General features: G+C 34.0%; 3 protein-coding genes across 3 annotated transcripts; 1 reads left to right on the top strand and 2 right to left on the bottom strand.

Moving 5' to 3' along the window:
• The first annotated feature begins 10939 nt into the window (after nt 1–10939).
• Nucleotides 10940–15505, top strand: LOC127835094 (glycoprotein 3-alpha-L-fucosyltransferase A-like). Its single transcript, XM_052361356.1, has 2 exons — nt 10940–12758; nt 14698–15505. Exons 1-2 carry the CDS (start codon nt 11827–11829, stop codon nt 15071–15073), a joined length of 1308 nt encoding a protein of 435 aa, XP_052217316.1. The 5' UTR covers nt 10940–11826; the 3' UTR covers nt 15074–15505.
• A 25926-nt stretch (nt 15506–41431) lies between these two features.
• LOC127835097 (glycoprotein 3-alpha-L-fucosyltransferase A-like) lies at nt 41432–42362 on the bottom strand. The gene has a single exon (XM_052361360.1). It carries the CDS (start codon nt 42342–42344, stop codon nt 41991–41993), a length of 354 nt encoding a protein of 117 aa, XP_052217320.1. The 5' UTR covers nt 42345–42362; the 3' UTR covers nt 41432–41990.
• Nucleotides 42363–44520: 2158 nt separating this feature from the next.
• Nucleotides 44521–46480, bottom strand: LOC127835096 (glycoprotein 3-alpha-L-fucosyltransferase A-like). Its single transcript, XM_052361359.1, has one exon. The coding sequence runs from the start codon at nt 45732–45734 to the stop codon at nt 44793–44795; it is 942 nt and encodes a 313-aa protein (XP_052217319.1). The 5' UTR covers nt 45735–46480; the 3' UTR covers nt 44521–44792.
• Between the last annotated feature and the right edge of the window lie 24666 nt (nt 46481–71146).

Genomic DNA, 71146 nt, shown 5'->3' with positions numbered 1-71146 from the left:
TCAAACGAATCACACAGAAAATTGCTATCGGTCTGTACGCGGTAGATCACTCTAAATGTGGGCCAAACTCTGCTTGAATCGAATGAAATATGCATAATCGTCCGCATCGATTGATATAATTTTATAGAGCAAGCTAAAATCGTGTCAGTACCATGATGTTAGATGTACAACACACGTTGTTTCATCCCTAGTGATCCACACCTTCTATATTTATTTTCTCTTGAACATATCAGACCATGGAGGTCCTCTTACAGTTCCATACGTTGATGAAGCGCACTTCTACCATATTACTCAAGTTATTTTATTTAAACTTACCGAAGCTCCCCACGACGAGATTAACATGTGCGAGACCCTTTCCTTAGTAATTTGGCTTTGAAAATAACTGAAAAATTGTTTTGACGGTATACGTCATGTATTTGACAAAAAAATAGTTGTATTTGCTTTACAGCTTAAAACGAAAACGATACTGTAAACACTTGTTTATGAATAAATAATAATCAATTTATTATTTTCTTTTGAAGGGCTCCAAGTCACCGGACATTTTCTATGAAAATCCTGAATGCTGGATAAGATCGATACGTGGGTACATGTCAGGTGTCACGATCATTACCGATGCGTCTGTTGAAGTTCTTTTTCCTTCAAAGGGGCAGATTGCTGCATGGATTTACTCGGAAGCAGAAAAGCCATGGTGATATGTTATAAAATGTCACTTAAACAGTTTGTATACACCTGCAAACATAGGAGTCACTTGTTTTCAATAAATCCAATGAAAAGTTAAAATTAAAATAAAGCGCGATAAATGTTCGCATTTATGCATCGATTGACTTGAAACATGGTTAGATAACGTGTAACATCTTGACAAATTTATATTAAAAGTTTAAAGCTATTCGAAAACATAGAAGCTAAGACATTGGGAAGTTCTCTTTAAACGTTTAGAATGAAACCCAGTAAACACTATTGAAGTCAGGTTTGCACAGTAATAAGCTAACCATAGCATTATGTGTACAACTTATGAATACTCCAGCATCCTACTCGTTTCGTTGTTCGCCATCTGTCTACATTTTAGGTCATAACCACTATTGAGGTAAATTTTGGTGCTATTTTGATGACACTCGTTCAAATTTTTCTTTTGACAATTGATAGGTTTAGTTCGGGACTGCGCAATTGGGTCAAAAGCAATGTCACTGGGTAAAATGTTACACAAACAATGCTATTACACATAAAGCATTATTAAGGACTCAATCTCTATGAAACTTAGAATCTAATGTTTTGCAACTTCTAAGCCATGTTCGTTGCATGTGGGTTATATAGTTTACTGTGTCAAATGTTACAAAAGTCGTGTATTGTTAACTTTTAACCAATTACCGCAATTTTCGGCTCGATCCTAGTAAAAATTGTTCGGTATGTTATTCTTTTATAATAAGTTATAAATTGGATCAAATTTGCGAATGTCTTATAAAAACTCTAGCGCAAGTTATCTACATTTATTACTCAATTTGGTCGAAATCTGGCTGGAATGTGATTTATAAACAATAACAAGACCAATTCGAAAATGGACCGATAGGTTCCAAACAAGGTCACTTTGTATGTTTTCCCCAAAATCTGTTTGCTTGAAAACAATTTGGTTCTGCTTAATTTTGGTAAGTTGGTAAGTTGTAGCGTCATAATTATTATGCGTTTATTTATATGATAGCAATCATATAATTACAATCGGTCGCAGTTCTTTCTATCTACACAATTTCTCATAGACTATTAAGACAAATAAGTTTTAAAGCACAAGCAGTATGATCGTATATCGAATGTGACCTTTTTGCGAATTGAGCTTACACTGCTTGTGAAGGAGGGTGCAATTTCGAAAACGACATTTTATTAATATAATCTGACAATTTTAGTTAAGCCACATTGTAAAGTTAACTTAATTGTCTGAAAGCGAATGCGATAGACTTTATTTTGAAGTCGGATGTCCTTTGCGGTTACAACATTCCGAGTTAAAGGTAAGGTCATATTTTGTGACTCTCAAAAGCTTTTAATTTTTAGTCCTTTTGACATGCAGTTAAGACTCGTTGTCGACGAAATGGTAAAAGCATTTCACGAAAATAGCACAACATAGGCGTTTATTTCATTTAAAACAACTTATATAAGAACATAGTGTACACGAAACACATCAATTGTGTGTTTAAAAAATAAAAAAGCTTAGGGTTAATACGACCATTTTTCCCGCTCTCAGAACGCATGATGATTTGTCACCGGTTCAGTCCAGTATTGCTAACAATATGAGTCATTAAAAAATAATCCCTTTCTATGAAGCTTGAGTTGGAAAATAAGACATAACAGATGCTTACCAATGCGCCGAACAAATCTTGAAAGGATCTTTTAACGTATTGGCAAATTGACACAATTAAAAACCCTTGTTTCAGATTCGCATGTGAAGTTGCTATGATATTTGCAAAATAAACAGTGATGCTGAACATTTACCATACAATATATATTACAAGCATCTTTTGACTATTTAAACACTTGACTATTATAAAGCGATACAAACCCAAAAATGATTGAATAATTTGGAGAGTTCTGTTGCTATCGTTATATTTTATGACACTGCGAGAATTATATATTAAGTGTAAAATACCCTGCGTACTGTATGAGCACGGATGGCCGGGTAGTTTAAGCCGCGTACTGTATGAGCACGGATGGCCGGGTAGTTTAAGCCGCGTACTGTATGAGCACGGATGGCCGGGTAGTTTAAGCCGCGTACTGTATGAGCACGGATGGCCGGGTAGTTTAAGTGTTATACGGTTACTCCAAGGGTCAGTGTTTCGAGTCCAATTGAGGCTTAATGTTTTTCTTTGTATAATTTAATGCTTGTTTTTACTGTAACCATTTAGGTTCAGTGTTTACATTTATCATTTTAATACATTTGATGACAAACTTTAATACATGCCAAGGTATGTGAGAAGGTCTCTTTATTATGCAGAAAAAGGGGCGTATCAACAATGCCACTTTATTGTAAGACTAGAAATGTAGCCTGAAGAAAGTATTAAACCAAACTGCGGTGTCATCGCATAAATAGTCTGTCCTTACGTTTGACTTTGAGTGCCTGTCTGTCAATCTGATAATTTTCATGTGTGTTTTTTGGTCTGTCTGTCCGCCTTACTGAGCAGCCCCTCTGAAGTTCACTGTACGAAATATGTGTCATACCGGAAGAGATCTGAAATCGTGTGTCATATTCGGAATGTACAGCTGTGCGCCACGTGGTACTTATTAACCCGATATAATCGTGTAGAATTAATCACTAAGACACAAATCACGGGCACTTATCTGGAAATAAACAGTTTCTGAATAAAGGCGTAAATTAATCTTTATTCTATGCCAGATGGTGCTCTCATTCTTTCGGAGAAAGCAACACTCTAAAAGCCGATAAGAAAACGATTCTGTTGTACTTTAACACCGTATTGTGACATTTTTCTTGCGAACATTACATTTTATCAGCGTTGTATCTATCAGTTGAAGGTGTTCGAAGGAATATGTGTATTTTGTTTTAAATACGTTTTAGTTTTTATTGGACTAAAATCTGCTTTTATATTTATTCACGCATGTTTGTCAGCGTCGTATATACCACGATGTGTGGTACCCTTGGTTAAAGGGTGGTTAAAGGTAAAAGTTTGGTTCCATCATCGAACTCGTGATTCAAAAGGTCTCTGGTGTGACGAGTGTCGCATTGGTAAGTAGATTGTACTGAAGACTTACGTTAAGCTGAAAAACGCGTTTTCGTAGTTTCATTGTATCAAAGTCGAATCCTAAAAAATGCTCTTTCTAAGTTCGCAATAATAACCAATTTACTTAACAATAAAAACAATATAATATTTTGCCTGAATAAATATTTGATGTGCGTTTGCAACTATGCCGCGTATAAGTTTTTTTTTTATGTTATCATTCATTTAAAATTGGATACACACATTTATATAAGCTATGTTTAAATAAACTGTAAGCATTTTTATTAAAAATACCAGTTTTCAATGTTCCTTTTTTTCAGGTGTGACCAGACGATGAATGCATAATAAATCAAATGACTTTATTTCTTCATGAATTTTAGTTTAATTTAACAGATACCATCACGGACTCTACGATACACATATCTACTAGAACGCACATTATTAATTTTTAAATGCATACACATCCTAACAAATGTTGTTTCATTTATAGTTCATTATCGGCTTAACATCATTATGGGATCATGAGAACCGATTCGTTGGAATTAATCCAAAGGGGCGAAAGGGTTCGTATCATAGCTACTGGCTAAAAAGCCTACCATTAACGCTTCGAGATTTTCTGCAAAAACAAAATCATATATAATCACATGATGAATGCATTAATATGAAAAAGTAAAGTGTGTCTATAATTACTCAAACTTTTTTAATAATGTTTAAACCCCGTTTAAAGTTGGAAATCTTTTTTTAATGCACTGATCAAAAAGCAAAGATGCCATCTAATAAAATTTACATCTCGCTAATTATGCCTGTAATCAAACAAATCAATTTTTGAAATGTGTACACTTGTGATCGTGTACACAAATATTGTTACTTTATACTTTAACTTTCATTTTACTCGCACATGGTGACAACAAATATGATGAGTGAACAATAAGTTCCAACAAACCATGAATACAAGATCCCATGCAATATACAACCATTGCAAGCAGGAAGTATAAAATAAACTAAGCTAACAAACCCGTACGTAAATTCGCTTAATCTTTGTACAGTGTATAATGCATAATGAAAAGCTAACACAAACATGTATCGAACAAAGTGATACAATTCTCAAGTTAAAGGGACCTGTTCCCAGATTTCGGCATGTTTTGAAGTTTGTAATTAAATGCTTTAAATTGATAAATGTAAACACCGGCACTAAAGAGTTCCAGTTTAAAACAAAAATAATATTGAAGAAAGAAAAAAAAACATCCAACAATTCAATCGTTTCGCGTTTGAAACGCTTGATAATTTTCAGGTTTTTAAATCGTCAAGAGATGCATATAATGGATATTTTACCAGGAGGGGGGGGGGGGGGTGAGGCATGCGTATACGAAGGCTTTCCGGGTTTAAATGAGGTTAGTTGGAACTTACTTGCAAACTGGCGTCGTTTTCGTGTTTTTTCGTGAAGGAGTAGCGGATAATTTTACCCGGTAAGCCACTTTATATTCATATTTCTAATAAATGATTACGGCCTTTTAGCTCGTCAGAGTTTGCGATTCCTCGTTTTTTTTGTTTCAAGATCGTACAACGACCGGATAAAAAAGTTATTGAAAGAAAACCGTCCACAAATCTGTTGCCAACTTACATGATGTTCGAGGAATTGGATGTTCAAATATCATGTTTCTCTTTTAATACAAAGTTTTGACACACGGGTACAGTAAAATAAAAATACAATCACCATTATTTCATTTTCCCCATGCCATTTCCTCTCTGTTAACTAATGTATTGCACATACATTTGTTTAAACTTCCTCGTTTTGGATCTGCCTTTCTTTAAAGAACATTTTCGGATCTGACTTCCAAATGACAAACAGCTTATGTTCAAGAGCTTGACACGAAATACTTACCCATCTTTAATAAATAATATATTTATAATATATTTGGAGTTCAATAATATAGTTTTATATAAGTTATGTGGTGCAATATACGTGTTTTCATATTCACGTTACTCACAGTAGAATTATAATAATGCTGTATGCAAATGAAATACCTGCCGACAGACTAAATCAATTAACCAAATTGCAAGATGATAGGTAGTGGGGTGGCTTATGTACGAGATAATAGAATGGCTGTAAGCCCTTTTCAGTAATACTTTAATTAATGTAATGTATTTTATGCCGTTTTGACCTTATTATGAAAGAACTTTTGTTTAAATATTCTCTGCGATTCCATGCCCCCCCCCCCCACCCATTCATTGACCACATTAGTTAAAATGTAGAATATGCCTGAAATAATCTTTAACAAAGCCGGACTAATACAGCAAACACGTTTGTTTTATTAAGTCTACATAGACAAGTCAGACGTATAATTGATATGAGTGCTACTTAATTACACGTTTTGTTCGGTATATGTCATGATGCTAGTTTCTCAGCTTGTTTTATTTAAATTAAAAGCTATCTGTGTAACGTCATTTCTTCCCACGATGTCGCTGCATACATGTTCAAATGAATTCAGCACGTACATACATGATAAAAATTCATTAGGGTCGGAATAAATTCGTTATGCATTTTACATTTAAACATTACTTAAGATCGCGCGTTTCGTTCCGTATATGTCATGATGCTAGTCTCTAACATGTTTTTATTAAAATAAATCACAAGATAAGTATTGATGCAAAGCATTAAAGGGCGTCGGGAATTTCAGTGTAAAAGGCACTCAAACAAGTTACATGGAACGATTTTTTTTCTACTGTAAATATTGATATATCGGCCGTTTATATTAAACAAAAAAAAAGATGCTGGTAAAACAATTATCTATAATTTTGTGTTATAACCCCAAAATAACTATTATTTATGATGTAGTGTTATAACCCCCAAATAACCATTATCTATGATTTTGCGTTGTAACTCCCAAATATGTCATAGTTCATTTTATTTACATTGGTTTTCTTTTTTTACTGGCATCCGTGTGCAGTTTTCATTAATGGAACAGAAATGTGTAGGTTTTAAAAAATCTGCTTCATCTTGTAAGCGTAATTTCAAGTTTTCTCAACTCCAATGGGAGATGATTCTTAACTTATGCTTACATTGCTCATTTACGATAAGAGTTGAGTACTCATTGATATGAAAACACTGTAAAAGTTTGACAAAAATGAAGGGAAACTTTAAATTGCATAAAGAAGCTGCATTTGACAATACTTTGAAATTCAGTAAAAGATCATAATAAATTTATTGCTCAGATATTCATCATTTTCAATAGGGTTCGAGTAATACTGATATAAAACACTTAACAAGTTTAGAAAGATTCAGACGAAAGTTGAGAAATCTTTTAAACAAGTGGAAATTGTTTATGTTGTCAAATTTAATTGAAAAAAAATCTGGACTTATTATGTTTCTCATTTTAAATGAGGTAAAAATGCTCTTTGACATGAAGACACTGTAATTGGAAAGAATCTGATGAAAAATGTTGACATAGTCACCTAACCAAGCAGTTGTTCACTTTTATTGTTAAATTCAAAGAGACATAATTCTGTACTTATGGTCCGATATTGCTCATATAGACTTTAGGTTGGGTCCTCATTGATTGAAAAACCTGTGCAAGTTTGGGAACAATCGGATGAAAAGTTTTGACTTCGAGATACGATTTCAAAATTTCTCAAATTCTAAGCAAGATAACTATTCATGGACGTAATGGTCGGATAATACTAAAGGGCCCATACCACCTGGATAGAAATACGTGTCGCGCTTCGCGCTCTATATGTGGTTCTTAAAAAAATGTCCGAGGAGTGCTTGACTCTAGGGAAACGGGTTGCTGGGACAACCAATAATACGTGTCGCGCTTCGAGCTCTATATGTGGTAGGGATAGTACTTAGGGCCTATGATAGACAACCATAAAAATACATGGATAATTGATGTGGTGTTTGCATTTATTTGTTAATATAAAAACACGTGTATTTGTTATAAGATATTAAAGTATGAAAGAAATTTTAATTAACGTTGTCCCCACGCGGCATCCATTAATTTTAATAAAAATGTCCAATTGTAGTAAACTGGATTTTAAAATGTCTACATAAAATAAAGCTTTATTATATTTATTAACCTGACTGAAAAAAAAATGTCAGCCGCCGAATTGTTCCGTTCGTGCCGGAACCCGGGATTGAACCGTGGGCCTTTAGATGGTTGTTGCGTAAACAACTTCAGTCTAACGCTCTCCCAACTGAGCTATTTTGGCTGAAATCATTTATGTACTGCTATTTGGTGAAGCTGTGTATAGCGATCGTTATTATATGTCTATTAATAAACTAATACATTGTACGTTTTCGTACCACTACGCCTTCCAATAAATTTGCTTTCGCGATAGGTCGTCAAATATCGTACTACATTGCTTTTCCACTAAATAAGCAAATTAGAAAAACCACAAAATAAATACATTTTGATTATGTTGTGTTTTTATACAAAACCAGGACGTTTCGCGTATTTGCCCAGTCCTGTGATCTTTCCCCTGTGATCAGTAGTGGATCAGTTATTAAATTAAAGCTTTTCATTATTGGAAATAAATGTTGTAATAAAGTAAATAGGCACACATGCAGTACTTATTTACACTGATTTACAAAAAAAAACACCACTATGCAAGATATTCTTAAAACAAAAATATATACACCGAGCCGTAAAATAACTTCTCCTCCCATAAGCGAAAAAATGCATTACATACAAGTCGCCGCTCTCCAGAGCGACGCCAATGATCTGTCTTACGTCATTTCTCCCACGATGTCTCGTCATAAAACTACAAGTGCATGCAACACTTACATACATCATACGTGATAACAAATTAACTTTAATTATAAGTGGAAATGATAAATATACATCCAATTTCTCGAATGTCAAGTAAGTAAACAACGGATTGATGAAGGTTTCTCTTCAATAACTTTTTATCCAAACGTTTAAGATATTGAAACAAAAACCGAGGAAAGCAAACACACTGTAGAGCTAAATTGGCCTAATAATTTGATAAAAATATAAATATGAAGTAACTCACCGGACGAAAATATTCGCAACTCCTTCACGAACAACACGAAAACGACGCCATCTTGTAAGTAAGTTCCAACTAACCTCACTAAAACACCGGTGAGATCCCTGTGCAAAGTAGTTGTAGTAGCATGTGTTGCAGTTGTAAAAGTAGTTTCGATGGTAGTAGTTGTATTGGTAGTGGTGGTATAGGTGGTTGTAGTTGTAGTATTGGTGGTAGATGTATTGGTAAAAGAAGTAGAATTGGTAATACATGTAGTTGTATTATTGTTAGCAGAAGTAGACATATCAGGACCGGTGTAGAAATGCTGGTAGCACTTATATTAATAAACAAATCTTTAAAAACATATAGAATACTCGGATTTAAACGCAAATTAGTAAAAACGTAACACGAGAACGATAGCTTATTGAGTACTATTTTAAATTTTATATTTTAACATATCCGAACACTTAAGTCGCATAAATATTCGAAAAAATCTGATATTCAATAGCTCAGAAAAATGGTTATCGAGCCTGACAATACACATGTGTCCAGTTTACAGTGTGCTTTATACTGACAGTGCGCGTTGCATTGGTATTGGGATTTTAATTTCTCCATCGGCTTGGATCCGCAGTACGTTTGAAGTTGTTGTAGTTTAAATATGTGAGTGTAAGTTGAGTTTTGTTATCTTGTCATGCATTAATCACACTTGCAACTTGTTTGGGCTGGATTCACAGGCATATGCTATGTTAACAGTGCAATCATTATGGATATCCTGTACAAATCAAAATTACGTCTATGACAGTGTGAGGTGTTAAGCCGTGTGATTGAAATTGGAAGACTTACTCTATTGTTTGTGATTGATATTGTACCTCTTACTCAACCATTTGTAATTGATATTAAGACAAATTTAGTCCGCTGGATTCACATGTTTATGTGTTATTAACAAGGTCGATAAAAGGTGATCAAAGTAAGAATGTCTTTGAAATATTTCCTCATCTTCGATTATGATTAATTATGTGTGTGGATAATACTTAAAAAATAAAAATAAAATAATAATAATAATAAAGATAATAACTTCATTTAACGAATGCCATGATTTACGTTCGGGAATCAGGACGTGATAGAGCGTTATGGTCAAACACTTCCTTCTTCATAGGGCCGCTTTGAGAAATGAATAAATTGATAAATTGTCTGAATAATTGATTAACACCGTAGGGTATATTAAGGTGTGATTGATAAGTCTGGTCGATCAAACATATTTCATTTCAAAATAGATTCAGTATTGATATAAAATATTGTATAAACAGTGTTGATTGTTTGTCATATTTCAAATGATACTTCGGAAACAGCGTCATTTACCATGCAAAACCATGTATAATTGTCTATATTGTTAAATGACGAGTCCAGTTACACAACCAACCAACCGCTATACATGTCTGTCCTTTCAAAACGCGATCACAAAATTAATGTAGCTTAAACTATTAAACGCTCCTATTACAGCGAACATGACCCCTGGCTGAAAACTATTGTTGCCTGAATGCATTCAGTTAGCAGATCTGTTGTACACAATCATTTGGTTAAACTCGGTGCATTTTTCAGTGGTATATCAACCGTTAAGTTCGCCATACATACAACATATAATTGATCACAAACTCTGGTGCAAATGCAATTAAAATAGTTGTTATATTGATACTTCAACTCATGAAAAATTATTTAATCGTAAATCTTATACATATTGTATTTACACGATTCAGGTGAAGTGTTCGTATTGTATTAATAATTTCATCGAGACAATCTAGCCGAACAATAAAAAATGAGCTACCCGTATAAGACCGTAATAATTGTCTTTTATCGTAAAATATCTAATCCTATGTATTTAGTTGTTTTGTAACCTTTGGATATAGCTCGACTCAGTCTAAATCCTAAGGCTTATTGAGAAACTCTTACGTCATTTTCATGTAAAGAACCAGTTTTTCGGGCATATAGAGAAAATCTTAAGTAATCTTCTAATCTGTGTTGAACGACTTGCAAGTTACGCCTTTATAGTCCGCGCAGTCTTATCCGGGACGACACTTTCCGCTGTTATAGTAGTTTTCGTTTAAAGGAAGACTTAGCAAACATCACGTGTATTTGGAATGTGTCGTAATTGATTAGCCTGTGCACACATGCATTAAGCCCACTTTCCCAACAACTAGGCTCGTACGGTAAATTATTTCCGCTGTCAATTCTGTTTCCAGATGTGTTGCACGAGGCTGGTTTCTGATGACCTTCTTGGTACTTAATAGGAAGAAAGACTGCCGGACAATCGTGCTACATTAACAAAATTACGGTTGTAGAACGTTTTCGGACTTCCCGTGCGCAGTTTTATACAAGCAAGGCTGAAACGAAGACGTTCTCATCTGCGGCGGTTAAAGCGGACTTACGACGGAAAGTACATATACCTAACAAAAAAGCAAATTTAAAACACCAACGAAAGAATACATACGAAACAAACATCATATCGTTATGAGAATTATTAATAAAATTCGATGTTTCGTTTAAAAAAATGACTTGCTGTTTACACATGTGAGCAATCGCCAGCGGACGATATTGGAAACCCTATGAAATGTTTAATCCTTGTAATAAAGTATCTGAGTCCAACTGCGATCAGACTAAAACGATTTAACCGTTAAATTGATCACCATGTTCCCATCATTAGACAAACGCAATTTTAAATATATTATTTGACGATCAATCAAGAACCCATATTGAGATTCCCGGCAGCAAGTTGGCAGGACGATCCGTCACCAATGCAGTGGGGTTACGTTAAATAGAACTACGCTCCTAAATTTTCAATGGAAACTCTAAAATCATGTCTTTGACATCTCTTACTGGGGAAACATGATTTAAGCTGAATGAATTATGCATAATGGTATAAAACCAGGCTTTAAAAACAGAAATTGTCCAAGAGATTTTAAAACCAAAATGATCGATTTAGATTTTACTGTGACACTTTGATCGAATTTTCACGGAGAGGAATAGTGTGTATTTGACAACAGGATTGAATACCACTTTCAACGAGTGTCTGCCTTCCGTCGTTAGATTACGTTTAAGCAAAGGACAAGACTTGTTGGTTAAAAACAAAATAAATATGAAGTGCCGAAGAATTCACAAAAAGTTGATAATGCCTATTGGATTATTTATAGCTTTATCTTTAGCGCTCAATATTGTTCCACAGAATCGAATCCTACAAAAAAACGTGATAATCTTTCGTTTTCCACATTTGAACTCAACGTTTTCTCCGAACCAGTCCACAACAGTTTTAACTCGGAGCAGTGAACCAGTCCACATATGGCAACTACATCCGTTCGATGATAGAATATTAATGCAGGCCGAATTCCGACCAAATGTGGACTTCGATAGTTTGCCTCCTAAACGAATACTACTAGCGGCGGGTCTGGATGGTTGGGGAGTAAATGAGGGGAACAAGGCATTCGTCGAACACCAGTGTCCTGTGCAAAACTGCCATCTCCATGAATACCCGCCGTATAAGAAAATTATCGACGCGCGGATATTTAAAGAAATGGAAATATACGAAGACATGTCCAAGGATGCTCAGTCAATCGTTCCGCGACATCCAGATCAAATCTGGATCATGTTTGGGCTGGAGAGTCCGGAGGCTAGTCCGAACTACGCAAATGTTCATGACGTCATCAACTGGACCGCCACCTACCGGTACGATTCCACAATGGTGACACCATACGACAAGTTTCAAACTTACACAAATTTTACGAAACTTTCTGACTATAAACCAATTAAAAACTTTGCCGCCTCCAAAATAAAGATGGCTGCTATTTTTATGTCCAATTGCTACGCAGCTAACAACAGACTGGATGTTGTGAAAGAACTTCAAAAATTTATAGACATAGATTTTTATGGACATTGTGGGACATTAACGTGTGAGCGAGGAAAGGAAAATATATGCTTTAAAAAACTCAGAGACGAGTACAAGTTCTATTTGTCGTTTGAAAATGCAAACTGTCGGGACTATATCACCGAAAAACTGTTCTTAAATGCATTACGGTAAGTCGAAATTTATGTCCTAAAATTCGTATCAATAATTTCGAAGTATGGGAAGGAACCATACACGAAGATTCCATTATCTTTTCTTCAATAACTAAACAATCGGTATGTTCCAACTATAGCATACATTATATTTTTCTTGTACCCACTTCTTTAAACTTTGAAGCATCGAAAGTGATCAAGGTTCAATAAACTGAAGAACGATAAAACGCTTGTTTATAGGTTCACTCACAATTGTTTTCATTACTTTATTAAATAAATGTTTTGATGCACAAAATGATATAACGATGACATCAATTTCGGACCTATTATTACTGCACAAGAAAAACATTGATGTACTTAACATGTCTACACTACGATCACGTACATGGCTAATTACGTATAATAACTACATACTTAATTGTATTTGTTTATAAAGTTGTTTATACGAGATAACCACGATCGTTACCGTTCTGTGTGTCAGTTTTCTACAATAGAAATACAAATTTACGATTATCTCCTACGTTTCGTCTTCCTTTACAAAGCTTTAGTGACATATAATTATAAAGCTAAACACTCCGATCACCTTTTGAGCCATTCAAGATAAAGCCACTGAAAGCTTTGAAAGGCCCTCTTACAAAGCCTTTGGTGTGTGTCTTGTTTAAGTATTTTTAGGGTGAAGTAAGCAATAGTTTTTTATTGATTAAAACAAATCTCATTGTATCTTTTTATTGTAAGGATAATTTATTTCAATGCTCTTTTCAAACTGACATTGTTAAACGCGATTAATTCGAAAGCGACCGTATTTATATTACATGTTTTATAGGACACAAAACAGTTTTTCATTTTGATCCTTGGCTTAAAGGAGGCTGCGCTGAAATAGTTGAAATGTCGTAATTGTTATTAATTATTATTATTTATAAATATGATTATAATTATTTTTATTAGTAGTATTATTGTTGTTATAGTTGTATTAGAAGTAGTAGTTGTAGCAGTATTGTAGCAGTATTGTAGTAGTAGTAGTAGTAGGAGTAGTAGTAGTAGTAGTAGTAGTAGTAGTAGTAGTAGTAGTAGAAGTAGGAGTAGTTGTAGTAATAGTAGTAGAAGTAGTAGTAGTAGTAGTAGTAGTAGTTATAGTAGTAGTAGTAGTAGTAGTAGTAGTACTAGTAGTAGTAGTAGTAGTAGTAGTAGTAGTAGTAGTAGTAGTAGTAGTAGTAGTAGTAGTAGTAGTAGTAGTAGTAGTAGTAGTAGTAGTAGTAGTAGTAGTAGAAGTAGTAGTAGTAGTAGTAGTAGTAGTAGTAGTAGTAGTAGTAGTAGTAGTAGAAGTAGTAGAATTTGTAGTAGTAGTAGTAGTAGTAGTAGTAGTAGTAGTAGTAGTAGTAGTAGTAGTAGTAGTAGTAGTAGTAGTAGTAGTAGTAGAAGTAGTAGAATTTGTAGTAGTAGTAGTAGTAGTAGAAGTAGTAGTAGCAGAAGAAGTAGAAGTAGTAGAAGTAGTAGAAGTAGTAGTAGTAGTAGTAGTAGTAGTAGTAGAAGTAGTGGTAGTAGTAGTAATATTTGCAGTAGTAGTAGTAGTAGTAGTAGTAGTAGTAGTAGTAGTAGTAGTAGTAGTAGTAGTAGTAGTAGTAGTAGTAGAAGTAGCAGCAGTAGCATTAGTAGTAGTAGTAGTGGTAGATGTAGAAGCAGTTGTAGTAGTAATAGTAGTAGTAGTAGTAGTAGTAGGCATATTAGTAGTAGTAGTAATAGTAGCAGTAGAAGAAGTAGTTATAGTAGTATAGTTGTATAAGCAGCAGCAGTAGCCGCAATAGAAGTAGCAGTAGTAGTAGAATATTGTACTAATCATACATTGAAGAATAATAAACGGCATACGTAATTTCTTCCGTTGAACGGAACATATGTCTACATGTGTGCACGGGCAGCAACGCACGTGGATGTGATGGAATGTCTTGTTATTTTATTCTAGGAACGACGTTGTTCCGGTCGTAATGGGTGCGCACCCCGATGACTACCGAAGGGTGGCGCCACCGGGCTCTTACATTCACGTGGAGGACTTCCGGTCAGTAGAGGAGCTCGCTAATTACCTAAAATTCCTCGACAAAAACGACGACGAGTACAACAAGTACTTCCGCTGGAAGCAGACTGGTTCGTTTGTTGATACAAAATTCTGGTGCCGGATTTGTTCGTTACTATGGGACCCTAAAAAGCCTCGAATGTCGGTGCCTGATTTGGACAAATGGTGGCATGGGAAAGGCGTCTGCATCGGCAGACGACGCTGGGACGACGTAGGACAGCAGAACTTGACTTCAAGCGTTGATCCTGCTGTCTATTACAGAGCTTGAAACTATTTTAATAAAATAATTTACATGCATACACATTAAACTTCAACTCGTAGTATCGTCCCCGTGAAAAGACTGGATGGAATAGTGTATAGGAAAAATACTTAAAAGCATGTGTATGCATTTTCAATTTCATAGTAATTGGTTATTTTTATATTGTTGACAACGCATAACTGACATAGCCTCCTTTGTGATATGGCCGGCTTCCTTGTTAAGATGACTAAAAAAATGAAAATATACTCACAAGGTTGTGAAAATGTGTGTATGTGCAGTTAAAAAACGAATCTTCCCTTGAGTATTACATTTGTCGGAATTTGGACTTATATTGCAAACTTTTTAAGTAAGATCTTATTCTACATTTTACACGCCTGTGTTACATGTTTCACTCTCTTAAATCAGTTCAATTATCTGTATAATGTTGAAAGCGAACCTATCATGTGTGCTATTGATATATTTAAATTGTTTTGGTGAGGTTTTGATTCTGTAATTTTCCCATTATTGTGTAAAGAACATTGACTACATTACTTGGATAAAATACCAAAAACAAGCTTTAATTGTGAAAGTGTGTTTACTCTCCAAATAACGTTATGTACTTTGCACAGACGAAGTGAACCCACTTTTATGAAAAAAAAGTTTAAAATAGATGCATAGTTTCGTTAGAAACAAACCAATAGACCGAATCGTTAAATCAAAATAAATTAAAGGAATAAATCACAGCTTTTTGCATCAATACCTGCACTTTGAAAGAAAACGGCTATAGATTTGTAATAATTTTCGTAAATGTTTACTTAATTCTGTTTTTTTTTGCTTGAATAGTTGCCTTAGTTCGTCGTCATCGTCTGAAATAGTGAGAGCAAAGAGAACCGTGTGTACGTTAATATACGTTATTGAGGAACAGTTTTATTGAAAGTAAATATGGTGTACAATATAAACTGAATCGTCGTCTGATAAGTATTTACAATATTCAACATTATTCTGCTCATGTGCTCAGCATTTATCGTAAAGTTTAAACACTGAGCAATTAACAATTGTTCATATCGCATGATAAATTGTCACAGGAATAGGACAATACTATCGCGTTCCAGTACCGGCATGTTTCACCCGGAGTTCAATGTGCTTAACGTCAGATAATTCCGAAGCTGGATTGATTATCAAAAAGCTGATAAAGTAAAAAATCAACGGCCACGTATTTGCCTTGATTGAATTTCCTGGACGTGTTTGGTTCCTTTTCAAATTATATACCGGTAATCCAATCCTCGTAGATATCCATTGTGAAATGGAAAATATTCAGTGTCGTCAGTATCCACTTTGCTTAATTTCGTGTATTGCGAAGAGTAGTTTCAAACATAATCACAAACAAACTATATATTTCAATTATCTGAATAAATTAATCGCAAAGCACACGTGAGGAACCCGTTTCATAATTGAGATTTCGATAAACCATTTATTATCTTATAAAAACATTTAGCACTGTATAGAATCAATTTTCTTATAACAAAATATTTAATTTAAACGAGATTTATAAACATTATTTGTGAATGTGAAAGCGATGCTTTAATATTCAGAACGAAGTTTTTAAGCAATCTTGTGCGGTAATATGGGATGGCTAAAGCACAACGACCAGCTTATTTGTAATATGGAAGTTAGGTAAATATATATCTATGTAAACAAATAATTGCAGACTATCTTAATAAAGCCATGCTGTTGCATTACAATATCGCAATGACTTCATTTAGCGAAATATGAAAATGACAGTTATTGGCTACTAAAAGAGATCTTAAACTCAAATAGAATACGACCACGCGTGTAAAACACAGCTCACTACAATTATAACGTATTGTTTGTACTATAATTGTACATTTTGGCACACATATTATGTATAACCTTTGATAATATATATAAAAATATAATATATTTAAAAAGCAACGCGAAAATGAACTAAACACGATGCCTATCAGCCATTTGGGTGGTTTTGACAATATTACGGTGATTGCAATACAGGTACACGGTAGAGTGTACATAATAGTTTACATCACTCGCGTTGTTTAAATTGAACCTGTTTCAAAATTGTAAACTAAAGATTGTATTTACAAATATAACAATACAAATGCATATTTCGATCACAGGATATATATTTTGAAAATCATTTCATAAATTGCAATGAAATATATCAACCGCAACATGAAATTACTTTATCAGTGAAGCTGATATATTGACGTCTCATGAAACAATCGGCACCGAACACACAATAATTTATTCTAATCTAATATTGAACAACGATTGTCATCGTACTTAAGTGAGTTTATAGATCTTTAAAATCCGAAATAATATCAACAAACATCCACTATATTTTTTACTGCAAAATATGTTGTACTTTTTATGTCACTCAGTGATATTTTACTTCTTTATCTTATGCTTTACCTTATGTTTACTGCCTATGTTGTGCGTTATTAAATACAAAACCTGTGAAAAGCTGAACTTCAGATATAGTTCAGGAGTCTTAAAATAGTCGTGTTACAAAATGTTACTTCAAAAGCAATGACAGTATCGAAACACGTTGGTGTATATACAGCGGACTAATTAAGGTGCCAGATGCAAGTCTCCTACATGCGATCTGGTTATCATTCACCTCGAATCGTGCAATAAATATGATCCGCGCTATGGGAAAACGGGGCTTAGTGCATGACGCACAGGCTAATCAGGGGCGACAAATCCGCCATTTGGGAATTTTTTGTTAAGAGAAAGTCATGTGCGGACTGCACGTTCTTATCTGCGACAACACTATTTGCTCATGCATTAAGCCTCGTGCTTTTAAAGCGAGACTCATAAATGTATTACAAAGGTTATTAGTCTATTTTAATAAATCAGTTATGGTGTGATAAAGGTCTCTACTTTCTGTATTTTGTCTCTAACAGACTCTCCGTCAAGCTTGGAAAGAATGTCTTTGTGTATCATGCGTCTCTAACAACTTAAATTAAATACGGATGCTTAGGATGAGTCAACCTGTATTAAATGGCGAACGTTGAATTAAATCCCATGCTTGTATGTCGGTATCGCGATAGAAATATGGTTCGAAAATGGAATCAATAGCTCTTAGACTGTCAACGGAAAAGAATTCATTAAGAATGGGGTTTCACATAATGATGATTATGTGACGCTACCCGCATTTCAAGATAACATCTACTTTGAGTAATTTGATATATTAATTTTGAACTTGGTAAATTGATTCAAATATATTACACAAGCATATGGGTTAGCGCTAATTTACTCGCCAGTGGCGATAAGCCCCTAGGCTATGTTTTCTTATCACCTTGTACACACATCCCCAATCTGTCAATTACTCATTGCGCTTAATGCTTCATCCATAGATGGTTGGTGTAACACGTAATTTGCGAAGGAAAGAGAAACAGCAAATGGACGGAACTGATACAGAAGGTCGTAGGTCTGAACGATTTTAGTATTTTCTCTTTGAATTCAAATCTCCTCTAGTCATACTTTATGATACATTTCTGTGAAAACTGTGTTTTAGATGATAAACATTTTATTATTAATTGACTTTGAAACTTTAGAGGAGGTTTGGTTTCAAAGAGGAAATACTAATAGGTTATATGTTAGTTACTGACATATAACCATAATAGTATTTTCTCTTTGAAATCAAACCTCCTCTAGAGTCATACTTCATGTTACATTTCTTAATAAACGTTTTTTTAGTTTCAAAGGTTGCTTTTCCTTCTTCATAAAACATCATACATTTCTGAAATCTAAAGCTTTAAACATGTGTGTGAATTTCGCGGTACGGACATAAGCTCTCTCGGACATAAGCCCCCATTATATATTGGAAAGATATATACGTTTTGAGATTAGGAATGGAGCCCAATTAACTATGAAGTATTTTTTACTTTGAAAGGTGTTCATATTTTTGTTTCGTTTTTAACTACAAGATACAATGAAAACTGCATATTTAAAGTAAAACATGGTTTTATATACCTATACTAAGAGCTCTGTTAATTACTAAACATCTTATAATGTCATCTTGATATGTATATCATTTTCTACCTTTTAATTGCATTTCATTTAAAAAAAGATAAAATTAAATGCCTAAAAAATGAATTTAAAAATAGGTAGAGGCTTTTGTCCTAAGGGGCAGATGTTCTAGGGGGCTAATGTCATAAGTGGCTTTTGTCCTAGGGTTCATTGTCCTAGGGGCTAGGGGCTAATGTCCGAGAGGGCTAATGTCCTACACTCGTGAATTTCGCACCAATGGTTAAAGCTTTAGACTTAAGAAAGGTGCTGATTTACTTGTTATATACCATAAATTTATAGCACAAAATAAGGTTTTTATTCGCATTTAAAATCACTTTGAACAGTGCCTAATAAAAAAAATCGATTCGGGAGGGGCAACCCCTCCCACACCCTCCTCCTTTGGGCCCCCCCAGTCAATATTTTCTGGGTACGGCCCTAAATGAAATAAAATTCAATTAATTCAATAACTAAACATTTTAACATCTCATGTGATTTATTTTATATTATATTTGACTAAAACCTGTATTTTCTAATTTTTAAAAACTATATAAGCAAAACCGCACTTCAACGCTACGCTAGCGATCTTGGTTACATAAAGTCATATTAAAGTAAAAAAATAATTACAATCTAACAAAACTCACATTCTCATCTTTTTGTGTGTACGTTTTACTTTTCGGGATGGGTTTAATAAATTGACACATTTCCATCGGAACTACGAAAACAGCTGAACGATGACATAACTATTTAAAATAGTCTGACTAATTCTAGTAATGTAAAAACAGCTGAACGATGAGATAACTATTTGAAATAGTCTGACTAATTCTAGTAATGTACAATATTCATAATATGATCAGTTGTTAGTTGTTAAAAATTTTCTTTGATCTAAATGTTCAATAAACAAGCTTTTGAGATAACATAGGATAAAATACACATTTTAACGTTTCCCGATGGAAGAATGAAATGAAATTCATTGGATAGCAACGACATGATATTACCCGGGTTTTTCAATGTGTTATGAAACTTAATACAGCCGTTTTGTGCATTTTATACATATTGAAACCAAATGTATTATGCATAAAGTCATGTAACGTAGGCTTGCAAAACCAACACGATATCAACATGTTTTAAAAGCAAAATGATCGATTTCGATTCAACTGTGACAGTTTGATGGAAATTTGAGAGAGAATTGTATGTTTTTTTCCACAAAGGAATAGATTTTATTGCCAATCGTGTCTGCTTTCAATCTGAAAATTTGTTTGCGAAGAAAAGTCAGAATTGCATTAAAACGTGTCTTTACAAGAAAATTGCCATTATGTTCCGGACAAAATTGCCATTAAGTATCGGGATTAACACATAAAGCTGCTACTTCTGATGATATTATTCATAAAGTTGAAGTCAATGTCACTCAAAATTATAAAACGTTGAAAACATGGCTTCTTCCTTAACTTTTCTCCTTTTGAATCGACGTTGTCTTATAATATGTGTTATTAGAAATCGTGAGTCATCCGTCCTAAATTATATTCTGAAACAGTCTTAATTTTGTCCTAAAGTGGATTTTCACACTTGGTTCATCTAACAGAGAGGGTAATCACGTGACAAACGTGTTTTTTACCCTTGATTACTTTTAATATTTTTTGTAAATACCCCTCACTGTCCAGCCAAAAAAGTGATTAGCGCATATTTAGTTTTAATATTCGCTCTATATCTCCATACTTGGTGAAAATGTTTGTGGTGGGTCACATAATGCTCCTAGCAAAATATATATAATTCCTAGCCAACAGGGTGTGGTGGGTGGGTTTTAAACACCCCGATTTGGCTATGGTAACAGCTCATCAGTATCAGTACATTGTTGGAACCTGGGACAGCGTGCACGTGCAGATTGCCAGTGGAACTCCAGTACAACTGGGTTGCCGCTGCAAATATACAGCAAAGACAGACCAAGCAAAATAAATTTTGTATTTGCAAAGTTATCCAAAATGCATAGAGATTCTACAATAAACATGAAGCAAATATACATAACTCATAGCAAAATATATATAATTCCTAGCAAACAGTGTGTGGTGGGTGGGTTTTAAAGAACCCAATTTGGCTATGGTAACAGCTCATCAGTATCAGTACATGGTTGGAACCTGGGACAGCGTGCACGTGCAGATTGCCAATGGAACTGCAGTACAATTGAGTTGCCGCTGCAAATATACAGCAAAGACAGACCAAGCAAAAGAAATTTTTTATTTGCAAAGTTATCCAAAATGCATAGAGATTCTACAATAAACATGAAGCAAATATACATAACTCATAGAAAAATATATATAATTCCTAGCAAACAGGGTGTGGTGGGTGGGTTTTAAACAATAAATTTCAAAATTGCAACAAGTTTCTCCAGCGCTGGAGAGAAAAGGAAGGGGACTAGGCTATTATTTATACCGTTCCCGAATAATTTCGGCGTTGTCAGCTAAATTGTTTACATGCCGAAGGTATATGCTAAGAGACGAAAAAGTTCGAAACTTCAACAAAATAACCCGGTTTATTTTCTAAACAAATAAACCACATTATTTGTCACATGTTAAAATATGTGTCACAGTTAAACATTGTCAAAGTGGAGCAACTGAGTCTTAACGAATGGGATAAATAGCAATTTCTATTTAAAAGGTGAGATATGACTGATTCATAATACAATGCTAAGATGCAATGATATATATATTAATGTAATAACCATGATATCTATATAAAGGAAATCATTAAGATTTTATAGAAATCCGATAAAGCCATCGCACCAAATGATGTTCATCTGTAAAATATTTTGTTTGTATGGCAAAACAAAAATATACATACATCGATACAGTACTATTATTCTAACATTGGAAAAACCCATTATTTGGATAATGGCAAGGGAAGAAGATATGATCTATTTCATTAATGGGTCCTTGGGAAAGATATAAGTCATAAATATATGCCGGTATGTGGATTTCCGTTAACATTTTCCTGGGCCCGTAATTTCATATGTAGCGTTATTGCCTTTCATCCGTTTGCTGTAATTGAAACTGTCAAAACTAAGTCAGTAAAAACTCTTTTACAACACAGACCATATACAAACCATATACGCAGTGACTCCGCAAGCATTTTATTGCTCTGGTCTTCAATATATTTAGTTCAGCCTTGTTGTTAATGGTTTGCAGATTCTATAAAGGTATAATTGATTTCACTGTTTCTCATTTTTGGCCTTGATGAACACATTTCCAGCTCGGCTTAATTTGATTAATAGGCAAATACACAAAACTGTGCTTCCAATACCACACATAACGTCGGCAAATATTTCTGCTTGTAACTAACGATAGTCCCGATCTGAGTTAATTGTTGTCTGCTAGCAAAGCAAATAACACACCGTTTGCTGGTGGTAGTGAATGATTGTGTAACTATGCAAAAAGCAATACATTTAATATGCCGGGTAGCTACCACGATAAAGATGTGAAATTCTCTAAGTACAGCACCTCACCTAGAATTGTCAATGAGTTTAGAGTCCATTTAAAGGAAAAAATGACACTAATGCAGAAATGTAGATCTATTAAAAGATAATTGATACAAAACATCGATTCGTATTTGATAAATAATTTATGTTCAAAATATGAACAGGAATGCAAATGTGACATTACCAAAACACCATTGGCATTTCAAAGACATTTGATCGTGCATGTGGTGCATTTTTAGGAATAAATTCTGCTAACTGGGCAACCTTTTATGGCTGCTAACAGTTCCTATGCACGAGAGTGCACAATTGCTGCAATGATGTCTATTGGCCTAGCGATATTGCTGCAATGATGTCTATGGACCTAGCGATATTGCTGCAATGATGTCTATTTGCCTAGCGATATTAATGCAATGATGTCTATTGGCCTTGCGATATTGCTGCAATGATGTATATTGGACTAGCGATATTGCTGCAATGATGTATATGGGCCTAGCGATATTGCTGCAATGATGTCTATGGGCCAAGCGATATTGCAGAGTTCTACCCTCATCGTCCGAACCCACGTTCAGAATAATTGTCTATCCTTGTATAGTATCCAGTGATATCGGACTTTGTTCAGTACGTACTCAAGTCTCGTATTTAACACAAATTATCCTGTCCTCATACCCGCATTCGCGAAATATCACCCACTGTGCTGTGTAGCAAACAAGCGCAGTAGTGTTACGAGATATTGAGGATGTTCAAAACGTTATTGGAATTTGTTCATTCTGCGTTTGGCTAAATTATTTATCTAACTTTCAAAATAAAAACATGAAAATAAAAATGATGAGATACCTATCAAACCAGATAAGTGTTGAATTAATATTAAACCATTTGCTCTGCACAAATACCTGAACTGCTTTCCAAGACTAATGAATAAGCTTTTAAAAGCCTTTATAAATACTCGTTTCTGTATTTAACACTTAGATCTGTCTAGTTTTGTCTAAAGAACATATTTTACGACGAACGAATGCGGTTTGCATGTGTATTTTAGGGTTATGTATAATGTGAAACTTAGCAATAAGTAAATATCATTATTTTCAAGGTTTGTAATAAAGTCTCTTTGCCGAGATCAGCTCGATGACGTGATTTTATTGTGCAGGCTACTTCGGCTTGTTTATTGACATAAACATTTATTGTTTTGACAGATAACACGTTCTATGGGTGTTTTGAAACCGTTGCGTCAATAAAACTTGTCTATTCTACCAAATACGAAACAGCAACTCTCATTATTTATTAACATTTGTGTAGTACAAAAAAACTCAGACACGAGTTCTTCTTCCCTCGAAAGTTTTTACACAATCGTGTCACTAAGTGTCATCATTGAAAAAAATACAAGCATAATTGATACATAATGACACAGTAGAAATATGTTCGTTTTCATAAAGGGTTTAATTTGAATTCTATCATCGCATTTAGCATCCAATACAAGAGGAAGACTGTGTAATAAAAAACTGTACATTGATTAGATCATTTGTTGATTAGTTAATGAATATAAACGGCACATGGTGCAGTTCTTATGGCATCAGCAAGCTTATTCCTGAACATATATACACATATATACGAGCATTTAACCATTTAGTGACTCCACACGTTAAAACTTCAATTTAAAATCTTTACAAGACATAAAAAATAACCATAAAAAAGTTGTTCACTATACGTTCTGACAATACCATGTTTAGTACATTTTACAAGTTTTCACCACAATGCAAAATTCCGAGATTGATATGTGTCCACACCGGGCGACAGAGCAGCAGTCAAGCAACGGTTTTAGGAAACGCATTAGTGATAGTTGATGGAATAAATCCGCACCAATTGTCAGTGACGAAGTTGTGATCGTTATTGCCGCATTTTGTCAGGATCATGATTTCAGATAGCCATCTTCTTAGACTTTTGAAATCTCTATTAAACATACACGAGGATGGATGGTTATCGTTGTTGATTCGCCGATGAAAGATCGCATGTCAAGAATTGAACGATTATACAATTAAATAGGAAACGTCGCGAACAAAACTGAATCAGACGTGTTTCCTATACACCGGAAGAGACTTCAACGCCATACATTTTGCATATGTATGCAGGAAAAGAATCATGTATATTTTTCATCCCCCGTGCACACATAGACGCCGCTTCTACTTCGATCAAAGCGTGGCCGAAAACGTGGCCGATCGTGCCTAATCGCAGGAGAAACGTAGTGGAGTCTTCAAAAGCGCAGTCTGGTCTTGGTAGTCTTCATGATCGGAGAGCTCTACGCTCTCGCCACGCTTATTTTGAACATGCTCAAAACAAGCTTAGCGGGATCGTTACATACAAGAAACAAGAACAAAGACACAAAGAACCAAACTGCTCGATTTGCACTCCGATCGGCCTCGATTCGCCCCGATCTAAACCTTTTGAGATGGTGGCTTGATCGGGATGATCGTCGTAAAGTCGCAGCTCTGTGAGAACGGGGGTTAGATACACGGATAAGCCGCTTGATTTAAAAATTGGTCAATTGAGGTGATTCAATTATTAAACTTGATGTGGTGAAAAATTTAATATACAAAACATGGACCGTATCAAAAACATAACATTACAAAAATAAGTGAATGTTTTAAAATCATTGACTTATTCACTTATAGACGTTTTTGATGAAACTCTTTGGCAAGTTCCTTTGAAATTAATTGTGTTTGCACAACACTCAAAATATTAGCGTTTAATTGTTACTTGTGCTGCTATTATTGAAAAACAAAGGCTAAAAAAGTTAGGTTGCATAACACTTTAATGTAAACCGAACAATGACGTTCAAATACCATCTGCGATACCCTAGGAGCGTACTTTGCTTTCAACCAGGTTTTTGTATTGAACACGATGTTGTGTGTTTGGTGTTTGTGTTCAGTGATCATGAAATAAAAACGGATTATGCACTTACTTAGTCCTTCTCCTAAAGTTCGTCCTTTTTTATCCTTATCCTTATCCTCCTCACAACGACTTACATCAGCCACACACCAACATTTTACCGTAAGTCGCAAAACATCAACATCATCATCATAATCAACTACTGCAACAGCAACGAAAACGCCACTAGCACCAACATCATTATTAACATTAGCACAAAAAATCAACAACATACTACCATTTACACCATTGTCTCCATCGTCTTCGTGATAAATATTATATGGGAATTATCATCTTTTTATACATTATCATGTATTGCCATTTTAATCTAATAAGACATGGTTTATAAGTTATCATTATAATATATTAGTACATTGTTTTAAAGCAATATTTTAGTTGCCAGACATGGGTATTCAATTTTGATAGTCTGATAATGAGAAGGCTTAAAACAAGCAAGCAGACTACAGTTTTGTCTGACGAATCAAATGGCCAATATGCCGCCATCACAAAACTATATAAAAACAAGACACTTTTTTCGAATCATAATTGAAATCCAACTTCTACCTCGGAAACGGACTCGAGAGTCTAAGCCTTACGTTGGTATCGAACTAACATAAATATGTTTAAACTAAATGCGGTATCCGTTCATAGTTACCGATGTTTTCCCAGAATCAGACCATGATGTAGTGTCATTCTTCAGATATTATGGGAGTTAATGTTTCCTATAACGGAAGCTTGAAAAGAAATCAAAAATGTAGTTAAAAACACGTATACAGGGCTTTTTTATTGTTAATTTCAAAGAGCGAAACAAAATGACGAAGTATATATACAATTATTTGTTTTCCGTAAAAGTTTGGGGTCAAAACAAAGTAAACAAACATTTAACAAATCCTATTTTAGTTTGAAGGAAAAGAGTAAAAGTATAAGAAGCATTTTTGTAAGTTGTATTGCTGAAATAAATGCTGTCTCTGTTTGTTGCCCTTGCAGCTTAAATTCTCAAAATAATCAATTAATCAATTAAGTAAGTTAAAAAGTACACAAACATTATTTTCCGTCTTAATTACATGAACGCCTACAATAATACTGTTTTTATGGTAAAATGGTCGCATCGTGTTATACACTAATTTGTTGATATATTACACTACATACTGTTTATAGTTAGTAGCTTGCATACACGATTCACTAGTATGTTAATTGAGCATTTTTGTGAACCAACACAAACGCTTTCGAGTTAACGTATAACAATCCTTTATTTACTATGCCTTTTTTCTGCATTGTTAACCTTTGTTCAAAGCCTGCCGTTGGTATATGAATACATGTAACAGACACATACACTGTCGAACTGTGCTCAGGATTGAAACGGGTCAGCTACATATGCTGTGTTTTCCCCATGTTCAGTTGAATTAGCACATGTTCTTCTCTTGGATTTACAATATAAGAAAGCGTAAACATAACATGTGTTATTATTGGTTGATGGATGACAATATGATAATAAACAGCTGGAGTCATACATGAAACAAATGATTAAAAGTCGATGAACGAAGAGACAATAAAGTGACAGACCTTTTATAAAGTTTGAAATTGCACACCTATTGCCTAATGATTCATATTTTCAAAATCTTTACTTACTGACAAATAAGTATAACACACAGTGCTCCAAGTCGAACATCATGTCTTAGAATAAAGACAAGTTCAAGAATGGAATTGATTTTTAAGAGGAGCAGCGTTGACTCTTATTTGACGTTGAACCCCTCTAATGATACCAATATTCGTTCAGATTGACGTGTTTATGGTTAATGTGTCATTGGTAGTTTGCTTTATTTTTTCGTCGAAAATTAGACGTTTATTACTTGCACAAATATGTCAGTATACAAACGTCCTACAAAAATACTGGCCTTAAGTATTTGTTTGCACTATCGATTACATATTTCCAAATTTGCTTGTTTTCAAGTCGTTTGAACCAATTTCTCGCTTAACATTTGTAATCGAATGACCTACGAGTGCTTACGATTGATAAGAAATAAATTTAGTCTGCGTCAGATTTAGCAAATGGCAATGTGTCTATTTACCACTAGATAAAATAAAGTCTCACTTTTTTGTGTTTTCAGCTCCTCCTCAACAGCTCGGTTTGTCGGGCTCATTCTTTTACAGATCGGTGACCTTAACCCATTTATGCCTAGTGGACTCTCCCATCCTTCTTAATTGGATCAATTTATTTCCAAAATTAAAAAAGTCTAGTATATTGATTTCTATATTTAGAATATTTCTAACAGAAATTCCTTTACGCAAACATCATACGGAGTCTCATCAGGGTCTACGCTGTTTGCCAAGGCCTTTTTTCTAGACGCTAGGCATAAATGGGTAAATGTGCAAAGGATCGAAAACATATTTGATAAAGTTATGGCACTAAATTGCGATTATGTATAAGGATCTAATGAAATTGTAACATTCTACTATCATATTAGACAAATGATCTATGCTTTGCTTGGGTACTATCGCGAAAGAAGATAAGGTTTCTGCACATTTCTATATAGGACACAATTTGTCGACAATAAACATTAAAAATCTGGTTTTTTGGGTTGTGCATCCCGTCTAAAACGATTATTTTTACATAGTGACACAGTTGAAAATTTTTGATGCGGGCAAGTAAGTCGGTTTTGTTTTTGTAAAATATAGTTTCTTTGAGTGGATGTCAGTAATTGTTCATCTTTAAAAGCGTTTGCTTGTTTAGGAATATATTCGTGCACATCTTCTCGTTGCATTAGTTTTTCAATGTCAAATTCAAATGCACTAAATTTACAGCTTTCAATGAAGTTAAACAAGTTATTGTTGCAATAAAGTAATGTAGCGCGAGCCGCCGACTTCTTGAGCCCACCACCGAGCGCTGTGTGCGCGATCGCAAACACTCGATGTGCCTTCCGAAGTCCTCGGAAGGCTAAATATTTCGTTGAATACAATAAACAATGTAATTAATATTTTTCCTTAGGCTACCTGCCTTCTGATTATGAACTCAAAATAATTGAGTTGCTTCAGATATATACAATGTGACCAAAGAGGGGACCGATGCCTTCAAGGAACCCTCCGGCTTCCGTGAAGCTACTGGCTTCGGCTTCCGTGAAGCTACTGGCTTCGACTTCCTTGAAGCTACTGGTTTCGGCTTCCTTGAACCTATTGACTTCGTTAAGCTACTGACTTCCAACGTACTGAAGTCCACTCTACAAGAAACAGGAACTCTGCAGCCCGGGCAGCACTGTTTAATATTAACGTAAATACCCAACTGCTCCAGAATACTGTTCATGTGAGTATTGTACCTTTCTCTTTAGATGTGATCCCGTTAGCCTCCGCAAGAGAACTGGCTACCGCCTCCGTGAAGCTTCTGGTTTCTGGCTCTTCGTCACCCCAAGGCGAAGCTTTCCGTCACTGCCTTGTACGACGTCCGTAGACTCCAACCCTCTTAAGACCCTCTAACCATACAACCGGGACTCAGAAGCCCGGGAAGCACCGTTCAAAGTCAACGTAAACACCCAAATGCTTCAGAGCACTGTTCTTTCAGAGTAACGTCCCTTTTCTTCAGATGTTGACCCGCTCGCAAACACAGGAGAACTCAGCAACTTGTTGTTGTTTTTTAAATCAGAGTTTATTTACAGGTCCTACCGGCCTCTTCACGAGGTCTTTGAGGTCCGACCTGAATCAGCAACTTGCCGATCTACACGTTTTTATATACTGGCGAACAGAGCGCCATCTAGCCAAAGGAAAGGCACGATCCGATAACTACCGACGTTTCCGAAGTCCCTCCGCACTCTACGGAGTTTACCGATCAGCATTTCTCCTTCACTAACACAGAAACAAGCCGAATATATACGCAGGATTTTACTAGAAACATTCCTTTAATATCAAATACTCTTTTAATGCTTAATATATTATTTTTAGCCATACAATTAACTTACTTTATAAATTACAGGTTACAATTTAATATTATTTACATGGCAAATTTAAAACCAAGGGAGGCAATAATCTGCTGCAGTGAAGAAACGCAAAGCATCTATTTCGACTATGAATCCTTTCGTTATAGTTATTTGCCAGAACGCAATTATAAAGAAACAGTATGTATCGTATATTGTGATTGCATATATTGTTGTTATATCAGGTTCTACATATGAAGTGAGTGAACACTATACAAATATACGATTATTTACCATTTACTGTTGTATAAAGCTTATAAAAACATTTGTGTTATTACAATAAATATATTCATTAAAAAAAACGATTTTCGTTTTGAATATGTTAAAATTGTCCTGGGTTCATTTTATTTACGATGCAATTCTCATATGAGGAGATTTGATATTCGTCGCGGTTTCACGACGGATGAAAAATAAGCTGTCGCGGAACCATTCGCGGAAATGTAATACGTCAGTGGACGTTGATAGAATTTCAGTGACAAAGTGACTGTAAGCACTATTTGCACTCTATGTAAGGGTCGTAGTTTCCGATGGCTTTCCGCTTGGAGGTACTCTAACCACATAATAGGATATGAAATAGTGGTGGAATATTTTCAAGACAGAGTGCAGTAACAAGTAAAACTCGAGATTCAAACATGTAAGTTTATCACAAAATGATATTACCAATAAGCAAATATAATAAGATTATTATACTTAATCCTGCTATAGTAGATTTGATGAAAAGCTGTTCAAAATACTGTTAATAGGTCGCCTCAAATGTAAGATTGCTTTCTTCTTTTCAGGATCAATAACAGATGCTGTGCCTTCGACATGTTCTCCGCCATAAAGGCATGTTCTTCTGACAATAGCAGTAATCGGTTTACAATAGCATATCGGATATAAATAAATAAACGTATAAAGAAGTGATGGATGACAATATTATGACGAACAGATACAGTCTAAATTCTGACACGTATAAGCAATTAAGGCACACTTTCTCCTATCGGGTCTGAAAATATGTAAAACTTGATTATATTCAAACTCTTCATGCCATTGCTAACGTCGAGGTGGTATTTTTATGATTCGATGTAAAACAGTATTATTGTAGCGTGTGTTAACCAGACCGACAGCTTTCTTCAAGAAATGCATACATGTCAATAACTATGTTCCCACCAACGGTTTATATAAAGCGCATCAGTGTAGGGAGGTTGATGGTCTTGATTGTTATGTAACTAGTTCGCTTTTCAGACAATTTACATGTGTTTTTGAGAAAAAATAAAATGTTCCGAGCTTTAAACTTTCAATCAAAGTACTTTATAGTTATGATGAATGTTAGCCAAAGGGACATGACTGCATGTTGACTAAATACATAAATAAGAACGCCTATGCAATCGATATATACTATACAAGATTATTCGTTACAAGCGCGTCCTGGCAAATTGCTTTATTGCAACAATAATTCGTTAAACTTACATCGAAAGCTGTAAATTTAGTACATATGAATTTGACATTAAAAAACAAAGGCAACAAGAAGATGTGCACAAATATATTCCTAAAAAAATCGAACGCTTTTAAAGATGAACAATTACTGACATCCACTCAAAGAAACTATATTTACAGAAACAAAACCGACTTACTTGCCCGCATTATATTTTTTCAACTTTGTCATTATGTAAAAATGATCGTTTTAGACGGGATACACAACTTAAAAACAAGAATTCTAGTGTTGATAGTGGAAGTATTGAGTCCTATATAGAAACGTGAAGACACATCAGCTTCGTTCGCAATAGTACCCAAGCAAAGCATGGATCATTTGTCTAATATGAGAATATAATGTAATATTTTCGTTAGATCCTTATACATAATCGCAATTAAATGTCATAACTTTTTAAAATAATTGTTCGATCCTTTGCACATTATGGTCACCAATCTGTAAAAGATTAAGCAAAATATATTCTATATATAGAAATCAATATACTAGACATCTTTAATTTTGAAACTAAATTGATACAATTTAGAAGGATTGGAGAGTCCACTAGGCATAAATGGGTTAAGGTCACCGATCTGTAAAAGATTAAGCAAGATCAACCGAGCTGTTGAGGAGAAGCTTAAAACACAAAAATAGTGGGACTTTATATTATCTAGTGGAAAAATATACATATTTCCATTTGCTCAATTTGACGCAGCCAAAATTTATTTATTATCAATCGTAAGCACGTGTAGGTCATTCGCATAAACAAGTTTTAGCGAGAAATTTGTTCAAACGACTTAAAAACACGCAATTTTGGAACTATGTAATCGATAGTGCAAACAAATACTTAAGGCCAGTATGTTTGTAGGACGTTTGTATACTGACATTTTTGTGCAAGTAATTAACTTCTTAATGTCGACGAAAAAATAAAGATTCACATAGAATCAAGCAACACTTCCGCAGTTTACATTGAAAAAACTACCAATGACAAATCATCCATAAACACGTCAATCTGAACGGATATTGGTATCATTAGTGGGGTTCAATGTCAAATAAGCGTCAACGCGACACCACTTAAAAATCATTTCCATTCTTAAACTTGTATTTTATTCCTAGACATGATGGTCGACTATAAGCACTGTGTGTTGTACTATTTGTAAGTAAGTAAGGATTTTGAAAATATGAATCATTAGGCAATAGGTGTGCAATTTCAAATTTTATACGCATATATGAATTGATTTGAGTACAACTTGATATAAGGTTGAAATATCGCAATATTTTTCACTGTCAACGCAGCCAGTATCCACACTCAATTAAAAAAATCTAACATCAAATTAAAATGAAAAGGCCTGTCACTGTCTATTCGTTCATCGAAATTTAATCAGTTGTCTCAAGTATGACTCCAGCTGTATATTATCAATTTGTCATCCATCAACCAATTATAAAAAATGTTAAGTTTTCGGTGGTCTTACATTTTAAATTCAAGAGAAGAACATGTGTTAATTCAACTGAATATGGAGACAACATAGCATATGTAAGTGATCCTTTAAAATCCTGAGCACAGTTCGACAGTGTATGTTCTGTAATTCAAATACTAACAACAGGCTTTAAACAAAGGTTAACAATGCAGAAAAAAGGCGTAGTAAATAACGGATTGTTATACGTTAACTCGAAAGCGTTTGCGTTGGTTCACAAAAATGCTCATTTAACATACTAGTGAATCGTGTATGCAAGCGATCAACAATAAACTGTAACTTTTTAACTTAATTAATTGATCATTTATTTCAGCTATACAATCTAACAAAACTGCTCCTTATAATTTTACACTAGTTATTTTCCTAACGGATTTGTTAAATATTTGTTTACCTTGTTTTGATCCCAAACTTTTATTGAAAAAATAATAGTAGATATTACTTCGTCATTTTTTCTCTTTTCGAAATTTATATTAAAAAATGCCCTGAATTCGTGTTCTTTTTTTTTTATATTTTGATTTAAGCCTCCGTTATTGGAAGCATGAACTCCTAAATATCTGAAGAATGAAACGACATCATGATCTGAATTTGGTAAAAAATACATCGTTAACTATGAACGGATTCCGCATTAAGTTTAAACATATTTATGTTATCTCAATAACATCGTAAGGCTTAGACTCTCGAGTACGTTTCCAGGGTAGAAGTTGGACTTCAATTATGATTTGTAAAATGTGTCTTGTTTTGTATATAGTTTTGTTATGGCGGCATGTTGGCCATTTCAGTCGGCAGACACAACTGTATTCTGTTTGCTTGTTTTACGCCTTCAGACTATCTGTATTGAATACCCATGCCTGGCAACTGAAATAGTGCTTGTATTATTACCTTTTAATGATAAACCGTGTCTTATAAGATAATTATGGCAATAATAAATGGTAGTATGTTATTGATTGTTTGAGCTAATGTTAATAATGATGTTGGTGCTAGTGGCGTTTCCGTTGATGTTGATGTAGTTGATTATGATGATGAATTTGATGTTCTATAACTTACAGTAAAATGTTGGTGTTTTGCTGATGTAAGTCGTTTAGAGGAGGATAATGGTAAGGATTAGAAAGGACGAACTTTAGTAGAAGAATTAAGAAAGCGCATAATCCGTTTTTATTTCACTATCACTGAAAATAAACATCGAACACACTTCACCGTGTTCAATATCAAAACCATGTCAAAAGCAAAGTACACTCCTAGGTCAGCGCAGATGACAGTTGCACATCATTGTTGGGTTTCCATCCAAGTGTGGAGCAAAGTGCTTTTTAATTATAGCAACACAAATAATAATATGACACTAATATTTTGAGTGTTGTGTTAACACAATTAATTTTAAAAGGAACTTTCCAAGAGTTTCATCAAAAAGGTCTATAAGTGAATAAGTAAATGATTTAAAAAAATAACAGTGTTTTTGTAATGGTGATTTAAATACAGCGCATGCAATGAGCATTAATTTTATTCAAATACCTTATCACGTTTGATAATTGAATCACCCCAATAGACCAAAGTTCAAATCAAGCGGCATACATATTAATCTGAAAAAATATACACGCCCCTTTCATGCATACGTATGCAAAATGAAAGGCGTTGAAGTCTCTTCCGGTGGATAGGAAACACGTCTGGTTTTCAAGGCTTAAACATTATTGCCAAAGTCGACCGAATATTAATGCTTAGAAAAGAAAGTAGAGAATATTGTTTCTCCTATTTGAGTGTTAAATACAATACGAGTAATGCAGAAAGAGATAGGTTAACCACAAATTCGTTTATTATTTTTATGGACTCCATAAGCCTCTAATTTGTATGTTCGAAAGAAATTTTATCTTGTTCGCGACTTTTCCTATTAAATTGTATAATCGTTAAAATTGTTGCAGACGCAATCTTTCATCGGCGTATTAACACAAATCTTGTATGTTTAAGAGAGATGTATGTAGTCTAGGCGGAAAGCTATCTGAAATCATGATCCTGAAAGACAAATGCGGCAATAAAGATCACAACTTCGTCACTGACAATTCTCGCGGATTAAATCCACCAACTGTCACTGATGTATCACATTACCTGAAACCGTTACTCGACAGCTTATCTGTCATGCGGTGTGGACACATATCAACCTTTGCCTTTGGTAAAGGGGTAAAAACGTGTAAAATGCTTTTAATTGTTTTGTCAAACGTAAAGCGAAAAAAAGTTTCATGGTTCGTTTTGAGGGGTCATAAAACATCTTTTAAATTAAAGTTTAAACGTTTTGTGTCACTTAATTCTCAAATACACGTAAATTTATGTGTTAATGTGTTCAGAAAAAAAGTTATTTTTTTGCCACGAGAACTGCATCATATTTATTAACTTATCAACAATCAATATAATCAATGAACATTGTTATTAAAAAGTCTACCTCTTGAATTGGATGATAAAAGCGATGATAGTATTCAAATAAACCCCGTTATGAAGACGAACATTTTTCGACTTTATCATTATGTATCAATTATGCTTGTAATTGTTTTCAACGATGACACTTATTGACATGATTTTTTAAAAACAGTAAAAGAATGCAAAACTCGTGACTTAGTTTTGTATACTACACAAGTCTAAATAAATAATGAGAGTGGCTGCTTCGTATCTGGAAGGCTAATGTCTGTTTAGTTGACGCAACAGTTTCGAAACACCGATAGGACGTGTTATCTGTCAAAACAATTAATGTGTTTGTCAGGAAACAAGCCGAAGTAGCGTGCACAATCAAAACACGTCGTCTAGCTGATCACGCCAGAGAGATTGTATTAAAAACATTGATACGATCGATATTTATTCAAATACTGTTTGCTAAGTTAAACATTTTTATAACCCTGAACGACACATACAAACCGCATGTGTTCCTGTTACAATATGTACTATAAGGAATACTAGACAGATATAAGAGTTGAATACGGAAGCAAGTATTTAGAATTGCTTTAAACACGTAATCGTTAGTCTTGGAAAGTAGTTAAGGTATTTGTTCAGAGCAAAAGGTTTTATATTCAGTCAACACTTATTTGGTATGATATGCTTCACATTCTTTTTTTCATGTCGTTATTTTGAAAGTTAAGTAAATAAGTTAGCCAAACGCAGAATGAACAACTTCCAATAACGTTTTGATCACGTTACACTACTGCGCTTGTTCGCTACACAGCACATTTGGTGTTATTTCGCGAATGTGGGTATGATGACAAGATAATTTGTGTTGAATACGAGACTTCGGTACCTACTAAACATATTACGCTATCACTACATTGTATAATAGGATAGGCAGTTAGTATACTGAACGTGTGTTCGGACAATGATATGAGAGCAGAACTCCGCAATATCGCTAGGTCCCCTGACATAAGTGCAGCCAGAATGCTTTCTCGTGCATAGGACATGTTAGCAGACATAACAGGTTGCCTAGTTAGCACAATTTATTCTAAAAATGCACCACATGCACGATATAATATCTTTGAAATGCCAATAATGTTTTGGTAAATGTCACATTTGCATTTCTGTTCATATTCTGAATATAAATTAATTAGTTAATAATTTTTATGTACTATTCAACGAAACAATTTTTGATTTGTATCAATTATCTTTTAATAGATCTACATTTTTGCATCGGTGAACTCTAAGCTCATTGATTTGCCACTTTGCGAAATGCCTTCTTGAAAGTTAAATCAAACAGCACAATTATACTTGCTTTACTTAGAGAATTTCAAATCTGTATCGTGTCAGCTACACGGCATATTCAATTAATTGCTTTTTTAGTTACACAAGCATTCACTACCATCAGCAAACCGTGTGTAGAGTATGCAGTTCATTAACAACAAGGCTGAACTAAATAAATTTGAAGAACAGATAAATATATGCTTGCGGAGTCACTGCGTATATGGTTCGTATATGGCCTGTGCTGTAAAACTGTATTTATTGACCTAGTTTTGACAGTTTCAATTACGGCAAACGAATGAAAAGCAATAACGTTACATAAACAATTACGTGTCCATGAAAATGTGAACAGAAATCCATATATCGGCATATATATATGACTTATATCATTCCCAAAGGAACCATGAATGCAATATATCGTATCTTCTTCCCTTGCCATAAACCAAATAATGAGTTTTCCATTTTTTGGATCGATAGTACTGTATCGTTTTATGCGTATTTTTATTTTGTCGTTCAAAAAGAATAATTTACAGGTGAACACCATTCTGTGCGATGGCTTTATCGGATTTTTATTTAGAATCTTAATAATTTCCTTTATAAAGATATGGTTATTAATATTGTAATCTCATCTTAGCATTGTATGCATGCAGTAGTCATATCTCACTCTTTCAATACAAATGCTATGTTTCCTATTCGTTAAGACTAAGTTGCTTCTCTTTGACAATTGTTTGTATCTGTGACACATATCTTAATTGTGTCAAATAATGCACTGTCATCTGTGTTTCGTTTTGAGGATTTTATCGTTTTAATTTATCATGACCATGTGGTAATTTTGCTTACATTATGTCACCCACTACGACATTTTTCAGTGAGTATAGAGATATAGAGCGAATATCAAAACTAAACAAGCGCTAATCACTTTTTGGCTGGACAGTGAGGGTTACAATTAAAGTAATAAATGGTAACATACACGTTTGTCACGTGATTACCCTCTCTGTTAGATGAACAAAGTATGAAAATCCACTTTTGGACATAATTAAGCCTGTTTCAGCATATATATTAGGGCGGATGAACTTCCTATTTGGAGACTGACTCACGATTTCTAATAACTATTATAAGCCATTTGCTTATAAGACAGCGTCGATTCAAAAGGAGACAAATTAAGGAAGAAGCCATGTTTTCAACGATTTATATTTTTGAGTGACATTGACTGTCAACTTGATGAATAATATCATCAGAAGTAGCAGCTTTCTGTGTAAATCCCGATACTTAATGGCAATTTTGTCCGGAACATAATGCCAATTATCTTGTAAAGACACATTTTGATGGAATTCTGACTTTTCTTTGCAAACCAGGTTTTAGATGGAAAACAGAAACAATGGGACATAAAATCTTTACCATTTTGAAAAAAATCCTCTCCCTCGAATTTCCATCAAACTGTCCAAGTTGAATCAAAATCGATCATTTTGCTTTTAGATATTTTGGTTTTGCGTTTGTTTTGTAAGCCAACGTTTCATGACTTTATGCATAAAACATTCGGTTTCAATTTGTATAAAATGTATTAAGAAAACACGTTTCAAACAAATTTAATAAGAAATTGAGAAAACCGGATATCATCCTGTCGTTGCTATCCAGTGAGTGACATTTCGTTCTTACATCGGGAAACGTTGAAATGTGTCTTGTTATATCCTATATTATCTCAAAAGCTGGTGTATTGAACTTTTAGATTAAAGAAAATGTTGAACAACTAAAATCTGATCACACTGTGATTATTGTTTTTTGTACAATACACGAATCAGTCAGACGATTTTAAATAGTTATCTTTTCTTTCAGCTGTTTTGTAGCTCCAACCGAAATGTATCAATTTATTTAACCCGTCCCGAAATGTTAAACGTACACACACACATATGAAAACGTGTGTTTTGTTTTATTTGTTTTATTTTGTTTACTAGAATATGCTATTATGTTACCAAGATCTACTGTTGAATGTAATTCTGGCTCTTGTTTAGATGAACATAGAAGCAGAAAAAAAATTGATTCCAAGAAAATGTATGCTCTATTTATATTTATGGCCTAGTAGAAATTGCTCTTTGAATTTGTGTATACGACAAAAATGTTTTATCTTCTGCATGCTGCATATGTAATTAGTAATGAGTTTTTGCAAATCAGAATATACAGGTTTAAGTAACATATAGTTTTAAATTAGTTATTTAAGATGTAATTGGTTAGTTATTGAATAACTAGAATTTTGTTTCATTTAATATGTGAATCAATTTACCAAGTTCGAAACAAATATATCACATTATTCAAAGTTGGTGTTATTATTTATTCTTGCATTCCGTGAAGAGTCGCATTATGTGAAACCCCATTCTAAATGAATTGTTTTCCGTTGACAGTCTAAGAGCTATTGATTTCATTTTCGCACCATATTTCTATCGCGATACCGACATCTAAGCAAAGGATTTAATTGAACTTTCGCCATTTAATACAGGCTGACGCATCCTAAGCATCCGTTTTTAATAAAATTGTTAGAGTTTCATGATGCACACCGACATGCTTTTCGAGCTTGGTGAAGAGTCTGTTAGAAACTGAACACAAAGACTTTAATAAAACCATAACTGATTTATTAAAATTGATAAAGTACCTACGTTATTCATGTGTGAGTCTCGTTTTAGAAAAACGGGCCTTAATGCATGAGTACACAAAAGTGTTGTCGCAGATTAGCTTTTGCACTCGCACATGCTTATCGGCACGTCGCTTTGCCTATAAACTAGATTTTCGCTTAGAAAAGAACTTTTTAAAACAAAACAAAATTAACGAAATGCGGAAAGTGTCGTCCCTAATTGGACCATGCGGACATGCATTTAGCCCCGTTTTTCATAGTTAGACCATGCGGACATGCATAAAGCCCCGTTTTTCATAGCGCGGATCATATTTAATGCAAGTTTCGGAGTGAACAAATACAATATCACATCTATGAAAACTGCATCTGGGACCTTCATTTGTCCGCATTATAAACACCGTGTGTTATGACAATACATAACTAATATATAAATGGTCTACATTCACGATAAGCTATAAATGTATGTATGAATGTCATTGCTTTTGATGTAACAGTTATTTTTAACCAGACTATTTTAACGTTCCTAAACCAAATTTATTGCGAGTTCAGCTTTCCACAGGTTTTGTATTTAATAACATACAACATAAGGAGTAAACATAAGGTAAAGCAGTAAAATATCCCTGATTGTAATAAAAAGTAAAATATTTTTTGCGGTTCAAAATATAGTGGATGTTTGTTGGTGTTTTCTGATTTGGAAGATCTATATACTCACTGGAGAGCCACTGTCTTCTTAACTGGCCCGCTCACTTTAGTACGATGAATATCGTTGTTGAATATTAGATTCGGATAAATATTATGTGATTGATTCCGATTGTTTAATAATGCGTCAATATATCACATTCACTGATGTCTTAAAGTGATTTCATGTGGCGGTGAATATATTTGACTGCAATTGATTACATGATTTTCAAAATATATATTCTGTGATTGAAAATTTACATTTGTATTGTTGATTAGGCAAATGCAATCTTTACTTTACAATATTGAAACATGTTCAATTTTAACAACGCGATTGATGACTACTATTATTTACAGTACAGTGTACCTGCATTGCCATCACCGTAAATATGGTCATGAAGGTATCGACGAGTGACATTATAATATATAATGTGCAAACATTGCGGTTTGAGCTGGAATGCAATGAGATCCAAGTTCGTTTATATTCTTAAAATAGCATTCGTTAAATTTATTGACAGAATATGAATCACTATTTTTGCCTGAACTTTAACATCAGTATTTCTAAAGATTTGACACCCCCTTGGAATTTATGTATAAATATCATTACGGACAAAAAGAGTCGATTCGTTTGCGTTGATAAAGAAACAAAGATCGTCACGCAGTCGCTTCTCAATAATTTCTGGGTTTTTCAATAGTTTGACACACAACAAAATTACTGATAAGCTCCGCATTCTGTTTATATTTGGCGTTGCCTTTGATATATTGGAGTTCCGAAATGTACATATATGTTACATTGTACAAACAATACATGACAATGGCGGTGAGCTATGTTTTCTACACTTGCTGTCGTATTTTTGTTTAAATTAAACATCTCCTAAAGTAACCAAAAACCGTCATTTTCATATTTCTCTAAATACAGTAAATGTGATTTGTATTAATGTAACGGAACTGAATGAATTTGTTCAGTTATTCTGTATTTATTTGTTTACATAAATATATATTTTACCAAACGTTTAAATTAAACATAAGCTGGCAGATTTGCATAGGCCATCCCATAATACTGCACAAGGTAGCTTAAAAACTTCTTTTTTATACAAACATTGCACTCACATTCAAAAAGAATGTTCTTGAATCTCGTTTAAATTGAATGTTTTGAAAATTGATTATAAACAGTGCTCACTGTTATTATAAAACAAAAAATAGTTTATCGAAATCGCGAATATGTAACGGGTTCCGCACTGGTGATTTGCGATTCATTCATTCAGAAAACTGAAAAGATATAGTTTATTCGTGTTTGAAACTATGCTTCGCAACACACGAAATTAAGCAAAGTTGATACCGACGCCACTAAAATTTGCCATTTCACAGTGGGAAACTTCATGGATTGGATAACCGGTTTCTAAGCTAAATAGGAACCAAAGGCCGTCCAGGAAAATCAATCAATACAAATACGTGGCCGTTGATTAGTTTATATAAAAGCTTTTTGATAATCAACGCAGCTCCGGAATTATCTGATGTTAAGCACATTTAATTCCGGGACAAAAACGACCGCACTGGAACGAGATTTTATCGTCCTATTCCTGTGACAATTTATCATATGATATGAACAATTATTTATTGCGTAGTGTCGACATTTTGTGATAAATGCTGTGCACATAAGCAGCATGATGTTGAATACGTGAAACATATCAGAAGACGATTCAGTCATATTTAAATTATGTACACCATGTTTACTTTCAATTAAACTGTTTCTTTATAACGTATAATAACGTACACACGGTCCTCTTTGCTCTCACGATTTCAGACGACGACGACGACGACGAACTAAGACAACTCTTCAAGCAAAAATACAGATTTAAGAATACATATACGAAAATTACTATAAATCTATTAGACCTTTTCTTTCAGGCATGCTATATTCATTTTATTATTTTGGTTCAACGATTCGGTTAATTGGTTTGTTTCTAACGAAACTATGCAACTATATTAAACCTTTTTTTCCCATAAAAGTGGGTTTACGTCGTCTGCGCAAAGTACATTACGTTATTTGGAGATGAAACACAATTTCACAATTAAAGCTTGTTTTGTATTTGATCCGAGTAATGCAGTCAATGATCTTTACACAATAATTGGATAATTACAGAATTAAAACATCACCAAAAACAATTCAAATATATCAATAGCACACATGATAGGTTCGCTTTCAACATTATACAGATAATTGCACTGATTTAAGAGAGTGAAACCTGTAACACAGGCGTGTAAAATGTATGATAAGTTCTTACTTAACAAGTTTGCAATATAAGTCCAAATTCCGAATAATTTAATACTGAATGGAAGATTTCGTTTTTTAACTGCACATACACACATTTTCACAACTTTTTGAGTATATTTTCATTTTTCTAGTCATCTTAACAAGGAAGCCGGCCGGCCATATCACAAAGGAGGCTATGTCAGTCATGCGTTGTCAACAATATAAAAATAATCATATACTAGTACTTTGAAATTGCAAAGCATACACATGCTTTTGAGTATTTTTTCTATACACTATTCCATCCAGTGTTTTGACGAAGAAGATACTACAAGTTGAAGTTTAATGTGTATTCATGTAAATTATTTTATTATGTAGTTTCAAGTTCTGTAATAGACAGCAGGATCAACGCTTGAAGTCAAGTTCTGCTGTCCTACGTCGTCCCAGCGTCGTCTGCCGATGCAGACGCCTTTCCCATGCCACCACTTGTCCAAGTCAGGCACAGACATTCGGGGCTTTTCAGGGTCCCATAGCAACGAACAAATCCGGCACCAGAATTTAGTGTCAACAAACAAACCCGTCAGCTTCCAACGAAAGTAATTGTTGTACTCGTCGTCGTTTTTGTCCAGGAATTTTAGGTAATTAGCGAGCTCCTCTACTGTCCGGAAATCCTCCACGTGAATGTAGGAGCCCGATGGCGCCACCCTGCGGTAGTCATCGGGGTGCGCACCCATCACTACCGGAACTGCGTCGTTTCTGAAATAAAACAACAAGACATTCCATCACATACACTTGCGTTGCTGCTCGTGCACACATATAGACATATGTTCCGTTCAATGGAAGAAATTATGTATGCCGTATATTTTTCTTAAATTTATTAATAGTAAAATCTACTACTACGACTGCTACTGCTACTGCTGCTGCTTTAATACAATACTGCTATAAGTACTAATGCTACTAGAACTTCTTCTTCTTATTCTACTACTACTAATATGTTAATAATAATAATAATAAATCTAATAATATAAATCCTCCTACTACTACTACTACTACAACTACTACTACTACTACTACTACTACTACTACTACTACTACTACTACTACTACTACTACTACTACTACTACTACTACTACTACTACTACTACTACTACTACTACTACTAATACTACTACTACTACTTCTACTACTACTACTACTTCTACTACTACTACTACTACTACTACTACTACTACTACTACTACTACTACTACTACTACTACTACTACTACTACTACTACTACTACTTCTACTACTACTACTACTACTACTACTACTACTACTACTACTACTACTACTACTACTACTATTACTACTACTACTACTACTACTACTACTACTACTACTACTACTACTACTACTACTACTACTACTACTACTACTACTACTACTACTACTACTACTGCTGCTACTACTACTACTTCTACTACTTCTACTACTGCTGCTACTACTTCTACTACTACTTCTGCTACTTCTACTACTACAACTACTACTACTACTACTACTACTACTACTGCTGCTACTACTGCTACTACTACTACTACTACTTCTACTACTGCTCTACTACTTCTACTACTACTACTACTACTACTACTACTACTACTACTACTACTACTACTACTACTACTACTACTACTACTACTACTACTACTACTACTACTGCTGCTACTACTGCTACTATACTACTACTACTACTACTACTACTACTACTACTACTACTACTACTACTACTACTTCTACTACTACTACTACTACTACTACTACTACTACTACTACTACTACTTCTACTACTACTACTACTACTACTACTACTACTACTACTACTACTACTACTACTACTACTACTACTATTACTACTACTACTACTACTACTATTACTACTACTACTACTACTACTACTACTACTACTACTACTACTACTACTACTACTACTACTACTACTACTACTACTACTAATAATAATAATAATAATAATAATAATGATAATCATTATAATAATAATAATAATAATACTCATAATAATAATAATAATAATAAAAATAATAAATAACAATAATAATAAAAATAATAATTCTAATAATAATAATAATAATAATAATAATAATAATAATAAAAATAATAATAACAATAATAATATTAATAAATAAAGGAATAATAATAATCATAATAATAATAATAATATAATATAATAATAATGATAATAATAATAATTAGTATAATAATAATAATAATAATAATAATAATAATAATAAATTATTATAACACTTATAATAATAACATAACACTGATTAAGCTCGGCCTCCTTAAAACCGAGCACTTACCAAAATGAAATACTGATTTGTGTCTTATAAAACCTGTAATATAAATGCGGTCGTTTTCAAATTAATCGCGTTTAACAAGGTCAGTTTAAATAGAAAATTGAAAAAATAATCCTTGCATTAGAAGTTACAATAAGATTTGTTTTAATCAATAAAAAAACTATAGCTTACTGCACTCTTAAAATACTTAAACACGACACACACCAATAGGTTTGTAATTAGGTCTTTTAAAGCTTTCAGTGACTTTATCTTGAATGGCTCAAAGATGATCTGAGTGTATAGCTCTATAATTCTATGTCTCTAAAGCTTTGTAAAGAAAAACGAAACGTTGGCGATAGTCGTTTATTTGTATTTCTATTTTAGAAAACTGACACACAGAACGGTAACGATTGTGGTTTTCTCGTATAAACAACTATCTAAAGAAATCAAATTAAATATGTAGTTATTATACGTTATGCAAATACGTGATTGTAGTGTAGAAATGTGAAGTACATCAATTTTGCTCCATGTGCAGTAATTATAGGTCCGAAATTGATGCCATCGTTATATCATTTTGTGCTTCAAAACCATTATTTAATAAGGTAATGTAAACAATTGTGAGTGAACCTATAAACAAGCGTATGATCGTTGTTCAGTTTATAAATCAGTATTTCTTTCGATGCTTCAAATCTTACTGAAGTGTGAACGAGAAAAATATAATGTATGCAAAAGTTAGAGAAATGCAATTTGTTAGTTATTGGAAAAAAGACGAGCGAATCTGTGTGTATGGTTCCTACCCCGTACTTCGAAATTATTAATAAAAATTTGAGGACATTATACATTTCGAATTACCGTAATGCATTTAAGAACAGTTTTTCGGTGATATAGTCCCGACAGTTTGCATTTTCAAACGACAAATAGAACTTGTACTCGTCTTTGAGTTTTTTAAAGCACATCTTTTCCTTTCCTCGCTCACAAGTTAATGTCCCACAGTGTCCATAAATATCAACATCTATAAATTTTTGAAGTTCTTTCACAACATCAAGTCTGTTGTTAACTGCGTAGCAATTGGACATAAAAATAGCAGCCATCTTCTTTTTGGAGGCTGCAAAGTTTTTAATTGGTTTATAGTAAGAAAGTTTCGTAAAATTTTCGTATGTTTGAAACTTGTCGTATGGCGTCACTATTGTGGAATCGTACCGGTAGGTTGCGGTCCAGTTGATGACGTCATGAACATTTGCATAGTTCGGACTAGCCGCCGGACTCTCCAGCCCAAACATGATCCAGATTTGATTCGGGTGTCGCGGAACGACCGACTTAGCATCCTTGGACATATCTTCGTATATCTCCATTTCTTTAAATATTCTTGCGTCGATAATTTTCTTATACGGCGGGTATTCATGGAGACGGCAGTTTTGCACAGGACATTGATGTTCGACAAAGGCATGGTTCCCCTCATTTACTCCCCAACCATCCAAACCCGCCGCTAGTAGTATGCGTTTAGGAGGCAAATTATCGAAATCCACGTTTGGTCGGAATTCGGCCTGCATTAATATTCTATCATCGTACGGATGTTGTTGCCATATGTGGACTGGTTCACTGCTCCGAGTTACAACTGTTGTGGACTGGTTCGGAAAAAACGTTGAGTTCAAATGTGGCAAACGAAAGATTATCACGTTTTTGTGTAGGATTCGATCCTGTGGAATGAAATTGAGCGCTAAAGATAAAACTATAAATAATCCAATAGGCAATATAAACTTTGTGTGAATTCTTCGACACTTCATAATCATTTTATTTCAAAGACACGATTTTGACTTTTTTTTACTTTTGACACAGTTGATACAAGTCTTGCTCTTTGCTTAAAACACTCTTCCGATGAAAGGCAGACACTCGGAGAATGTGGACATCCTTTCTTTTGTCAAATACACACCATTCCTCCCCGTAAAAATCAATCAAAGTGTCACAGTAAAAATCTAAATCGATCATTTTGGTTTTAAAATCTCTTGGACAATTTCTGTTTTGAAAGCCTGCCTTTATACTATTATGCATAATTCATTCAGCTTAAATCATGTTTCCCCAGAAAGAGATGTCAAAAAATGATTTTTACAGTTTCCATTGAAAATTGAGAAACGTAGTTCTATTTCACGAAAACACACAGTTTTGTTATCGGAACATCCTGCAAACCTGCAGCCGGGAGTCTTAATATGCGTACTTGATTGATTGTACAGTAATGTATTAAAACTTTCATTGTCCAATCGAGGGCAAATGGTGATCATTTAACGGTTGAACCTTTTAAGTCTGATCGCAGTCGGACTAAGACTGATAATTCACAAAATGATATGATGTTTTTCGGATGTAATATTTTGTTGGTGTTTAAAAATTGCTTTTTGTTAGGTATATGTACTTTCCGTTGTAACTCCGCTTTAACCGCCGCAGATGACAACGTCTTCGCTTCAGCCTTTTTTGTATGAAACTGCACAAGGAAAGTCCGATTACGTTTTACAGCCATACTTGTGTACGTTTATCACGATTGTCCGGCACTCTTTCCTACTATTTGCACCAAGAAGGTCACCAGAAACCAGCCTCGTTCAGCATAACTGCAAACACAAATGGAAGGGGAAATAATTTACCATTTAAGCCTAGTTCTTGAAAAAAATTGGCATAATGCATCTGCACACAGGCTAATCAGGCGACGAAACCTCCGCCTTAAAATGGGCATAATGCATCTGCACACAGGCTTATCAGGCGACGAAACCTCCGCCTTAAAATGGGCATAATGCATCTGCACACAGGCTAATCAGGCGACGAAACCTCCGCCTTAAAATGGGCATAATGCATCTGCACACAGGCTTATCAGGCGACGAAACCTCCGCCTTAAAATGGGCATAATGCATCTGCACACAGGCTTATCAGGCGACAAAACCTCCGCCTTAAAATGGGCATAATGCATCTGCACACAGGCTAATCAGGTGACGAAACCTCCGCCTTAAAATGGGCATAATGCATCTGCACACAGGCTAATCAGGCGACGAAACCTCCGCCTTAAAATGAGCATAATGCATCTGCACACAGGCTAACCAGGCGACGAAACCTCCGCCTTAAAATGGGCATAATGCATCTGCACACAGGCTTATCAGGCGACGAAACCTCCGCCTTAAAATGAGCATAATGCATCTGCACACAGGCTAATCAGGCGACGAAACCTCCGCCTTAAAATGGGCATAATGCATCTGCACACAGGCTTATCAGGCGACGAAACCTCCGCCTTAAAATGGGCATAATGCATCTGCGCACAGGCTAATCAGGCAACGAAACTTTTCGGTTTAAAATGGGCATAATGCATCTGCACACAGGCTAATCAGGCGACGAAACCTCCGCCTTAAAGTGATTTTTATCAAGAAGAGACTACCTTTAAACGAAAACTACCATACAAGTGGTCCCTGATATGACTGTGCGGACTGCAAAAGCTAACCTTGCAAGTCGTAAAAAATAGTTTCAAACGTTATGCGTTTGAATGTGTGAAAACCGGTCATCAAAGTATAGTAATGATCGAACGCGATGAAATTCAGTGAATTTATACATGTCTACGATAATGCTGTATAACGTGTCTTAAAGGACTTATTCACAGTTTGGTAAAATAACGATTTTCAAAAAAATAAAATAGTCATGGATTCAACAAAAGAATTCATAAATTGCTGTTAAACCATCGAAAACACATTCTCGGCGTAGCACAATGTAATAACCATTCGTTCAATAATAGATAATCTTTAGTTGAAATATAAAGTAATGAAGAGTGTGTAATACTTTTTCTCGAGAATGCAATAAATAGTGTATTAGTAACATAGCGATTATAATATGCCATTTAACATAACAATATTGGTGGCGAAATGACAGAGCACTAGCTATACATTGGTGGCGAAATGACAGAGCACTAGCTATTGCAACAGGAGGTCCGGGTTCGAATTCCGAGGAAAGCACACATTTTAATTCAACTTTCTTGCTATTGTTATTTGTTAAAGCTATTAAAAACATATACATTTGTTGACAAACATATTTATTCAGAGTTTTAAAAGTACAGAAGACTGTGATCAAGTCTGCTGAATCGTTAAAGAATGCGAGATGAGGATTTCAAAAGTCTGTGAGTGCAGAATATTTTCAAATCAATTTAGGAATAAAGATGTCGGCTATGTCTGAACTGAACTGTTGCAATAATTATGATAGAAACAATAAAACTCGAAGATATAAACTATTATATTCACATGCTACTTACTTTAAATGTCCTAATTGTTTTGAATAATACCGCACGATAATTACGTTATATCTAACTGCATGCTGTTTATCTTATTTTACAATATGAGTTACCGTGCAAATGATTGTTATGCATGCTTCTTATACATTGGAGTATGTCTCCTATTATATGCCTCAATCATAAAGTGATAATAACAGAACAATGTTGTCAATAAATGTGTACGTGTGGTAAAACGTATATGAACAGCGACAATAAAACACATTGCAATAAAGAATGAATATTTTATTTTAAATGTTTTTCTCTGACACATTGCGCGGATTGTTATGCTCAATTTTGATTAGTACTAAATATTTACTTTTAATTCTAACTCGGGATTCTGTGGATGTTTTATGATATTTCAATATTTATTTCGTGTGCTAAATGTTATTCTTATTTATTCATAAAATGTTATTTCTATTTCTGCGTTTAGCGCTGATAGTTGCCGGTGGTTGACGGTATTAATTCAAAACCAACGATCTTGATAAGGCAGTCCAAAGTTTATTTCTGTAAACAAGATAACAAAATATTATACTATATTAATTTAATATACATGTGAATTTACAGTTTATAATAGTATGTCATGTAGAATTTGGAATAAATTCTACAGTAATTTTCAGAAACAATTTAACAATAATAAGCATAATATTAAATTTTATAATTTTTCGGTCCGGTAATTATAAAGTCTACGTAAATGTTTAAATATCGAATAATCCTGTAGAGTTAACAATGTTATGTTATTAATTATTGCAATAAAATCCAAATACAACTAATATCTGTTATTTACTATAAAAAACCTCACTTACCGTAAAAGAATACAAACAACAAATTAATATCCAATATGTAAATAATTACAAGAACTATACCGTAAACAAGATAACAAACAATGAATTGCACACAGCTTTAAATACTGATAATATGGACTAAGTGTTACTCCGATCATGATAGATCGACTATCTACGGAACCTCCGTAAGATGTTTTCGCAAAACTACTGACCGGTATTAATATATTTGCCAGAGTTTATGTCACGTTCCTAATACGTATATGTGTACGCGGTAACCATTTGCTAGTGTAATACAATTTTTGTTTATGACAAGTATATTAAAATAATAATACAATTAACAATTAATGTAAATACATTAATCCGTGAAGTCAGTATTTTGTTTTAAAGGGAGTACAGATTATTTAAATCTCATATTTTGTGCATGAATGTGCAACACTGCCTGTAACAATTTTGATTATGTTTTCACAAGCTCTAACACTAGGGTAAAGTGATAACCGTTGACCTGCGTGAATTCCAGGACTGATTACATCATGATAAAATACTAACGACCTTAATATTGTTGACCAGTTTAACACATGCAATTCGAATGTGTGACAGATAGCCAAGTAATCTTTATTTAATTTAAATAAATAAAGGGCTGGATATTTGTTTCACAATTATTCTAATTTTATTGTTTCATTTTTAGTCATTCACTTCGATTTTCTCGGTTCAGTATACACATTTAATGCATTATAGTTATCATGTTTTAACATTTGTGACACGTAATGTACTATTTAAAACAAAGGATCTCACATGGCTGTGTGTTTTTCAATATGTATCATCAGGGCTCAACATTAACCTAAAAACCAACTTACCCTGCCGGGCAAGTACTTAGAAAATCTACTTGCCCTGAATTTAAAGCCATTTTCCCAAACATGAAATATCACATTAACTGTTAACCTCATATTTTTTAATAAAGATCAAAATGATACACTGGAAAACCTTGTTTATTTTTGCATATTTAACAAAATTATTACAGCAATTAAAGTCTAATTAAAGTCTAAATTAAATGCTTTGTTCTTTGTTGAACTTACCCGGGCGTACAACTAGATTATACAGGAACTTGCCCGGACCCAACTTTTACTTGCCAGGGGCAATAGAACAACCGTTAATGCTGAGCCCTTATCATGACCATAACTGAAAAATGCTATTTTATAACGACTTAAACAATTTCGAGTGTTAAATGGAGGATACTGAAGTATCAATATATCACCTTTTGATGTGCATTTCGCCAACACGTTAATTAAGTGATAAAGATATTATATATATGGCGGATTTGGCGGTTGATGCACTGCTGAAGAAATGACCCTTGTTTAACACGTGGATATGATTGGATAACGACTGATACGATATTACAGCCTGCGGTGTAATGAGCTAATAAAAGTGTATCATATTTAAGCTACAATAAATATATGAAGGCGTCGTGAAAGATGGTGTCTATATGGTGGCTGTTTGGATGTGATGATGGGAAGCGATTATTGGAATGGCTGGATTGATTGATTGATTCGTCGGTTGATTGTTTGGTAAATAAATAAATAAATAAATAAATAAATTAATTGATAGCACACGTCGCGGTGGCTTCCTTGAGGAATCGGATTCGATCCCCACCTTGCAAGCCTACTAAAGATCTTCTCTGTATGCATATAGTACTGGTTCTCTTCACGAAAAGGACTTAAGAGTATCTCAATTAGCCTTATGATTTCGAATGGTTTAAGCACAACTAAAACATGGGATAAGATATTTTACGATGACAAAATTATCACGGTTTTATAGTTCATTTTTAATTGTTCGGCTGTATTGTCTCGAGTACATAATTAATACAATACACCTAACTTAGTACAATATACAATGTACATTAAAACATATTTGTGACAGATTATACGAGAAATACGATGAACAAAATAACGGATCGCAGCTGAATCATGTAAGTACAATAGGTATAAGATTTACGATTTAATGATGTATCGTGAGTTGAAGTCTCAATATAACAACTTGTTTAGTGCATTTGAACGAGAGTGTGTAATCAATAATATGCTGTACGTACGGCGGACTTAACGGTTGATATACCACTCGAAAACAGCCCCCAGTTTAATCAAATGTTTGTGCACAACAGATCCCGCTAACTGAATGCATTCAAGCAACAGTAGTTTCCACCCAGAGGTCATGTTCGCTGTAATAGGAGCGTTACATATTTTAAGCTACATTTAATTTGTGATCGCATTTTGAAAAGACAGGCATGTATAGAGGACGGATGGTTATATAACTGGTCTAGTCATTTAACAATATATACACTTATAAATGAGTGTGTTCATGTCGGTGCCGCTATTTCACTTGAAATATCATGTGAAATATCACAAACAATCAACACTGTGTATACACTATTTGATGTCAATAACGAATCCGCTAGGAAATATAACATGTTTTAGCCACCATATTTATCACACCTTAATTTCGCCTACGTCGTTAATCAATTATTCAGAAAATGTATCAATTTATCCAGTTCCAAAGCGGTCAAATGAAGAAGGAAGTATTTGACCATAACGCTCTATCCTTGCAATAATATAATTGTAAATTAATCATAATAGTATATAAACATATATTTCAATGATACTTTAACTTTGATCAGCGCTTATCAACCTTGTTAACATCACGTAAACATTCAAATCCAGCGCACTCAAGTGATTTTACTTAAAATCAATCACACACATGTGAGTAAGGGGTAAACTACCATGCATATATCACCTAACACTGTTACCTGCTTAACTTTGGGTTTTATAGGATATCCATAATGATCGCACTGTAACATAGTATATGTCTGCGTATGCAGCCCTAACAAGTAACAAATTAACACAACTCTACTTACACTCACATATTTTAACTACAACAACTTCAAACGTACTGCGGACTCGAGCCGATGGAGGAATTTAAATCCCAATACCTTTAAAACGCGCACTGTCAGTATAACACACACTGTAGACTGGACACATTTGTATTGTCAGGCTCGATAACCATTTCTCTGAGCTATCGGATGTCAGATGCTTTCGAAATTAAAGCGACTTAAGTGTTCGGATATGTTGAAATATAGAACTAAAAATAGTACTGAACAAGCTATCGTTCTCGTGCTACGGTTTTACTAATTTGCGTTTAAATCCGAGTATTCTATCTGAATTTAAATATGTGTATATTAATTTAAGTGCTATTAATACCAGCAATTCTACACCTGCTATGTCTACTTCTGCTAACAATAATACAACTACTACCAATGCTACTTCTTTTACCAATACTTTAACCACCAATACTACATCTACAACCACCACTACCATCACTACCAATACAACTTCTTCAATCGAAACTACTTTTACAACAAATGCTACAACTTCTACTTTGTACAGGTAGCTTACCGGGGTTTAAGTGAGGTTAGTTGGAACTTACTACCAAGATGGCGTCGTTTTAGTGTTGTTTGTGAAGGAGTTGCTGATATTTTCGTCCGGTAAGCCACTTTATATTTATAATTTTATTAAATGATTACGCCCATTCTGCTCTATAGTGTTTTCGCTACCCTCGACTTTTGGTTTCAAGATCTTAAACGTTTTGATAAAAAGTTATTGAAGAGAAACCGTCATCAAATCCGTTGTTTACTTACTTGACATTTGATAAATTGGATGTATATTTATCATTTCCTCTTATAATAAAAGTTAATTGTTTATCATGTATGTAAGTGTTTAATGCACTTGTAAATTTATGTAGTGACATCGTGGGAAGAATTGACGTAAGACGACAGATAATGATTTATTTGAATAAAAAAGGAGTTTAGCCAAATTTACGTACGTGCTCGTTAGCTTAGTTTATTTTATAATTCCTGCTTGAAATGGTTGTATATTGCACGGGATCTTGTATTCATGGTTTGTTGGACCTTATTGTTCACTCATCATATTTGTTGTCATCAAGTGCAAGTAAAATTAAAGTTAAAGTATAAAATAACAATACTTTTGTACACGACCACAAGTGTGCACATTTCAAAAATTGTTTTGTTTGATTACAGGTTTAATTAGCGAGATGTAAATGTTATTAGTTGCCATATTTGCTTATCGATCAGTGCATTAAAAAAGATGTCCAACTTTAAAACGGGGGTTAAACATTATTAAGACAAGTTTAAGTAATTATAGACAAACTTTACTGTTTCATATTTATGCATACATCATGTGATTATATATTATTTTGTTCTTGCAGAAAATCGCAAAGCGTTAATGGTAGGCTTTTGAGCCAGTAGCTATGATCTCCAAATGATGTTTAACCAATAATCAACTATAAATGAAACAACTTTTTTATGATATGTGTGCTTTTAAGAATTAATAATGTGCGGTCTAGTAGATATGTGTATCGTAGAGTCCGTGATGGTATCTGTCAATTAAACTAAAATTAATGCAGAAATAAAGTCATTTGATTTATTACGAATTCATCGTCTGGTCACAACTTAAATTAAAGGGACATTGAAAACTGGTATTTTTAAGAAAACACTAAATAGTTATTAAGTCATAATATTATATTGTTTATTGTTAAGTAAATTGGTCATTATCGCAAACTTAGAAAGGACGGTTTTTGGATTCGACATTGATACAACGAAACTACGAAAATTCGTATATCAGCTTAACGAATGTCTCAACTGCAATCTATTTACCAATGCGATACTAATCGCACATGAGACCTTTTGAATCACGAGTCCGAAGATTACACCAAACTTTAATCTTAAGCCGCACTTTAACCAAGGGTTCATTCAACAGTTTACCATCGTGATATATACGCGACTGACAAACATACGTGCACACATGCAAGTGGATTTTAGTCCAAAAAGCAATCACAAACTGAAACTTATTTGAAACAAAATACACGTTTTCCTTTGACCACCTTTAAGTGATAGATACAACGCTTATCAAATGTATCGTTCGCAAGGAAACTGACCTATTACGGTGTTAAAGTACAACATAATCGTTTTCGTATCGGCTTTAAAAGTGTTGGTTGATCAAAAAAATGAGCGCACCATCTGGCATATATGAAAGTTTGTTTTAAGCTTTTTATTCTGAAGAAACTGTTATTTCCAGATAAGTGCCCGTGATAAGTGTCTTAGTGATTAATTCTACACCATTCTATCGGGGTTAATATGTACTATGTGTCGCACAAATGTAAATTCCGCATGTGATACAAGATTTCCAATCTCTTCAGATATGACACATATTTTCTACAGTGAACGTCAGAGGCGGCTTCTCAATAAGGCGGACAGACAAAAAAAATACTTACACAGGAAAACAAACAGATTGGTATGTTGATGAAATAAATATGTCAGATTATATTAATAAAATGAAGTATTAGCAATTGTACCCTCCGTTACAAGCAATTGAACAGTGTTTTGCTCAATTTGCAAAAAATGGGTCAAATTCGATATATGATCATACTTAATGTGCTGATTTTTTAGACTTATTTGTATTTATAAACTGAGAGCAATTTCGTAGATGCAAAGAACTGCGACCGATGAAAATTGCTATCACATTAATTAACGCATAATGATTATAACGCCACAACTTACGAACTTACACAATTCAAACATAATTAAATTATTAACAAGCAAATAGACTATAGGCAAGAAATATATATTGACCTAGTTTTGAACCTTTTTGCCCAGATTTGATTTGGTCTTGATATTATTAATTAAAAACATTACAACACGATTACGTTCGGATTGAGTAATATATGTAGATTACTTGTGCTAAATTAGTTTTCATAAGACATTAACATTTTTGGAAAATTCGATCCAATTTATAATATGGCATGGATATTATAAAAGATCAACATACCGAACAATTTTTACAAGAATCGAATCGAAAATTGTGGTAATTGGCTCAAAGTTGAAAATAAACGGCATTTTTAACATTTGACTCAGTGAGCTATTTTTACTCACATGCAACGAACATGGTTTAGATTTTTCCATACAACATATTCAAAGTTTTATCAAGATTTAGTCGTTAATATAAAGCTTTCAGTGTAATAGTAAGGTTTGTGTAAGATTTTGCCCACTTACTAAGCTTTTGACTGCACTTGCGCAGTCTCGAACTAAACCTATAAATTGTCAAGATAAACATTTGAACGGGTGTCATCAAAATATTGCAAAAATTTACCTCAAGAGTGGCTTTCAGCTAAATGTTGAATACAAATGACGATACAACTAAACGAGTAGGACGACAGAGTGATCATTAGTTGTACCATTAATGCTAAGATTAGCTTATTACTGGACAAACCTGAATCTAGATTGTTTACTGTTCACTCTAAACATTTTAAGAGAACTTCCGAATGCCTTAGCTTCTATGTTTTCGAACAGATCTAAACATAATTTTATAAATTGGTCGATATGTTATAAGGACACATTAGCTAACCATGTTTCAAGTTAATCGATGTATAAATGCGAACATTTATCGCGCTTCATTATTATTTTAACTTTTCATTGTATTTATTGGGAAAAAAAACGACCGAATTAATGACTCTTTTATTTGCAGGTGTAAACACACTGTGTAAGTGACATTTTATAACATATCACCATGGTTTCTCTGCCTCCGAGTTAATCTATGCAGCAATCTGTCCCTTAGGAGTAGAAATAACTTCAACAGCCACATCGGTAATGATCGTGACACCTGACATGTACCCACGCCTCAATTATCTTCGCCAGCAATCAGGATTATCATAGCAAGTGCCTCGGAGCCCTTAAAAATAAAATGATAAAAACATTATTATTTATTCATAATCAAGTTTCTATAATAACGTTATTCGGATAAGGGTCTTCGTTTGAAGCTATCAAACATATACAACTCTATATGTGTAAAGTACGTGACTTATACAGTAACAACACTGTGTCAGCTACTTTCATAGTCAAATAGAAAGGGTCTATCACATGTCAATCTCGTCGAGGTGAGCTTCAGTTAGTTTAACAATAAACCCCATCAGAAGCAAAGTGAAAACGACTTTTGCAACCAGCATAAAACCAGAGCAGCCTGCGGGCCACTCGCAGTCTGTTCAGGTTTTATGCTGTTTGCTGCTCATCATTAACTAAGTGTTTGAAATGAAGCCTTTAAAACTTGAATTTAGTTATAAAGGTATTTAATTAAATGTAACTGTTTAGAAGACTACTTATGCGTCAAATACGTATCTAAGAGGTTAATGGTTAAATAAAATAACTTGAGTAGCATGGTAGAAGTGTGCTTCACCAACGTATGCACTTGAAAGCGGACCTCAATGGTCTGCTATGTGCAAGAGAAAATACCTATAAAAGGCGTGGATCACTTGGAATGAAACAAAGTGTGTTGTATATTAACATATCATTGTACTGACAAAGTATAATCTTGCTATTTAAACTTATATCTTACAATGCGGGCGATTATGCATGAACTCATATTCCATTAGATTAGGGCAGTTTTTATCAAGGGCCTACATTTAAAGGTATTTACAGCATACAGACCTATAACACTTTTATTTTTAATTCGTTTGACACGCACTTCACACTATACTTACATAGATATTAATTATATGGGTGTTTTTATTCAAATTCCTCACTAAACACAAAAGAATGTCGCATAATTTGACGGATTAAATGCGCCATCTGGCTTAACGCTTGATATTTAGCAGATGCCGTTTATTTACATATTTATCTCAGATATTGTTCAATTAGTGCATTCACATGTAGTACACGCTTTGATTTATTGCATAAAAATATACACAAATTGTTCAAAATTATTTTGGATATGGCACACAATATATGCGCTCATAAGTCATATTTATTCATGATGATTGGGAAAATTATCCAAACATCATAGTTTTACTTGAATATTTCGTATTGAACGCATAAACTAAATATTGTATAAAAAATTTACATTAAATTATATTTTAATTTTCTAAAGAAGAACAATTGACATTGGATGACTTGACATTATTTTGCTGGAAATATCCGAGGAGGAAGTTAAACTTTTCGCGAAACACACTAGATCCTTAATAGTTTTTAAACATGAACACCCAAATAGGTATTGGGGGTTTAACGTACTATATATATATATATATATATAGATATAGATATATAATGAGTTAAACCCTCAATACATATTTTAGTGTACTTGTTTAAAAATCAACATAATTAGTCGTCGCACTGGTCTAATATGAACTGAGAATTTTTCAATGGTTGAAGGGTTTATTTCTCGTTTAATTTATTCTTATATATTATGCTTCGAAAGCACATTACCAGTTTAAAATAACATTTGTGATGTTTTTCTTATTTGCTTAGTTATTTTTGCAGAACTAAAACGTATTAAAACAGTTGCTGCCCATTGGGTCGGCCCCAGTTTCAGGTCAGGAAACACGCGATCGGAAATCCCAATAATATAAATCAAGTCAACCCGGTAACAAGTGTAATCCACTCACATAGTTAAGATATCTAAAACTGTGGCGTCTTAAAAATGGATTTAAAAACTGAACTTTGTTGCTTCATTTTTTTAATCTGAGTATAAAATGCCTAAATTCTGAAGCAGTTTTTTCTTGATATAAAAATACACGCGTGTATCAGGTGAGTCCTCCGAAAAATCTTATTACATGTACACTTGCACTTTAACAAACGAACAGCCGCGAAACCCTAAGTAGATGTAGGGATTTGTAAATATGGTATGTGTCAAATGTTTAACATCTTCACTGGCACCAAACTTCTTTTTCATTTATCAAAACAGTTGTGAGGTCTTCATATATCCAATAACATGATCGCTCTACAATTATCCTTCTACAATAAACTCGATCGGCCGTTATTTAATTCGCCTATTCTTGTAAACCAACATCATGTCAATTTCTGCTAAGATCCGCAACTTGCACTGTACACTGTAACTTTTTTAATTGGTCGATACAACTTGATAAATCGAAAACTTTTCTTAAAATTAATATTTTGCAATGTGACAGTAGCTTCATATCATTGAAAGCGAAACGATAGTTTTCGTATTGATTGCAAGCCCTGGGTGCATGCATTCTTCTTTTCATTGCACAAATCGTCATCGTAGGACAATCTCCTGTCAGAAAGTCTCTCAGTGTTCACTTGATGTGATTGTATTCGTGTAACAGTCATACATAATTAAGCGGCTTTTATCGAAAGTAATAGCCTTTCAACAGCTTTGTGTTCAATATGGCAATTCAGAGTAAAACAGAAAGGATAACGCTGTTGGGTTTGCTGAACTGAAGCGAACAGGAAAAATAGCATTGACTATTTAAGAGGTATTATATATATGTAGAGGTATGTAAATATATACGGCTTTTCTGCTTTAGAAAAACACTGCGTTTCAAGTACAATTCCCATTGATGCTGTTGCTACTGCGGATAATAATAATAATTATAATAATGATGATGATGATGATGATGTTGATGATGATGATGATGATGATGTTGATGATGATGATGATGATGATGATGATGATGATGATGATGATGATGATGATGTTGTTGATGATGATGATGATGATGATGATGATGGTGATGATGATGATGATGATGATGATGACGATGATGATGATGATGATGATGATGATGATGATGATGATGATGATGATGATGATGATGATGATGATGCTGATGATGATGCTGATGATGATAATGATGATGATGATGCTGTTGCTGCTGCTGTTGCTGCTGATGATGATGATAATGATGATGATGATGATGATGATGATGATGATGATGAGGAGGAGGAGGAGGAGGAGGAGGAGGAGGAGGAGGAGGCGGAGGAGGAGAAGGAGGAGGAGGAGGAGGAGGAGGAGGAGGAGGAGGAGGAGGAGGATGACGTTGTTGTTCCATCAGATTCCTCTCAACGTAAATCGCATACATCATCAATATTTTACAAAAACTGTTTCTTGCTAAGCAACAACTATGTTCCGCTATATCAACGTTGCTTTGATGTCTGACCAAATCCCTTTTAATTGAACAACGCCTTAACATTCATCAGCTGTAATTTGTAGATTTTATGCAAATTGCATTCAAGGAGATCTTTATAGACTTGAACATAGATTTTCTTCCCATCACGATTGTTAAAGAATGAGATCTTTTTGGATATATCAGATATTCCTATGTATATTATTATACTGTTTATTTGAAATTGCATGTATAATCGGATTTTCATTTTCAAATAAACATATTTGAATTAAAAAAAAAGGTTACCATAACGAATACAAATAAGAAACAAATGATAGATTTAGCATACTTATTTGTGCATGTCTGTATATTATTTTGACTAGTTTACACACCATTATCGTACAAATAATCGTGTTCCTGGACAAAACTTTGAAAACGCAAATTTGTGTAAGCCTTCAGGAAAATAGAACAACATATGATTGATTATGACTTTATAAATGTGTTATATGCAAATAAATACCATTCTATACATAGATGGTCACTACGGTATTGTCAGTAAGACCGGTGTGTACACAATGAATAAATACAAGTAAAGTGCGCGGAATTTTATTAAATACTACGTCATTTCACTGTTAATGACGTCATCTCTTAATATTGGTGAAGAAAATATGGCGTCAGAAAATGGAGCGGACATTCTTCGGAAACAACTTGATATTAGCACGCAGATAGCGAACATACAGGCTCGAACCGCTCATCTGGAGGAATAATTCGAGTCGATATCCGCATCAGCTAGAGAACTGACCCACGTGGTGCGTCGTTATGTTGACAAAGTGGAGACGGAGAGAAAGGTAAGCTAACTAAGCCTTGCAATATGATAACGATGGTATCCGGTGAATTGGCCGATACACATCAGATTGAAAGTGCAAATAAATATTAAGCTATATTTAACTAGATTTATGTTTAGGCATAGGCATAGTGAATAAAAACCTTGTGTGGAAAATACAGGAACACAATTCGGAACACTCCAGTTGAAAGTTAACCGAAAATAATAGTTTTATTTTCGGTACATTTTCAGCTGGATGTGTTCGGAATTTTATTCATACGTGTGTTCAATGTAACTAAGGACCAATATCGCGTTTTTTGAAAATAACCGCTCGTTAGAACTGCGATTTCTTAAAATCAAGGAAAAACAACAAGATGACCTTATATGCGTGATTTTCGTCAAAGCCACACACCTTGCCTCTGACTTTGAAATGAAATGCATTTTAATCAAAACATATAGATGCTATGTGAAAGTGTGCAAAATTGTCATTAAATCTACAGCCAAGTTAGCAAGTAATTTATTATTTTTCAAATTGTACAGTCAATTAACCATTACCGGATCAGTAGCGTAATTAAATTGTTCTGGTGAAAAGCAATACATGTTTTGAGAATTCTTTTACACCAGTTTGATTAAATATTACCTGTGCGTACTGATTCAGCACAAAGTCTAATTTTAAACGCAGGAAAAATGTACTTGTGAAACCTTTTTTTCGCCGCAGAATTCATGCATTAACGGATCAGTTGTAGCCATAATGATCACCACATGACTGAAACCTCTCAGGAGGGGGGGGGGGGGGGGCATCTAACACGCTATTTCAACTGTCGAAATATGAAATGTTTTGTTTACAATGACCACGTTAAATTGCCAGTTATAAATTATATTCATATATTTGTTATTAGTTGTTTTCCATATGTGACATTGTATCCACATTTTACGCATTGTGTTCGTGTGTGAATTATCTATTGAAAACCCTCAAAATGATCAAAAAGAAATGGGCATCTAATAAACCATGCAAATTGTTCAAATCATATCTAATCATCGATATTGAACATGGAACATAAATAAAAAAATTAAGATTGAGATCATTTATTGTTAGAATCAACAAGATTTGCATATATTTTAATATAATATATTATCAATACGCATATTATCACGCTTGATCAGTTATTGCTTTAATTCTTCATAGCATTTAAGGTGTTGCAAAATCTTAAACACGGATCAAAAATGAAACGGACTTCTGCAGGCAGAAAGACTACAACATGTAAATGGCCTTTAAATTAATGCGTAAACTTCTTACTTTCCAACAGAGTTATAGCATGTGGCCGCGAAAAATGTTCAACCTCGATTTGGAAACGAGACGGAAGTAAACGAAGTCGTACATACATGTCAGTAAAACATACCGAAATGTTTGACAAAGAGTAGCTCCGATTACCACTCAATCAATGCGTTTAAAGAACAGGCCTTGAAGATGCTGTGTGCAAAATATCATCTAAAAATGTCAACTATTTATCGCGATACGCAGTCTCGAACATCAAAGTGATTCGCTATGGGTAATGATCCGGTAATGGTAACTTGACTGTACCGAGTATGAAACCGAAAGTATGATTTCAAGGCGTTATACGTCAATTTCGACGAACGCGAGTTTTTTGAAGTTTTAAAGCGCAAAAAGGACAGATTTATATCTTGTAACAACCAGATATATTCTAATCGGCATAGCTAAAATTAAATCTATAGCCTAGTTAGAAAGTAATTTATTATTTTTCTAACGGCACTGCTTTTAAAACCGAAAGTAGGATTTCTAGACGTATACGTCCATTTCGACAAACGCGATTGTTTTTAAGTTTAAAAGCGCAAAAAAAACCGGATTTATACCTTGTAACCACCAGATATATTATAATTGGCGTAGATAAAATATGTTTCTTATTTATACTCAATTTACTATGCCAAATAAGGTGTTTGGCTTTAAACGCTTGATTAATATATTAAATATTAATATTTTTTAATATTTTCATAATCGGAATTGCATATTTTACTTATTTTGGAGGCTTTCGCCCCACACCCCCGCATATGAAAACGGAAACGCCGTCGGACTTTATATTACAATACGATAACATATCGGTTGGCAAGAACTACATCCCTTCCAGATTAAAATCAAAGCGCCGTAGGCGCTGAAAGCCTGGGGCTAGGTTTAGTGTGCTTGGGAAGAAGTTTAGTTCTTTAAAAAAAGATAGTTCGAAAATGTATATAGATGTCAATATCTTTAAACATAGTCAAACTATCATTTTTTAAGAAGACGTTTTGTCGGAAGTTTTTTATTGATTTAGTATGTGTATGCATTATTATAGACAGGTTTATAAAAATCAAGGCTGCCGCTGCATTTTTCAAAAAGTCACAATGGATAGTTGATCATTAAGTCATAGCCATCCAACATAGGTGGTGAAGATATGTGGCTGGGAACGAGATTATGACCCATCTGGGTCTGTCACTTTTTGTGTGTCATAAATGCTGAATGCCCGTTTTGGATGAAATGACGTCCTTATTCAACCAGTATCAGTACATGTTATGCTGATCAGTTTGTGTTGATAATATCTCCATTGATCGCCATCTGGATGAACATAATTAATATCAAAGTACGGAATTAATTGTACTAATATTAATCCGTAAATACTCATGGTTGCCATGGCAACAAAATGTTCTTTTTTCATATTTATTACTATTTTAAAGAATTTAAGCCAAAAAAAGCACAGAAAATCAACAAAATATGTTCTGGACAGATATGAAACATCATTAACATGTTTATTATATACATAAATATATGCACATTTTCTGGAAAAAGGTGTGTATTCAGAAATTGAACATTTTGTACAGCTATGAATTAAAAAACTAAAACGAATAACTCCTCATGCTACAATTTGTGTTGTGTGTCTGTACTGCCAGACATTATTTTGTTTACTTAGCAATTCAATTTTGTTCCATAAATGATAAAATTAAGTAGAAAAAATACATAAAGTTAACAGTTGCTATGGAAACAGTAATTTGTGGATTGCATATACATGCTGTTTGTGATCAACAATTTGAAGTTAATATATTATTAATCTTCGCATAAGTGTCAAACCAAATTCACTAGTGCATTTCATAGGGAGAGATTCAAAAACATGATTTTCAACTAAAACAAAATTAAAGCAATAAGCACTACATATTTAATGGCACACGTCACTAATTAACTCACTATAGATTGAACTTTAAACACCAAAACATTCATTTACGTGTAAAAATAAATCAAATACAAACATAACATGAACACATACGTTAAACTTAACATCACATATCTTGATGTTTAAATGAACTACAACAGTATAAGTGATATTATTTTAAGACCACAATATTAGCAGGCATACGATACAATATATTTCTTATCGTGTAAAGAATATTTTATAGTTAGATCACAATTAATGAGTTGTTTATCATTAATCAAACAAATATGTCCACACGACAAGGATGCCCCCAACTGTAACTTTGTCACTACATAAAAGCATAAGTGTGTTAATGTTTTAGTTTGCTACATAACAGGTGTTCAATATTTAAATGTTGTTTGTTACATATGTCATCTGCTGCAGTTTGTAGATGTGTTTTTTTCTTCCAATTCTTTGCATCCATGTTCGAACTTGGCCTAAAACTTGTGAACAAGTTTGGTGAAGATCAGATGAAAACAACTTGAATAAGAGAGCGGACACCAAGCTGAATGTTTAAAACGCACTAAGTGACCCAGTGAACTAGTTTTTTGCCGGGCATGCCCAATTTACACACTAGGCGTAGACATTATGTAGATACAACTTCTGACAAAGGTTGGGAAAGATCGGATGAAAACTACTTGGATTAGAGATCGGACACCATGCTGAATGTTTGCAACACACTAAGTGGCCCTATGACATAGATTTTGGCCCGGCATGACCCATGTTTGTCTTGACCTAGACATTATCCGGATGCAACTTCTGACCAAGTTTGGAGATCGGATTAGAACTACTTGAATTAGAGACTAAACACGAAAAGTGTTACGGCGGACAGACAGACTGACAGACGGACAGTGCGAAACTATATGCCGCCCGTTGGGGGCTTAAAATATATGTTCATGTATCTGAAATGGTGTGCAAAAACATCAAAAATGTAAAACAAAATATTCCTTTCTCATACTTAATATATTACCTATGGATGACAGACTGATTGGAAAAAAAACACAAGATACACATTGTTGATATTTTGTACTCAAATTCATGCACATCAATAAAAAAGTATTGTATTTATTCTTTGAAGAAAAATCACCTGTTAAGTCTGGATTAAAAAATATTATCTGTTAAAAAATGTCAATCACGAAACAACATGAAAACAATATATTGTCCATATTATCATCCACACAGAGTCCAAACTGTCAGTAAACTTGGTAAGCTCAGGTTGCATCAGGATTTGCCAAATTCACTTGTAAAGATCTGCAATAATTAAAATAAAAATGACTGATTAGAAACCTTAAACAAACACATAAAAAAATACATATCACCAGTAGATACCATAGGCTTGTCAACAATTTATTGAAATTGAAAACCATGTCATGTTTTAGTGTTTTGCCTTAATGCTTGTTTAACTTACTCTATGTGAAAATAACACAAGAAATATTATTAAAATTATATAAGCAAGACGAAAAAATGATTATTGCTTGGTACATTATACAATCTGAACCTTCAAGATAAGCATAGTGAATAGTATATTGTCAAAGTTTAATATTAAAAAATAGTATCTATACTTAACACCATAAAGGTAAACCATCTGTGTTTGGAGAATAAAGCGCACCCCAGTAAACATTTTCACGATTTCTTTTTAAATATTTCACTATTTTAAATGGGATAAAGTCGAGAGCCGGCTGATTCGTTAGAGTTTTCTAAAGGTATCATGATTTTTTTAAACAAATCAGTATTTTTTCAGTAATGTGCAATGACGCGTTTGAACGGTTAGAAAAATGTCGGATCAGTGTTGGCACTTCATATTACAAACGCGCGATTGAACTTGACTGAAAATTACTTATTTGTAAAAAAAATTCATAATATCTATAGAACACTCTCACGAATGAGCGAGCTCTCGACTTCATCCCATTACAAATGGTGAAATAATTTTAAAAGACATCCACAAAAATGTTATCTGGGTCGCGCCTTATTCTCCCAACACAGATCTTAAAGTCACATGGTATACATGAAGGTGCAGTGTAAACAATGCAAGGTGTAAATCATATCAAACCTGCTATTTCGCAGCACATCATTTAGTGTTCGCACTCCACTTTTGCCCAATCTGTTTTTCATTAGGTGGATTTGGCACATCCATCTTTAAGCCCTATATCATGATAGTACATCATTGAAACTACCAGGTAGTAGGTTCTGCCCCTGAATAAATAAAATATAGCAAAATATTTATGTATGATTGTGTCATAGTTGAAAATAATATATGACAATGAAAACAAAGGACTGCTGAAGTATTGAATCTCAAAACAATCTTAACGATATTCCGATAGTCCAGAAACATATTTACTGAGAACATTTAATCAGTTTTCTTAAGCTGCAACCTCTTGGTCATGTCTGCCATTTCATTGAAAATATAAAGTTTCAAAAGCATTACCACATATTTGTGAAGTTGGTCGTACTTTATGAGAAAGAATTTTTTTCTTTCTACTTTCTTTATTTGTTGTTATGAATCTTAGATCATCATTGCTTTCATGTTAAACTTGATCATGAACACAACCATTAATATTGACATCCAAAACTATAAATTTTGACAAAAATAGAAAGATTTAAATATGTACCGATAAATATAATCAAATATACATTGTAATTAAACACATTCCTAACAAATGCAATAATGCTATCATTTCGCATGGAATTGTCACCGCTAACCTGTCATTTTGAGATTGTACAAAGATTTGCAACATAAATTTTATATTAGTTTTTAATACAACCTTGCTCAGTTCACAGTCTGTTAAATGTAATACAATAATTTTAAGTACATAAAATGAAAGTTGAATACGTCTAAGGGAATATATGCCCGTAAATTGTTCAAAGATATGTTAATATTGTCATTATAGAAAAGTTCAACAACAAATGATAAATTGAGAAGTGTTTAAGATTTTGACAACTACCTAGGCAAACAGACACATAAACAGCGTCTAAAATCGTCGTTATGACCGCCAAAACGGCTTATACAAACATCTTGATTGGTGTAATAGATTCATTAAACATGAAATTCCATCCTTTAAGACCATCTTTGATTTTTTTAATGAGAAAATAAATATATATTTTTCGAGAGAATTAAGTCCCATTTTAAAGTAAGCACTAACATGATTGAATGTCTGCTATTATAGTTTATGCGTTAGATTTATTTAAGTTATGTCATACTTCCAATTTACCTTAATTTTAAGTTTTTGCTGAATAAAGCACCACCTCCGACTCGGAAATCACGCCTATAGACAAGCCAATATCTCACTATGTTCAGAAACAGCGGGGAGCACTTTGTTGCAGACAGAAAGTACATTAGCGGATAATAAAATCCGCCTCGGATTACGAGCATGTGTCAATACGAGTTCATTACGACGGAGAAAGCTACTCTGTATGTACGTAATAACCGTCACGTTAAACAGTCAATCACTAATTATTTTTTCCTCGTAGTGATCGTGGGACGACCTTAAAAAAAACACACTATGAAACAGGGAATGAGGGTGATACCAACACGAGAATCGTTTGTTTTTTGTGAACACGTTTACACTGGAAACCAAGTCATGTTCTATAGATACACAAATAAATCATCTTAAATGTATGAACACGAACTGGGTCGAAAGGTGGCTTCGAATTTGATTATATCAAATTGTAATTGATTGTCCATTATCCGTTCTAAAGTTTGTGACATTGGGCATAATAGCGTCTGTTGCGCACTACTCAACAGCACACTCGTAGCAAATGCAGACAGTAACGTCATGAATGACGCAATAAGGATTAAGATTTATCTGTTTACCTAAACGAATTTTAAACAAACACTGCATTTCGATTGACAAATTACAGCTTTTGCTTAACAGAGTAAACTGATTTGAAAAATAAAAATTCAATAGTGATAAAATAACAAGAAAATAAACATTTTCCTTGTTTTAATTGGTCAAAGAAATGCTCATTAAATATTTTGATACATTTGACTACTTATATCGTCTACAAGTCTTTACTGCGTTTGATCTTTAACCAAAGGTGAAAGGCCAAAAAAGTAGTTCCTACATGTACTAGCCGTTAGATAAAAACAGAGTTGGGATAAACCTTATCTTCATCCAACGGTCGTAATTTGTTACATCAAATCATTTAGCTGTAGGTTAAAACATCTTCTTTATTTGATATCAGGACATTTAAACATGATGTAAAAGAAAGTACATTGTGTGTATAAGCGTGCATGAAAGTCGTATTAAGTTAAATGTATTGTGTCTCATCGCGGGTTTTTTATGATGTCGCACCGAAGATACATGGGAACGTATATTGAACAAAACAATCACATAAAGTAGTCCACTTTCTCGGCCGTTAAATACCAAAATGAACTTCGAACTGTAAATGTGGAAGTTCAATCTATTAGCTTGTATTATAAAGTGAAAATATTTCATTAATTAAGTCATATTGGCTGGAAGTATGTAATAAGTTTATGTTATCTCTATTGTTTGACATGGGCCCGTATCGATGATTTTCGACTATGCCAATAAAGGCTCATGGAACATCATAGCCGGGTTGTAGATTATGCATTTGAAAATTATTACAAAATAATTGCCTGAAATCTATTGTGTGACAGATACCAACTGGAATGTGACCAAATAGAAAGTAGAACAGCAATATTGGCATGTGTATCGCCTGGCAATTTCAAATCCATATCAGAACATAGCGTCGTTATTTGGTTAAAATGTATAGTGATGTATGTAATTAACAACAGTGACAAACCTTGTAACTGCTGTTCTGTCACTGAATCACGTGCACGAACAAAACATACATACAACAATCTTGATTGTCCTTATAAAGTTAAAATTTACAATACAATTTATCTGGTCTAATCCTGGAAGTGACAGCAACAGTATTGATGTTAGTTAGATTCTGCAGCCTTTTCTACGAATCAAACATGTATATTACGCAGTCATTAATCTACGGTATGAGCTGTGTTGAAAACCAAAAGCAACGAATTGTCATGTTTAACATTATGGTTTTCAATCGTCGGATTATTAATTATTTAAAAACGTAATGTATTACAAGAATTTACATGATTTATGTATCCAATTGTTGCTGACAGAGTCTCCAACAAATTAAATAAGAAGCGAATAAAACAATAAGATAAATCTGGCACAGACTGTCTTGAGAGTAATTGGTTACGACTTTAATTGAGTGCGGTTGTTGAGGAGGCTTCAACCTGTATCAAGTTAATTAACTTGCGAAAGTTCAATTAAATCCTGCGCGTCTATGTCAATATCGCGGAAGAAATTGTGTGCGAAAATAGAATTAATGTCTTTGTAACTTTCGTCGGGAAAGAACACTTGGGGAATGCTACTGCGATGCTTTAAAGAATGGAAGTATTCATGACAACACTCAGTTAAAGTAGAATATTAGTAAATTGTGAGTTTTATCCTATAGATTCAATATATATTTTTATTTCCTCGTAATTACATGTAGGTGTGCGGTTCAAATATATTTTGTCCTAATTTCATACACGACGTACTTCCTTTTGTGATAGGTGCTAACCCCGATGACCCGCGGAGTGGCTCTAAAATCCACGGAGAGGACGTCCGTTTAGTAGAAGAGATTGCAAATAACCAAAAATTCCTCCAGACAAAAAAATGTTTCGGTATATTTATGTCCGTAAATCGTTTATATTCATCAAATAATACACGAAAACAATATTATTTAATCTGTCCATGCGTTTAGACAGTAATTACTTTATTAGTTAAATTTTTTAGCATTGATCTTTTTTATATTAATACTTCACCAGCAAAATAAGTTCGATATTGACAACACATTAGCGGTATTTCCGTGCCACTTCGTTTTATTGCCAAGTGTAGCAGGCAATATCCCGAAATGCCCGGAAAAACATTTGCGGTTACGAATCCAGCTCTTAGTGGTAGACACAAAGTATATCAGCTGAAAGTAAAATCCAAAAGTCTCTGTTTCTGACTTCGAGTGGGTTAAAATACAAATTGATTACAATAGGAAACGCGTTACTTTCGGTGCGCAATAACACATCAAACACTCGAAACGGCCACCGGAAAAACTTTGCGAAACCGAAATTTCGCAAACTTAAGTACCCTTTTTCTTAAAGATTTGCTACTTTGAGACATAGTATGCGATAAAAGTCTTATCGTTGATTAATAATTGGTTATTTTCACTCAAAAAACGCGTTTTCTTCACTATGAAATTTATAAGCAAAGTTGGGGTTCCCATGGGATTTTTGCATTTTCCCATGGGATTTTCGATTTTCCCATGGGATTTTTTCTCCCATGGGATTTTTTTTCTCCCATAATTTGCAAATGGGAGAAAAATCCCATGGGATTTTGAACATTTTAAAAAACGTGTTTTATTTGCGTTTGCAAGTATTTTAACGTTATTTAAGGACTGTATATTGGTTTTATGCCAATTATATATAAAAATATAAAGTAATAAAAAAATCCCATTTTAAAATGGGAGAAAAAAATCCCATGGGATTTTTTTCTTATTTTGAGAGATTTATTCATAAAACTTTCAGAAACATCATATTTTATGAAATGATGAACAACTACGATATTTTAATGCGTTAAGTCGTGTTTAAAAAAAAAAATCCCATGGGATTTTTAAATCCCATGGGATTTTTTTTCCAATGGGATTTTTTCTCCCATGGGATTTTTTTCCAATGGGATTTTTCAGTTTCGTAAGCCGAATAAGTTTCTTAATGCGAAAAACAACAATAAAGGAAATAATAATTATAATTTTGAATAATAAATTGAATAATATAAATAACATGAATATTTTTAAAATGAGTTACAATTAAAGGTTTATGCTAGTAGAACTTATCATTTCTTGTTCGAGCAGATGGTTGAGTCCAATTGGTGAGTATGCCAGCTTAGAACCAGTATAAATGCATCGCAGACAGACAACGCTGTCATACTGTACACACCGCTGAGTAACAATCTTTATTGCATTTCATTTTGCAACAGAAAATGATCTCCGTAGTATAATTGATCTTATATATGCCCTCTGCTTTTGAAAGCGTGCAACACATTAACATAACAATAAGTCCATGCCAAAAACTATGTGCAAATTCCATTCAAAGCTATATACACATTATAAAGGTCAGATGACACGCGTCATGCGAAAATGGGTCTTATGTCATATGCGGCCAAAGTTGGTCCATCCTAGCTTGTCCAACCGCGCAGTCTGGTCAGGTACTACGCTGACTGATATATAAAGTCAAGCCATGATTCGTGGTCTCATATCCAAACTCGGTAGCTCCTGTGCGAAACTTTCACCGGAAACGACGGCACCGAGACGGGCGCTCGAACTTTGCGGATGCGCGTTATATGTTATATATAATAGCGCGATGTGTTTTTTCTTGCCTCAAATTAGTAAGCCCAATCAGCGTTTTATTGTGTTCTTTGCTTCTACTATTAACAAGAACTTCAACTGATACGAACATGAATTTTATTTTAATATGTTTATTTAATGCTCGGAAAACTCATTGTATATTTAGACTACTACTTATAAAACAAAGTCGGGTTTTCAACATCTGTTTTCGGCATATAAATTGTTATTCCAAACCAGATTTTACGCACTTTACTGTACAAAATACCGTTAGGGCCACCGTGGTTACTCATTAAAATCCAGAGGGCGAGAATGCGAGAACGCGAAAGTACGATGACGACAGTGCGACAATACGATGGCGACAATGCGTTCGTACGATTGCGAAAACGCGCTAGTACGATGACGACAATGCGACAGTGCGACAATACAATGGCGGCAGTGCGATAGTACGGGGGCGACAATGCGATAGTCATATCGTTATGTCGCCGTGGTATCATCGCAATGTCGCCATCGTTCTATCGCATTGTCGCCATCGTATTGTCGCACTGTCGCCATCGCATTTTCGAATTGCCGCCATCATACTATCGCGTTATCGCATTGGCACCATCGTACTATCGCACTGTCGGCTATCGCCATCGTATTGTCGCACTGTCGTCATCGTATTTTCGCACTGTCGTCATCGTATTATCGCACTATCGAACTGTAGTATTGTCGCCATCGTACTATCTCACTGTCGCCATCGTATTGTCTGATTGTCGTC

This window comes from Dreissena polymorpha, chromosome 6 (assembly GCF_020536995.1).
Source record: "Dreissena polymorpha isolate Duluth1 chromosome 6, UMN_Dpol_1.0, whole genome shotgun sequence".
In the NCBI taxonomy this organism is placed as follows: domain Eukaryota; kingdom Metazoa; phylum Mollusca; class Bivalvia; order Myida; family Dreissenidae; genus Dreissena; species Dreissena polymorpha.
The sequence above is the reverse complement of the archived record's forward strand: the minus strand, read 5'-3'. Positions and strand labels throughout refer to the sequence as shown.

Bases quoted from the DNA above. Each gene is read 5' to 3' on its own strand.
- LOC127835094 (XM_052361356.1), top strand. From the start codon at position 11,827: ATGAAGTGCCGAAGAATTCACAAAAAGTTGATAATGCCTATTGGATTA. The intron at 12,759-14,697 runs GTAAGTCGAAAT...ATTTTATTCTAG, and splicing joins CTGTTCTTAAATGCATTACG to GAACGACGTTGTTCCGGTCG.
- LOC127835097 (XM_052361360.1), bottom strand. From the start codon at position 42,344: ATGGGTGCGCACCCCGATGACTACCGCAGGGTGGCGCCATCGGGCTCC.
- LOC127835096 (XM_052361359.1), bottom strand. From the start codon at position 45,734: ATGATTATGAAGTGTCGAAGAATTCACACAAAGTTTATATTGCCTATT.